This window comes from Tasmannia lanceolata, unplaced genomic scaffold, assembly GCF_043159265.1.
Source record: "Tasmannia lanceolata isolate RefF3 unplaced genomic scaffold, GAP_Taslan_0.1 ptg000024l, whole genome shotgun sequence".
Lineage (NCBI taxonomy): Eukaryota > Viridiplantae > Streptophyta > Magnoliopsida > Canellales > Winteraceae > Tasmannia > Tasmannia lanceolata.
Window position 1 is genome coordinate 11,484,328 of NW_027518701.1, and position 72,089 is coordinate 11,556,416.

A 72,089-nucleotide genomic window follows, 5' to 3' on the forward strand; every position below is an offset into this window, starting at 1 on the left:
CAGACAATCACTATTCAGATGTTGGATACCATTCGGAAATCATTGAATCGGAACAAGATAAAACATCATATGATAACCGTTTAGCATGTGAGAGCAGTCATGTAACCCACATAACTCTTGCAAATCAATTGAAACCATAGAATTATTCAAACATCATGGGGCTGATATCATGTACTTAATCTGCAAAACAGGAGCTGACTTATGGGGTAAGAACAGGGCTGCTATGGGGTAATAACAGGGCTGCTATGGGATAAAACAGGACTGCTATGGGGTGAAACAAGGCTGCTACGGGATAATAACAGGGGCTATTATGGGGTGAAACATGGCTGCTATGGGATAATAACAGGGGCTGTTATGGGGTGAAACAGGGCTGTTATGGGATAATAACAGAGGCTGTTATGGGGTGAAACAAGGCTGCTATGAACATCACTACATCTTAACAAAATAAGGGTCTGTTGATGAATATCAGTAGGTCCTAAAGAAAAGTTGTTATTAGCATTTCCATATTCCAACAAAATAAGAGTTGCCAACGGGATTCCCAATCTTTCAAAGCTATTGCATAACGACAACATGCAGGCATTCTTGCAAATATGAAATGAAGCATAAAGCTAATGTTATCAGTTATATGGAATTAACATGCCCCAACCCTTGCAACCAAAGTAAATGACTAAATATACCAGATGAATATACCATTTGGTTCCCATCCATTTAGCAAGCCATTTCTTCATAAATTTAACACTCACATAGCACTCACAGAGGTTCTGCTCATACAACAGCAGCCATACACTATGGTTTCATTAGCTCAACGAATAAGGCCTTAAATCATGATCAATATGTCTAAAGAGTCATAAGATTGTGTGTAGGGAGTTTCGGGATAAAATGAAACTAGAAATGAAGTCTCAACCTTGGCAATCCTTATGATTATAGTGGTGTAGCATTGAATGACCCAAGTATTTGAATCACCATTTTACACACCAACACAGGGAGAAGCAGGCCTACATATAAATTTCAGTCTTAGGAGTAGCTAGCTGACATCGGAAATTAATAGAATCGACCCTCTGATCGAGCGAGAAGTACTGTAATATGGGTACCATGGATTTGTATTATGCAAAACAAGGTGGATCGTGAACCGAATTGCACTTAAAAACAAGGCTGAAACAAAAGCTACAGAACTGCATTGATTCATTCAAGAAACAAGTCAGTTATTCACAACTATTAGGCTATGACAATACTCTTGTTAGCAATAGAAGAAAAATGCACTGCTACAAACATTGTAATCATTTTGACAAGTTTACAAACGCCAATCATGACAGAACACACTCATGTTCAAGTGGCATGCATACAAAGCATTGGAATCCAAGACAAGGCAGATGTGCCATGAGTTAATCTCATTATCAACACACAATGGGGAGAATGTTAATAACTTGAAGCAAATGAAATGCACACAGAACCAATCTGCCTCTCCAATAAAGATAAATGTGGATGCTCATGGAAAAGAGAGGTAGCCATTGTAACACCATACTAAACATGTGACAAGTAAGGATTTCATGCCTGAGTAAGTGAGTCATGGCAAATCCACAACAAATTCCAAGTAAAATGACAATTGCCCACGAATCTGGGAAAATATGACAAATTTCAAGAAAAAAATTACTATAGAACTTGAGGTTATAGCTACAAACTCCATACAGTCAACACAGTCACATACTTTTGGATAGATTTTTCAAAATAATTTTCCATAAATCATGAAGAACTATTACAAAATGAAAGAAAATCCACACCAAATTCTGGGCAAATCTGCAACTACACTATCGAATGGACATCCAAGAAAATTTCCATAGAGTTAAGAAGAATTGCCGTAAATTCCAGATGAATAAAGAAGATATGCAATCAATTGAACAACACAATATTACTATTTCATACATTAACTACAAGAACAGAAATCATGGATTCATATTTTCTTTGAAGATTCTTATGCAAACAAGTCAAACAAAAATATCGACAACCAAATCCCAAGCATTGTCATGAACTTTTTCTTTAAAAAAAAAAGTAACTGATCTACATTATTGTCTATAGAGACAAACAGATTTGAGGGAAAATTATCCATAAAATTCAATCAAAAATGAGTAGATCAAAACCCTTCTTGTGAAGCTCTACAAAATTAACAAATTCAGAGCATTCTTCATAAATTTTAATGCCAAAATTTATAATGAAACAAACTGATGTACCTTAGATCTCAATGAAGAAATTTTAGCTAGAGTTCCTAGCAGACCAACCGAAGAAGGCTTAAGAACAGCGACAAGATTTTTCTCTTTTCCCTGGATTCTTACCCAGCTTGAATTTTGCTTTCCTTCAGGGATCACGAAATTACCTTGAATGAAATTTCGCTCAATATGCAGATTCACATGCAAATGATGCCTCCTTGCTCAAGATCAAATGGAATGCCCAAAACTTATCCCCTAACAATGAGATATGAATCAGTAAAAATCATATCTACAGAGTATGTGAATGGATCACGAGTTTGGAACCTTAGATCTAAGGTTTAGATACAAATCTATGGCTTGAGAGAAAGAAAAATCGGTGAGATGAGGGAGATGATCGGAAAATGGGTTAGGATGGTCGGATTCCAAGTTAGGGTTGAATCGGTGGTGATGAAAAATGGGGAAAACGAAATGGGTTTGGTTATTAAAAAAAGAAAATGGTGGAAGTGGGTGGATGTGGTGATCGGAATTTGGGTTGGCTTCTTGGAGAAGATGGGATATGGGTTTAGATGGTTGTTGTGAAGAGAAATGGAGGTAGATGAATAGGGTGGTGGAGCGATTGGCCGCAGATGGTGGCTTGGTTAGGAAGGATGGTGGTGGAGGTGAGTTGATGGTGATGGAGATGATGGTGGCTGCGATGGCTTTGCCGGATTCTGGCAAACCCACCGGAGAAGATGGGGTGGTGGTTGGAAGAAGAGAGTGGTGGTGGCTCCCTTTCCCTTTCTCTGCAATTTCTCCTCTCCCTCTCTCTGTTTTCTCAATGAAAATCCAGCCGAAAAAAAGTCCTGGTCGATGGTTTTTTTATAAGCAAATGGTAAATTCGACCCCCCTTTTCTTTCCATGCCACCCCCCTTTGGCAGTACATTTGCACCTACCTTGATTCTTTAAGGGTGTGCCTCGGGTAAGACAAACCCAAGCAAAAATAAAATGAATTTGACCCCTCCTCCTTCCATGGACAACCAACCCTAGTGTATTTATAACTACCCTTTATACCAGCAGGGGGGCCAAGTAGAAAACAGGGGGAAAAATTTTGTGAAAAATATCTTCTCCTCCTTTGATCTTAACCCTTCAAATCACTTTTTTATTCAAGGGTTAAGATCAAAGAAATATTAACCACCTAGGAAGCTTCCTAATATTCTCTTCAACTAATCCTAGCTCCTAAAATTTCATTAATCCAGATTATGTCTTAAACATAACTTGAAAAGGAAGAAAAGAATCTTCCCTAATTACCAAATTGCCCTGCTCCCGGATAATGCACCCCATAATTATACTACACATTAATCTGCACACCCATCTATCTTCCTGGATAGCCCCACCGCAGTGAATTTGAACTGGCTTTCCAAGTTCCAGCACACCCCTTTTTCTGGCTAAATCGCCACCTTTATTCCTACACTACACTACTCTAGAAACTTCGCTCATTTGCTAGACAAACCGCGACGGATTCCGATGAAATTTTATGGGGACCTAAATGAGACCCTAAACTATTCTAGGAACAAATTAGGGACACTAAAACACTAGTGCGATAGGATTTCTATCCTAACGACACTAAAAGGGTTCGGTCGAAATAGGGTGTCTACAGCGGGCAACCGTCGATGTTCGAAAATCTATCCGTTGGGAGAAAATAGACATGGATTTTCACTTCCGTTTTTCAACCTTCTTTCATGTCTTTTGTAACTACCCGAATTTTACTGCATGGATCTCTACGGGCAACAAAACATATTTATTCCTGTAATTACACAGTGGAAGGTTAAAGTACATCCTCAATTTAAAAAAATCCCAAGTATGATATATTTAAAACCATTTTACATCTGAGGAGATTGACTAGGTTCATCACTTCCGTATTTCCTCAAGTGACTTTCACACTTCTCATAACTAAGGTTCCTCACTGACAAATACTCCCGCATCCAAATTTCAAATCCTGGTGGGAAAAAGTGGGTTCAGAGAGCAGGTATATAGAAGCTTCGACAAGTGGCTGAAATCAATAATAAGAGATAGTTCTATAAAAGTATGCAGTATTTTGTCTAGAACATAATGAGTGAAAACTAATACTAATAGTATTTTGGTAGAAACAATCAAACCAGATAGTGAAAAAACAAACCAATTAAAAGATAATAGTTTCCAACAGTTTTCATTTCCGAAGTTTCCTGTAACGATCAGCCTCCTCCACGTATTGTCCGCTTTGGCCTTGGCCCGCTTCCGCTTTTGGGTAAGTCGATGGCTCAGAGGTACAAACACGTCACACGAGAAATATACTGTCGCACATTTACTTCTTCCATTTCTTTCTTTTTTCATTTTCGTTCAAACTTTTCGTGCATATGAAATCCAATATTTCGTTTTATTTTCAAGGACATTTCATCTTTTTGAATCAAACATGATTTTACCAAAACCAAACAGTAAAACAGATAAGAAATATCAAAACAAAATACAATCATATCCCCATCACATTCATTGAGAAAAGATACATGTCGAGTCTAGCTATCACCTGCCTTATTAAACCTGAGAAGTGGAAAATTGAAGATTCTTGACCTTGAAGAAGACAACGATCAGGGAGAAGTGGGAATTTGAAGATACTTAACCTTGAAGATAAAAACGATCAGGAAAAAAAATGAGGGAAATAGTAACATGTGAATAGTTTTTATGCATAATAACTGTTATTTTTTCCGGGTATTACATTCTACCCCCCTTAAAAGAATTTCGTCCCCGAAATTCCTCTCTCCATACTCTCAGGAGAAAATGGTTCTACCCTAATCGTAACAACAAGCAATGGTTACATTCTGCATATGTAAGATGAACACACGGAGGATTAGATATATTTCAAGCTTGATCTATTGTCTATGTTTCATCTATCTAACCCCTTTCCTAAGACATCCCAAGACTCGTGCAACCAGGTTCCTCACAGACTAAATCTGGTGGCTCTGATATTGTGTGGTTCTAGACTACAGCCATCCTGGTTTTGTTTTTCCGCAGAAGAATCCTCTACACAGGGAAGGTGGGGATCTACACAAATAGCCCGAGAACTTTTTCTCTCCGCTTCTGGTGTGGAACCAACACACCCTACTAGAGGAGATACAGCTTTGATACCAACTGTAACGATCCGAATTTTTACTGCATGGATCGCTACGGGCAACAAAACATATTTATTCCTGTAATTACGCAGCGGAAGGTTAAAGTACATCCTGAATTTACAAAAATCCCAAGTATGACATATTTAAAACCTTTTTACATCTGAGGAGATTGACTAGGTTCATCATTTCCATATTTCCTCAAGTGGCTTTCATACGTCTCATAACTAAGGTCCCTCATTGACAAATACTCTCGCATCCAAATTTTCAAATCCTGGTGGAAAAAAGTGAGTTCGGAGAGCAGATATATAAAAGCTTCGACAAGTGGCTGAAATCAATAATAAGAGACAGTTCTATAAAAATATGCAATATTTTGTCTAGAACATAATGAGTCAAAACTAATACTAACAGTATTTTTTGTTGAAACAATCAAACCAGATAGTGGAAAAATAAACCAATTAAAAGCCAATAGTTTCCAACAGTTTCCATTTCCGAAGTTTCCTGTAACGATCAGCCTCCTCCACGTATTGTCCGCTTTGGCCTTGGCCCGCTTCCGCTTTTGGGTAAGTCGACGGCTCAGAGGTACAAACACGTCACACGAGAGATATACTGTTGCATATTTACTTCTTCCATTTCTTTCTTTTCTGAGTTTTGTTCAAACTTTTCGTGCATATAAAACAACATTTCGTTTCATTTTCAAGAACATTTCATCTTTTTGAATCAAACGTGATTTTACCAAAATCAAACAGTAAAACAGATAAGAAATATCAAAACAACATATAATCATATCACCATCGCTTTCATTGAGAAAAGATACAAGTCGAGTCTAGCTATCACCTGCCTTATCAAACTTGAGAAGTGAAAAATTGAAGATGCTTGACCTGGAAGATGACAACGATCAGGGAGAAGTGGGAATTTGAAGATGCTTGACCTTGAAGATAAAAACGATCAGGGAAAAAAATGAGGGAAATAGTAGAGCATCTGAATAGTTTTTATGCATAATAACTGTTATTTTTACCGGATATTACATCTTTCGCTTCCCAGCAGTCATGGATGATTTTGAAACACAAGGGACACTTTGTGGATGATCCAGAACACTTAAATCACAAAGAGTTGCGATCGAATTATCATTATTCAAACCAATCTAAGAGTTCTTGAAGGGATGTTTCCCTTAATGAATAGACATCTAATGCTCTATAAAATGAGCATAAATCTGTCTTTTGAATATACAAAAAAACTGTTATTGCTGTAGCTTTTCTCTTGCAATCCGCTTCTCTCTTGTTTTTCATTTTTTTGAGTTTTCATAAGTCAGTGCACTAAACAATGTTTTCTGCAGAAACAATTTTAGTGATTTCTCAAGGGCTTGAAGTTCTTAAAGAGGCGTTTTGGGTTTGATTCCACTTGTGCAAAGGTAATCAAACATTTGTAGGATCTTCCTATAGGGTTTCATTGTATCTTGGAGGCAATTCGCCGATCCCCTTTGCGCACAACTGGTGGGGGCGAAATTTGTCTTAAGAAAAGCGATTACGCGCCTTGAAGCAACTCTACTGAATTCTATCTTCTCGACATTCCCACCAACAATTTTTACATAGTTGGGTGTCAATTTTGGCTCGGGCTCGGAAGCTCACTCGAGCTCAGCTCGGTAAAAGCTCGGCTCGAGCTCAACTCGAATCCTTAATAAGCCGAGCCCGAGCTAGGCCACGCTCGGCTCAGCTCTTTAAGGCTCGTTAAGGATTTAATATATTTAAATATATATATATTATTAATATATACACTAAAAGGGTTGTCGAGGGAGTGAAAGGGGGAGGCAAAATATGTCACTTTTTTTTGAGACGCCATTTGTTCCTTGGATCACACCCCGTGCTGTAAAAAGAGTAGTCAAATTACACTAGATAGGGTTGTCCAGGGAAGATGAGGGGTGTGAATATATCATTGCCCTTAATATTACCCGAGCTCGGTAAGGCTCGCGAGCCTAGCTGAGCCGAGCCGAGCTCGAGCCTGGTTCGAGCCCGAGCCGAGCTAGAGGGACTTCAATTTATGAGAGTATCTAATGGAGGCATTCGTAGGTTGGATCAAATGGACATGATCACGTCCATGTGGCACATGTGGAGCCCAAAAGGTGATCACTAGGGTTACCATTGTGGCGACACGGGTTTCCAATCCATACATGAGATACGCTTGTGTGGTCATCGGATCAATCAATCAAACAGTTACGATCAACTTAACAGCGAGAATTTTAATGTGGGGTCATGAGATCAACGGTTGGGATCACCTTATACAGTCACCACCACCTTTGATTTCGAACTAATAAGAACATTTATTCCTGAAATGCCGTCGCTAATGTAAAAAATATATTGTAATTTATCTTCGAGAATCATTATTTAGCCAAAAATATTTCCAACAAGTCCCTAAATACTACTAATGTTTATAGAGTTTTTATATGGTATACTCAGTACACCAAAATAAACTCTGTGGGGCCCACATTATTAGATGATCCAAATTGTGGGGCCCACACCAAAATAGGTTGTAACTCCAATATTATCTGGGCGCTGATATCTCCCCCCCCCCGCCCCCCGGTCTCTCGACGGCTGGCTACAGTTTTCCAACCATTTGACCTCTCTCTCTCTCTCCACACATAGACAACAGGAACAGTTGGTGGGCCCAACAAAAACCGTTGGTAGATGGTGGGCCCATCTTTGAACAACGTAGGCCCCGCCCATTCCACACCATTGGATAATCCAAACCGTCCATTTGATGGGCCATAAACGTAAATAGGTTGCGTCCCAAAATATTATTTCCATAGGCTGATCCTAGCCCTCCGATCTAAATAGAAACTACATCTTATGCAACCTCTATAGATTGTAGGGTTGTGATCATCCTACGGAAATGATTTTTGGGGCACAACCTATTTACATTGTGGCCCATCAAATGGACGGCTCAGATCATCCTATGGTTTGGAGGGTACACTTCATTTTCAAAAATATGGGTAGGGCCTAAATTGGGCCTTATTGTTACTGTACGAACCACACCATAGGATGATCCAAACCATGGACGGCTTGGATCATCCTATGTTGTGGACGGTACGCTTCAATTTGAAAAATATTGGTGGGGCCTACGATTGGGCCTTAATGTTAGTGTAAGACCAACTCCATAGGATTATTCAAACCATGGACGGCTTGGATCATCCTATGTTGTGGACGGGCCTTAATGTTACTGTACGACCACAGGATGATCCAAACCATTCATTTGATGGGCCAACCCTTTTGGGGGCACAACCCATTTACGTTATGGCCCATCAAATGGACGGCTTGGATCATCCTATGGTCTGGACGGTACACTTCATTTTCAAAAATAACTTGGGCCTTAATGTTACTGTACGAACCACACCATAGGATGATCCAAACCATGGACGGCTTGGATCATCCTATGTTGTGGACGGTACGCTTCAATTTGAAAAAATATCGGTGGGGCCTACGATTGGGCCTTAATGTTACTGTACGACCAACTCCATAGGATTATCCAAACCATGGACGGCTTGGACCGTCCTATGTTGTGGACGAGCCTTAATGTTACTTTACGACAAACTCCATAGAATGATCCAAACCATTCATTTGATGGGCCACAATGTAAATAGGTTGTGCCCCAAAAATCATTTCCATAGGATGATCACAACCCTACAATCTATAGAGGTTGCATAAGATGTAGTTTCTATTTAGATCGGAGGGCTAGGATCAGCCTATGGAAATGATATTTTGGGATGCAACCTATTTACGTTTGTGGCCCATCAAATGGACGGTTTGGATTATCCTATGGTGTGGTATGGGCGGGGCCTACGTTGTTCAAAGATGGGCCCACCATTCCACCAACGGTTTCTGTTGGGCCCACCAACTCATCCGGTTGTGTGTGTGGAGATATATATATATATATATATATATATATATATATATATATATATATATATATATATATATATATATATATACCGGTCAAATGGTGGGAAAGTGACATATACGTTAAATCCCAACGTTTAACGTTAGCCAGCCGTCCGTCAGGGGGAGGAATAGCCTACAAGGGGGGGAATATTAGCGCCCTATTATCTCCACAGATGATCATAATCCTCCGATTTGCAGTGGTTTTCTTTTAAAGATTATTTTTTCAAAGTTTTGAAATGTTGGGAAGAGTTATTTCAGGTAAAACTTTACAAGCAAAAGGCCTTGAAAATTTATGTCGGGTTAATTTTTACCAAAGAACAAGGGGGTTATCAAACCTTGGATTTAATCTTCTCGGAGGGAAAAACAATTTCATGGTTGCCAAACATTCCCTTTCAAGCAATATGTTTTAGCCCGAAAATTATTTTGGATTTTATGGTAGTAACAAAATAGTCATTTTAATGTGAAAATACTAACTAAGACAAAACAATAATAATAATTTGAGTTAAGTGAAGCTACACATACGTGTAGCTAACTTAGCTACACCGACGGCTTAAAATACAGTGGGCCCACATTGTTTGGGTGATCCAATCCATTCATTTGATAGGCCCTCACATTGATAGGGTGTGCCCAAAAAATCAACTCCATTGGATGATCCCAACCCTTCAAATTGTGGAGGCAAAAATAGACAGATTTGTGAAGGTTTTTACACGTCCATTTTTGCCTCCACATAACGTATGGTTGGGATAATCCTATGGAGTTGATTTTGTGGGCACACCCTATCTATGTGATGCCCCATCAAATGAGTGGTTTGCATCACCCAAAAAATGTGGGGCTCACTGTATTTTAAGCCGTCGGTGTAGCTAAGTTAGCTACACGTATGTGTAGGCGTGTAGCTACACTTTTCTCTAATAATTTTGTTATTACTATTATTTTTATTTGAATGAAAAAGACAAAATCTGCTAAGGTGAAATGTACTTTGCAGATTAGGCAATTTTGCATAAAGCCATTGCGCGGCTTACTTTTGCCCAGATACGGCCACCTCAAATGAATAAGACCAAATCTGTTAAAAGTGACCCTATGTGGCTATTCTCTCTTGCAAATGGCCAAAGGTGAGCTGTGAAATGGCTTTCCACGAAATTGACTGGCAAATCTCTTAATATAATAATAATAATAATAATAATTTCATTGACTTATAAATGAATGAACTGCATTTTTTGTCAACAAACGTTTGTTCTAGAATTGTACGACCTTTTAGATTATTTTTTATTAAACTTTTTGGCCACATTACAATTTCCACCCTTTCTCTGTAAAATGGGTGTAAAAACAAATTTAATGCCCATTTTACCCTCAAAAATGGGTGCATTCCAATTTAAAATGGGTTTAAAAAAATTTTGACGTCGAATTTACATAGAAAGAAACAAAGCCTAAGGCCCGGTTGGAAACTTGGAATGCATAAATTTTCTGGAAAAGTTTGGAATAGAAAAATATTTCTAAATGTTCCTACCATTTTACACAACAAAAAGATCATTTGAACCAAACCTAGACATTTTTTTTTCTTAGAAGGACCTTCAATTTTTTATAACATCCTCTAAATTAACCACAATCATATCATTTCCCACTAAATCATGGAAAGAAAATTTTTCCCAAGAAAATTTTTTTCATCATAAATGTTTTCTTGCAATCCAAGCAGGGCCTGTGTGAAATTTAATTTGCAAATTAGGTATTTACAGGTGAAAATCCCAACTTATTTTTTCTCATTTTTGGTCAAAGTCATAAGGTTCTTGTGGCTAAAAGAAACTAACCATATGCTTTATAATCTTTGATTTGAATATTCTCTCTTCATTTAGTACCTTTGGATTCTTCTTTTTGGTTTCTTCTCAAAACATAAAGTTTTACATGCCAAATTTCAAGTCAAAGAAAGAGATGAGCGAGTCCCCACCAAAACCAAATTAGCAGCAAAAAGTAATGAAGATTTTGCGTGCGAATCTGCTTTAAACCATATTAATGATGAGTTGAAGATGATCAAAAGGCAATGGAATCATGAGTCATTAGTACAATTTGATTTTGCATGTTAATCTGCTTTAAACCCCATTAATGATGAGTTGAAGAGGATCCGAAGGCATTGGAATTACGAGTCATTAGTTCAATTTGAGAAAAATGCTAATGGAGTGCTAAACTCTTCTCTTACGTGACCAAATGGGTCCTACTTGACTGCAACAAATTAGTTTAGATTTATCTAATTTTAGATTTGCTTTCTAGTTGTTTAGGATAAGCAGGAGTCTTATGGATAAGCGTTACCTAGATTAGAGATTTTCTATAAATAACATGTACGCAGACTTTAAATGAATAATTTATCGCGAAATTGTCTTTTTGCATATAAAGGAGGAACGGCCCTTCCCTCGAAGTGGGTTCAGGAGGTTGATCTTCCCTCTAAGAAGATCAAAACCGTTGGGTTCGTAACAGGTGGTATCAGAGCCATCGATCTTGCACCATGGCTGTGTCTTTGGAGTTTAGGAAATCCATACATGAAGATCTGTAGGAGATTAAAGCACTGGTTTTGAAAATAATAGAGGGACAACAACGATTCGAAGAAGGCTTGAAAAAATCAGCGAGACGATCGAGAAGCCCTGCTCGATGAAAAAGAGATGACGAAATAGAAAAAGATGAGAGAAGAAGAGAGAGAAAAATCAATTACAAGTAATGGCAAAACATACCGCAAAAGAAAGATTGTCGCCGAAGAGTCTACCGCCATCGAAAAAATTCCCACCCACGACCATTCGTTCGTCAACATCTAAATCAGTCTAGAAAGACACAACGAAGTAGCTTTAATAAATGCCACGATGAGATTGTTTTAAAAATGGGACTGTCTCAGCCATTGACGACAACATACCACAAGACAAAGAGAAGAGGAAAATGAGGGAGACGAAAAAGAATTTCGAAATATGCGCAAGATCTGATTTTTCATCAATTGATCCACAATCTCCAACCTTGGGGACAAGGTTGATTCCAAGGGGGTTGGAATGTTACGTGACCAAATGGGTCCTGGGCTGCAACAAATTAGTTTAGATTTATCTTATTTTAAGATTTGCTTTCTAGTTGTTTAGGATAAGCAAGAGTCTTATTGATAAGCGTTCGCTAGATTAGAGACTTTCTATAAATAACATGTACGCAACCTTTTCAGAAGAAATGAATAAACCTATCCCAAAATTGTGTTTTTGCACAGAAAGGAGGAACGGCCCTTCCCTCGAAGTGGGTTCAAGAGACTGATCTTCCCTCTAAGAAGATCAAAACCGTTGCGAACTGGATCAAGTTCGTAACATCTTCTTAACAAGAACATTTTTGGGCCCACTTTTGTCATGTATACATGATCGGATCCATTGATCCAATCGGCAACCACGACTTTGATTGGATGATCTTAGACCCTTAATATATTAATCCTCATTTAGGGTTTCATCAAGAAAAGCTAAACTGTTGATTTTTGTAGTCCTTAATCTTGCACAAGGGATGTCCATTTGGCAAGGAAACAATACAATGTGGGTCATCTCATGACGATCTATAAGATAAAGTGTTTCAACTGTATATACATATCAATATGTCGGACCAAATAGTTGAACATTTGCCTTTGTCTTCTGACTTTCTTCCGAGTCGTTCGCGTAAGGGGTTTTACTAACTCGTCACTAACAGTGCCAAAGGATCTAAGCCATCAAAAGCATCGATTCAAAATGATATCACGAAAATCATGATCCAAAGGTTGAGATCATCGGGCAAACATAAATTTATATAATAAAAAATGGGAAATGATATATCCACCCCTTTTGATCACCAGGAACAACCCATGTCAGTGTATCAATGACTAAAGAGGCGTTGTTGTACTTGTGTCAGAAGAATTCAATGCCCCTTATTGTCACAAACACTGACAGGGGGTGTTGCTAGTGATCATAAGGGGCGGATATATCACTTCCCTAAAAAAATGGCTTAATTTGTTAATTGATGCAATTCAAAAATTGGTGGAAGAATTTTAGGATGCATATTACGAGAAGTTTCATAGACGGCGGAAAGGTTCCTACTCAATAGCTGCAACTTCGAATCTTGTGGCTAGTTTTAAATTGTGGCAACTTCCTACAGATGGTAGTGTGGGAGAAATTGAAAATCAAAAACGTCAAATTTATTGGAAACTTGAAAAAACACAGTTTCCACAAGTTTTTATTTTGTTTCCTAAGGTAGTTTGGAAAGGATTATCATTTTAGATATTTCCTAACTTTGCTAAATTTATTTGTTAACCTTTCTACTTTGTTGGAATCTAGTTGTTAGCCTTTCATATTATGTATTTAGTTTTAGTTTTTAGAAGTTTTTGAAATGTTAAGTGGTACGATGGACGATTGAGTTTGCTGGTGGTGAAAATAACAATTGCCTTTTTACGTTTTTGCTAGACACAACATACGCGAGATTTCCTGCGTTTTTGGCTGCGCTAGATTTCTATCAGAGCAATATAGTTCATGTTGTTGGTAGGCAGATCAATCATGCCTCCGAAAAGGAGAGGCTCTCGCACCATTCCAATGATAGGGGTTGAAGCACAAGGCGAACTAACATGCTTTGAAGACAAGTTGAAGATCTGACGATCCAAATCCTTCACTTGGAAATGTCTACCCAAGAGGAGGAAACCAAGGAAGAAGATAAAACTCAGGTGAACCCTTTCCATGACACGGAGCGAATTAAGGCTCTAGTTAAGCCGTGTGAAAGAGACAACCGCAGTTGAGAATCCAGACCAAGAATAGAGATGCTCGAGTTTCATGGTGGGTTTCCATAGAAGAGTTCTTGGATTGATTATGCATGGTGGAAAGAATTTTTGAGTTCAAAGGAGTTCCAAACCACAAGAAAGTCCAACTTGTGGCTTTGAAGCTGAGGGTGTGATCGTCAACATGGTGCATGTAACTTGAATTGACAAGATCATGTCAAGGAAAGTCCAAAATCAACACCTAGAGGAAGATGAACAAGAAAATGAGGGAAGCCATCCTCCCTTTTAGCTACCTCCAGTCTCTTTATCAACGACTAAAGAATTTGAGAGAGGACAACAAGTTACTTGTCGATGCGGATGATGAAGACTAAGATGAACCAATCTATGATGAGTACGAGGATGAGGAGGATGACGTAGTAGAACACAAGGCAACATTGAGGAAGCCATGGTCATTCAAAAGACAATGATTTCACTTTGAGACAATTATGATGACTAACGAAGCAATATTTTCCATACTACATGTACGGTGGCCAAAAAGGTTTGTTCATTGGTTATTGACAGTGGGAATTGTGAGAACATCTCATAAGAGCATGTCGTGGCCAAGTTATAGATTGACATCACAAACCATCCAAATCCCTATAAGATTTTATGATTGAAGCGAGGAAAAAGAGGGGGATTTGTCAGAGGATGATGAATCGAATTCGAGGCCCAATTCTTCTCAATAGTGGGAGACTGACGCAATCTAAAAATTGGTGGAAGCTTTTGAGGATGCATGTTATGAAAAGTTTCACAGACAGGAGAAAGTTTATTAAGCAATAGCTGCAACTTCGGATTTTTGGCTAGTTTTAAATTGTAGCTGCTTCCTAAATAGTAGTATGGGAAAAATTAGAAATTTGAAATGTCTATTGGAAATTTGGAAATTGAAAGATATGGAAACACTATTTCCACAATTTTTATTTTGTTTCCTAAGGTAGTTTCGAAAGGATTAGGTGCATTTCCCTCTGGAATTTTATTGTTCGGGTACAACCGGACAACTACCGATATTAGATATCTATTTTTAAATGTTTCCTAACTTTGCTAAGCTTATTTGTTAAACTTCTATTTTATAGGAAGCTACTTAGCCTTTTCTATTATGCAGGTAGTTTTAGTTTTTAAAATCTCTTGAAATGTTAAATTGGATGAATGGATGATGGACAATTGAGTTTGGTGGTGGCGAAAATAACAAATGCATCTTTATGTTTTTGCTAGACACAACATACGTGAGATTTCTCACCTCTTAGTTTACTTGTTCTTCATGTTATTTTTTTCATTGTTTTTTGGCTACATCAGTTGGAATTAGAGTAGCATAGTTTTTGTTGTTGGCAGGCAGATCAATCACGCCATCAAAAAGGAGAGACATTGTGAGGACTACTCCCAATACACGTCCTAGTTCTATTGTATCTGTGCCTATGGATAGAATCCAGTCTGGTTGGAAGCCAGGCGATATAATCAAATATGCTAAGATTTGACTAGGCACCTCTACTCAATCCGGTGTTTCAAGTGTGCAAAATCTAGTCATAGGCCATCAAATTGTCTGAAAGGAAAATGAGAGGGAAGCAGTTGCTTCTCAATGCAGACAAGGAAGGTCAAGATGAACCCATCTATGATGAGTATGACGATGAGGAGGAAGTAGTGGAACTTCAGAGTGGGGAAGCTTTAATTGTTCAGAGGACAATGATTTCACCTCGAGACAAATCTGATGACTAGCTCAGAAATAAGAGTCTACCATGATGGTGAGGGGAAATGTTTGTTCGTTGGTTATCAACAGCGGGAGTTATGAGAATATCCTATTAGAGTCTGCCACGATGAAGTTACAAATCAATATCATAGACCATCTAAATCCCTACACGCTTTTATGGTTGAATTAAGGCTCTAGTTAACCCATGTGAAAGAGACAACGCAGTTATCACAAAGAGAAAATGCCCATACATCCAATTATCAGCTGCAGCGATCGCAAACACGTTCAACGACTATCTACACTTTTTTCTTGCCGCAAGCAGTGGAGGAGCGTCGCTCGACGAACCGAGATCCATCCAGTCCAGTCCCTGGCCGGCCCTCGTTCGGTCAAGTGCTCTTCGCTATATGTTAGGGCAATCTAATGTCCTTGTCTTCGTCGGCATCTATCAAAACATTTTTCCCCTTTCTTAGGGCTCTTTCTATCTCTAGATCAAGACGGGGATCTGTCTCACTTGCTTTAGTCGTTCAGTTCGGTCCCTCACCCGAGATAAAGCAGACACACCCGAGATAAAGCAGACACGGTCAAGTGAAGTTGACTTCACAAGTGATTCAACATACCATATGAAAATAATAAAGTCTACATCAAGTGCATTGAGTGCCCCACAATCAGAATCAAAGAGGATGGGTCAAGGGGAGGGACGACGAAGCCGCCTTTATCAGCTTACGTGTGATACGGCTTTCATTGAGTTCCCCCATTTGCTGCTCCGTTTGCTCCTTCCATAAAGAAAGGACCCCCCGTACCGTAAAGTACTTGTAAGCTAGCGCACTTCAAAAAGAAAGTAATCCATCATAAAGAAGTGGCGAGGAAAGGATAATTTCGGTGACTACGTGGGGAAATCAGGAGGATAAAAATGATCTGAACGGTATGGAACCGAGGATTGGCTATGTGCGCTACGCAGACGATTTAGCGATTGCTATTAAGGAAAGTGCCGACTCAGATAAGGTAAGGTAAGCCAAGAGATGCCCAAGTTCCACGGTGGGTTTCCATAGAAGAGTTCATGGATTGATTATGCACGGTGGAAAGAATTTTCGAGTTCAAAGGGGTACTAAACCACAAGAAAGTCCGACTTGTGGCTTTGAAGCTAAGGTGTGATCCTCAGCATGGTGGACGCAACTTGAATTGACACGATCCTGTCAAGGAAAGTCCAAAATCAACACCTAGGGGAAGATGGAAAAGAAAATGAGGGAAGTTATCCTCCCTTTTAGCTACCTCCAGTCTCTTTATCAACGACTAAAGAATTTGAAAGAGGACAACAAGTTACTTGTCGGTGCGGATGATGAAGACCAAGATGAACCTGTCTATGATGAGTACGATGATGAGGAGGATGAAGTAGCAGAACACAAGGCGACATTGGGGAAGCCTTGGTCATTCGAAAGACAATGATTTCACCTTGAGACAATTATGATGACTGACTAAGCAATATTTTCCATACCACATGTACGGTGGCCAACAAGGTTGGTTCATTGGTTATTGACAGTGGGAATTGTGAGAACATCTTATTAGAGTATGCCGTAGCCAAGTTATAGATTGACATCACAAACCATTCAAATCCCTACAAGATATTATGGTTGAAGCGAGGAAAAGAGGGGGATTTGTTAGAGAATGATCAATCGAATTCGAGGCCCAATTCTTCTCAACAGGGAGCGAGTGATGCAATCTAAAAATTGGTGGAAGAATTTGAGGATGCATATTATGAAAAGTTTCACATATAGGAGAAAGTTTATTACGCAATAACTGCAACTTCTGATTTTTGGCTAGTTCTAAATTAAAGCAACTTCCTAGAGATACTAGTATGGGAAAAGTTAGAAATTTGAAACGTCAAAGCGATGAAAATTTTGGAAATTGAAAGATTTGAACATTATTTCCACAAATTTTTATTTTGTTCCCTAAGGTAGTTTGGAAAAGATTATCATTTTAGATGTTTCCTAACTTTGCTAAACTTATTTGTTAACCTTTCTATTTTTTAGGAAGCTACTTTTTAGCCTTTCCTCTTATGCAAGTAGTTTTAGTTTTTAAAATATCTTAAAATGTTAAATTGATGATGAACGATTGAGTTTGGTGGTGGTGAAAATAACAATTGCATCTTTATGTGTTTGCTAGACACAACATACATGAGATTTCCCACCTCTTTTGTTTACTTGTTCTTCATGTTCTTTATTCATTGGTGTTTGGCTGTGGTATCAAAGCAGCATAGTTCATGTTGTTGGTAGGCAGATTAATAACGCCATTGGAAAGGAGAGACATTGTGAGGAAAACTCCCAATACACGTCGTACTTCTATTGCATCTGCACCTATGGATCGAATCCAGTCTTGTTGGAAGCCAGGTGATATAATCAAATATGCCAAGATTTGACTAGGGACCTCTACTTCAATCCGGTGTTTCAAGTATGGATAATCTAGTCATATGCCATCAAATTGTCTGAAAGGAAAATGAGAGGGAAAGCAGTTGCTTATCAATGCAGACAAGGAGGGTCAAGATGAATCCGTCTATGATGAGTATGAGGATGAGAAAGAAGTAGCGGAACTTTAGAGTGGGGAAGCTTTTAATTGTTCAGAGGACATTGATTTCGCCTCGAGACAAATCTGATGACTAGCTCAGAAATAAGAGTCTGCCACGGAGATGGGGGGAAATGTTTGTTTGTTGGTAATCAGCAACGGGAGTTATGAGAATATCCTATTAGAGTCTGCCACGACGAAGTTACAAAATATCACAGAGCATGTAAATCCCTGCAAGCTTTTATGGTTGAAATGAGGAAGCAAGGTAAAAGTTTCAAATCAATGCCTTGTGAATATTTTTAATTGGTAAATGTTATTTGATAGTGTTTGGTGTCACATGGTAAGTATGGACATATGCCATACGATTTTGCTTATTCTTTAATCATAGCCATTTGTACTTTGATCGTTGTTGTCTGGTGGCATCAGTTGATTTAAACAGGGCCCCGTCGATTGGACAGTTAGATCTTTGCTCATGCCATCTAAGGATAGGCTAAGGCTTATCCTATCAATCTGATGAATGATGGTCATGGTTTAGAAAATCCCACTTAGATTGAACTCTTGATTACTTGTGTTTAAACTTGTTTGTCCGAGACAACATACAAGGATGCTTTCATTGACCTTGTTCTTCACCTATTTTACCCAACATCGGTTGCATGAAATTGCCATGAAAACATCCACAAACACATTGAATTTCATCAATAGTCAATACCCATTAATTGATGAGAAAATTTATGAAAAACCAATGTGTGTTAAGTAGGGCAACCGACAAAAAAGGAAGAAATTTTCTCAACAAAAATTAGAACAATATCCCATGCTTTCTGTCAATGCCAATCTTAAATTTTAATGATCATAAACTTCCAGGAAATAGGAAACTCTAGTCTTAGTAATAACTACTTACACAAAAATCGCATGAAAAACTCAATATAAATCCAACAATCAAAACTCATGAGTGGGTAGCCAGTACAGAGAAGCAACAAATCCAGACAAATTTACTGAAAAAGAAAAGGAAAAAATACCCATTACAAAACTCACAAAATTAAAAAGAAAACCAGAACAAATCAAACCCCCTCTCCAATTAAGATCTTAAACCAAGATAAACGTCATCTTCCATGGAAAAGAAAACTAATCCCTCATTAGTATCAGTCAATTACATGCAACTCTCATTAACAAAACAATAAAACTCAAAATCCATCAATGCCCATCACAGAGAAACAACAACAAAAACATAAAAAAGCAAACTAATATATAGAAAAATCAGAAGCTTTCAATCCCTCACCTTACGTTCATAATATTTTGTGAGAGCTCTTGGCATGACAGAGAAGCAACAAATCCAGACAAATTTACTAAAATTAGGAAAGAAAAATAAAAGAAACCCATTACAAAAACAACAAAATTGAAAAAGAAATTCAGAACAAATCAAATCAAAGACCCACCCTCAAATTAAGAATCTTAAACCAAGATACACAACATCTTCCATGGGAAAGAAAACTCCTCCCTTATTAGTAATCAGTCAATTACGTGAAATTGTCATTAACAACCTAACATAACACTAATAATCAAAACCCCTCAGTACGCATTACATAGAAACAACATAAACCCAAACTAATTTATAGAAAAATAAGAAGCATTCAATCCTTCACCTTATATCCATAATATCTTTTAAGAGCTCTAGGTAAGTAGACAGGCAGCAAAAACCCAAATAGATTGAAAGACCAAAAGACCAAATTTGCAATGGCAAGTCCTCTTCCAATATGCAATCGCCTCCACGACCCGAATTCCTCATCAACCTTCCCAATCTCACTCCTCAACCAATCGACGATCGTAAAAATCCTCTTCGAATTATAGAAAACCGGCACGAAAACACGAATTGGAAGCGAAAACCTTCTAGAATTTGTCACTCCTTCCATGAAAACCTGACTAGAAAGAAGGAAAACATGGGGCGCGGCCGCCTTAATTCCCTCTTTATCGCCTTCGAAAATCCCTTCAAATATATACCCAATAGGTAAGAACAACCCAATTAAGGCGCCAATCCAAACATAAAGACTTAGAAGTTTATTATTTTCGCCGAAAACTAATGGATAGGGAGTTGAAGTTAAAGAAGGGAAGGCGATTTTGGAGAGGAAGAAAACGTAAAAAGGAGAAAAAATGGTGAAGGCGAAATCTTCGGGGCTGACCATTCCGCTGGCGGCGAAGACGATGATGACGGCGAGGGCGTTGAGTTGACGGAAGGTTAGAAATCGGCGGGGAGAATAAGGGTTTGGGGTTTTGAGATCAGCATTATGGTGGTGTTCTTTTTCTTCTTCTTCTTTTGGAAGACTAATGTCACTGCCAGTTGGGCCAACTCCTCCAGACATTCTTTCTGTTTTGTATTGGCCTTTTTATCTGTTGTGGAATGAAATAGATCAAAGATGGAGTAATTTTGTTTAGGGTAAATGGAAGTGGAAGAGAGTTTTGATATTGGGATTTTCTTGGAGAGAGTTATGATGTGAATATATAAACGATTTTGGATTTTGAAGGCGTGAAAATAAGGTGAAGGGTAATCTGATTTGGGATTTCGTCGGAGAGCAAGGATTTGGATGTTTGTTGGAATGGAATGGTGAAAAACATAGATTTTGTATGGTTCTTGTTACAGAAAAGGGTAAAGGAAGAAAGAGAACTGAACTTTAACTAAGTGGTATAAAAAGAGAAATGATTTGGGTTTTCTGCAAGAAATTGGAAAAGATGAGGAATGAAAATAAGAATGGTTTGCAGAGAGAGAGAGAGAGAGAGAGAGATGGTTGCAGGGGAAATGAAAGGGAAGACAGGAGGATGATTTAGTTGGGGAGTGGGGGACATTTAGAGCTGAGAGATTGACACGTGTCATAAAGAACCGCTGTTGGTTACAAGTCAAAGAGCGAAAGGATTGGAATTGCATTGAAACATTCAGTGCATGGCCAAAAATCAGGAGCCTAGCCTAAACTTGGGAACATTCAGTGCATGGTCAAAGACCGAAAGGATTGGTTACAAACCACTACCTATTTCAGATTGCAAATGAACTCTGTTAGATTAATACAGAGAGAGAGAGAGAGGGTGAGTGGGTTGGGGGGGGGGGGGGACCCACATTCCATGTCTCCTCCCCTCACTAACACCATAAAGAAACACACACCCCCCCCAAAAAATAATTCTTTGTTTTTTTTCTGTTCTTGTGTTACTACTAAATTATACTTTCTGTTCTTCTGTTCATTCCACCGGGAATCTGGCCTCTGGTTGTTCAAACTCAAAAGTCTCACACAAGAGCTGCAAAAGCCAACAACCCACGAAGAAGAGCTAGTGATAAAACTCTCAAAACCAAGAGCAGATTTTCAACCCCAAATTTGGACTAGCCCGAAACAGAATGATACATCTAAAAATCCCGGGATAGGAGAATTAAATACAGTTTGGCTCATCTGAAAGATCTGGAGAATGATGGGCCCACCCCACCCAACAGCGCTTATGTCATATGGGAACTCATTTGAATTTCGAATTAGATTTGGGGTTGGTAATCAAAGGGAAGCTGTATAGTAGATAATCTTAAGGTTCATTTTTAGAGCTCAAAATAACAATAAATAACAAATTATTACAGATAACATTTGGACAACAAAACAAGGCCTACTAATCTGTGACACCAGACTCCACAAAAAACCCACTACATGTGGAGGGGACTTCTCCAACCATTTTCTTACCAAATCTTCTTTTTTTCTCAAAATACAGAAGACCACTGCTAAAACTGGAACCTCTGCTAAGAATTATATGGGAATATAACTGCACATTGTATAACAAAGTCTCTCTCATGCATTCTTTCTACTCCTGGGAATGTATTTTAGCTGAGAAACTTTTTCCCCCTTGGCTCTGAATTTGGGCTTATTAAAACCTTTTTGGTCCACTGGCCCTGTCCCAGGGAGACGGTTCTCTGCGTTGCCCAGGACACTGCGCCTGCAACTATCTGATGGGGATCGTGGTGCTGCACGATCACCATTAAGGCAATCAGGTAGTTCGGTTTCGGGGGTTAGTAGAACCAACTCCACATGGTCCGCAGCAATTGCCTCCTTCCATCCTGCATGAAATATCAAGAAGTTTAATCAATTTGCCAAAGAAAAGACAAGGATGAGATCAGAGGATTAGAGAGAGTGAATTATAGCTTGGGGAAGAGAAAAGGTGGACCCTAGCTATAGTGTAGGAGACATATTAAGAAACTGGCATTTGGTTATGTCGGAAAAAAGGAGAAAGTTATTCCAAAGTGGTTTCCGCCACCGGTTGGATGGTTCAAATTGAGTTTTGATGGTAGCTCTAAAGGAAATCCAAGAAGAGCCGGCATCGGAGGTTGACTCGTGATTCCATTAAGCACGGTACTGATGTCCTTTTCAGGCCTGGTGGGTGTTTGTGATGCAAATGAGGCGGAAGCAAGGGCGTTGCTTTGGGGTCTAAGATGGATTGCGAAGGCTGGGCCCCTTTATCATCGAAGGCGACTCCACAAACGTGTTGGCTTGGGCCTCAAATAAAATTAGAGGTCTCTGGATGATTGAAGACATAACTGCAGAAATTAGGTCTCTTGTGCGTATAATTGGACATTTGGACAACGATTCCAACATAGGAGAAGATCAGCCAAATAAAAAGGAGCTTGGTTGGCGAAGGCGCGGAGAAGGAGAGCACAGAGTTGATCCAAGTGTCTTTTCAGGAGGGAGAAATGGCAAACTGATCTGACCATGCATTTTAATCAGTTACCAATGCAAATCTGATTAATGGGTGTGGGTTTTGTGACTTTTGTTAGCTTTCTGTTATGGCTGTTGTGGCCTTATGATGTAAGCTGGTGCTAGCTTCTATCGGCTGATTTGGTTAAAAGCTTTGGGGACATCTTGTCCCTTCTTTTTTTTTGAATGGTTACATGTTGTCCCCTTGATGTATATCTGTTCGGATTTAAATAAAATTTGTCACATTTCAAGAAAAAAAGGAGTGAATTTCTTACGCTGTGCGAGAAAAGCCTCTGCTGCATGGCTTGAGAATAACCACAGACCTGCCGGTTTGGGACAACGTTTAACCGCTGTTGCAGGATCCTTGCATCTCCATGAGCCATTAGCCCCTGTCACACCACGAGCAAGACAGCTCTCATCAGATGCCATCCGGTCAACATCTTTACCAGAAACATTGGCGACAGCTTCTCTTTTATTGCTTTGAACAGCCATAGACCCGCCAATTTCATGCCGCCCCACGGGCCTCCAGTACTTCACTGATGACTTGTTAGCACCACTCTGACCACTATTTGGGTGGGCGGGCTTCTCTTGGAAATTAGACTGCTTTGAGGGTTGATGATCACATCGATCAAGAGCGGCAGTTAGAGTATCGTGTTGGTGACGGCCATTACAGTCTCCAAGGGCAACACTAATAGAACCTATCAAGACCTTAGGGCTGTCATTTTGATTCGGTGGGTCTATGGGTTCTATTTGTTGGCGAGCATCTGAACTTTCTCTTTCATTTTCGAGCTTTGTTTTCCGCATCCAGACCTTATGACCACTGGCTAAAGAAGCAGGCCTCTGATCCCTATGGAGGCCATGTTTGGACATGGGAACCTGCCCCAAATGGAAGCCATTTCGTGTGTTCCTCAACGGTTTCTGAACCGGAGGTCGAGCAACAGTTAAATTTTGATGGCTATCTGCCTGTTGCCCTAGCTCTTGGGGGTCTGCATTCTCACAATTGGACACGTCACCATTTCCACATGCTATGTCCATATCCGGAGTGTGTGAATTGGAATCAGAGGGAGCCCATGGACTGGACATTTCCTCGGAAAAAGATGAACCCATGACAGCATCTGGCAAATGCTCCTTGCAATCAATCTCGCGTACATTGATTTGCTCCTTAGCTTTCTGCTCTTTCTGCCTCAGCTTCTTCAACCGTTTCTTCTCTAAGAGCTCAGCTTGCCTGTGAGAAAGAGAGCAAACTGAATTAGTTTTAAAGTGTCAAACATAGGCCAGCAGGCATGAAAGGCTTTTTGCACGACCATCAATCAGAGTCGATCATCAATCTCTGCTAACTCTAGTAGGGGTGCAACTCGGGTTGAGGCCAACCCTAACCCAACCAGAGATAGCATTCCCTCAATCCTAAACAGACCCAAACCAAGCCTCGGATCGAGGATGGTCAACCGTAGCCCAACCCCACTCTAAATCTCTCAACCCTAACCCAACCCATCTAACCTGCTTTTCCAAATCTGGTTGGGTTGAGTCGGGTTGGGTTCGGGTTAACCTAGGATCCAAAGTGCCTAGAAGGCTAGAAGACATAATTTCAAGGGAAAATTACATTTACACCCCCTCTAGTTTCTGACACATACACTTCTACCCCTGTGGTTCTAAACGTGACAACTACACCCCCTGTGGTTCCATTGGGTTTTTTCAACTGGACGGACCAGACAGCGAGGTGGAAATGACCAAAATGCCCTCTTCCCCAACTAAAATTTGGGTTTTCATACTTGAAAACTAAAAATTAGGGTTTGATTCAAACCCTTGTTTATTTATCAACATAAACCCTCGATTTAGAAGTTTTATTTGTCTTCATTCACACATTATCATGATTTGCACATAAACCCTAATATTTTAGGGCTTATCAATGTTTTTTTCATGAAATGTGGGTTTGATGTAGCCATGGGGTGGGGTTTCATTGTCTGTGGTGGGGGTGACGGCGGTGGCCGGAGATGGCGACGGCAGCGGTGGTCGAAGGTGGCACCGATGGCGGTGGCTGGAGGTGCGACGGCGGTGGCGGGAAATGGCGTAACCCTAATCCCTCTGCAAATGAGGGTATTTCTGTCCTCAAAATATTAACCATGGTTAGTTTCAGTCTTTCCGTCCGGTTAAACCGACGAACCATTGAGAGAGGGGGGGTACTTGTCACGTTTTGAAACCTCGGGGGGTGTAGTTGTCACGTTTAGAACCACAAGGGTAGAAGTGTGTGTCAAAAACTAGAGGGGGTGTAATTGTAATTTTCCCTAATTTCAAAGTGGGAAAAATACCCTAACAGATCAACGATTCATAGAACCTCTATACAGCAAAACAATAACCTACTTTAGCATACTTTCGGGAATTATGAATTTTATTTTTATTTTTATTTTTGGTTCAAATTCATAATTCCCGAATCTACACCAAGACATCAACTAACCAGAAACTTGTTTGGTCTGATAAAAACCCTTTAAAGTGTCCAAAACCAATATATACAGTTTCATTTGCAGACAATCATCATAATAAGAACATATCAAGAGCTAACTAAATAAAGAAGCAGGATCCTGCAGGTCAGAACGCCTACGAAACCACAAACATACAAGATGGAGCAGAATTCACACACAAAAAAGTGTTTGGACCCGAGCACAGCAATTCTGGCTGGAGGTTCAATAGAGGCTTTTGATAGTATCTTCCCCCTTGAATGTAGGCTTGTAGAATCACATAAATGCTTTAAAGTAAGGGAATTTTGCCAAAAAGTCCCTCATACAAAGAGCATATGCCAAATAGTCCCTAAGAATCTCATATTGTCCAAAAAGTTTTACTTCTAGAATATAATTCCAAAAGGTCCCTAAGAAACTACCGTTGCATTAAAATATATGCATCAAAGCATAGACTATTGTTGCTTTGATTTTTGGTATTTTGGTCCGTTCAGATATTGTATTTTATTGATGTTGGTGTGTGTATATGCCTATGGGCATATTGGTCTTTTGTACATCTCTTATTATATAAATACATAAGTGAGGGGGAGATGCCCTAACTCACTTCTTCTCCTCTCAATCTCTTCTAACATGGTATCAGAGGCTTAGGGTTTCTGATCCTCTCTTCTCCATCAACCTCAACCTCCATCTTCTCCATCCCTAACACCCCTCCCGCCTCTCACTCTCCCCCCTCCCCCACACACACACCTCTTCCCTTCCCTTCCCTTCCCTCCCCTTCCCTTCTCCTCCTCCTCCCACTACCCCTCTTCCCTTTCCCCTAACCCCTCCATTCCCTACTACAGTACCACTACAGTAAATCGCTACAGTAACCCGCTACAATACCAAAAAAAAAAAAAAAAACTATTTCTATACCCTAGAAATCTCCCCCCCCCCCTCCCCGGGCGTGAAATTCCCCTCTACCCAACCCCACTCTCACACCATTCCCCTCTACCCCACCCCACCAACTGTGAATTCCCTAACCCCCCTTTTTTCTTGACCTAGATTTGTCATCTTTCTTTCCCCTCTCTTCTCCCATGGCTTAAACTCCTAAGCTATTCTCTTTCTTCTTATTCTCTACAGCTCCTATCTCATTTCTCTCTATCACGTTTCTTCTTCATGACATCAAGGGTTTCTCTCATGCCCTATTTCTCATTAGTCTCCCTCAGGAGCCGCCATCTCCTTTATTGACTTCTCTTTTTTTATTTCCTCCCGGCATATAACTTTTTTGTCTGTCGATTTCCTACCTTAGCCTATTTACTTATGGATAGCCCAGTCATTGAGGATCCACTCGCATACAGCCCTCTAGGACTACTATTTCTTCGACTCGCCCATCAATCATCTGCATCCTACATTACCTTGTCTTCTTCGATGGACGGCTCTTTTCCTCCTATGACCACAGTGCGGCTTGATGGATCCAATTACATGAATTGGAAAGTGGCTCTGGAAACCTATCTGATTGCCAGGGGAAAGATCTCTATTCTTCGTCGTGACCCCCCTCCTTCTACTGATCCCACTTATGAGAAGTGGGAACGGATGATGCCCTTATTCGTACCAAAGTTACCGGGATCGCCCTCCCACCCTCCGACCTGCAATCCTGGGTCGCCGACCCAAAACGTGGGTCATTTGCGACCCGGATCACCAAAAATGGCGACCCGGGCGACCCGCGCAAAAGGGAGAGATGCATAGAGAGATTGGAACTGGAATTTTCATTTTGAATATATATGAATGGCATACACGAGGTTTTTGTTTTTGTTTATTAATTGTATGTAGTATGGACTATATAAAGATATTTTTGTAAAAATATATGAAATTATATATATAGTACCAGAGCGACCCAGATTTGCACTCCAAATCGACCTGCGAGCTAAAATAGCCAACCGACTTAGCCTACCCTCAACGTATCGCGTACCGGGCTACCATCGTACCCCGTACCTGTTCCCGTACCGCGTATCGAAACGAACTGTGTTCCAGGTAACCTTGATTCGTACCCTTCTGTGGCAGACTATGTCTCTTGAGATTGTCGGGACCATGATTCACCTTCCCACTTCTCGCCAGGTTTGGGATCATACTGCCTATCTCGGATCTGCTCGGAGATGCCCTAACTCACTTCCTCTCTTCTCAATCTCTTCTAACAATTCAAAATATAGGACCGCAAAAATATAAAGCGGGCCCCAAAAGATCTTCTAGATAGTGTGTGTTAGAAGAAGAAGAGGAGATGAGAATGAGAGAAAGAAATAGTGAGTTTTGGATAGCTCCCCCTCACTTATGTATTATATAATGAGAGAAGAGTACAATGACCACCATGCCCTTAGGCATCAACACACACATACACATCTAACAATATGAACCCTTGACTTGTAGATGTGCATGTGCTCAGTCATTATTCAACTTTGTGAGCCCTTTATTTTACACGAAATGTATCTGAGGGCTAGGATCATCCCATAGGGAAGATTTTTGGGGCACAATGTATCTACGGCAGGTAACAACATTGTGAATGGGTAGATCACCTAAGTATATGTATGGGTAGATCACCTAAATGCATGGACCATCTGCGACTAGCAAGACGATCTTGACTTGTTGATTTGATGGGTCATCATAGAGAGACCCGGTGTGCTTCGGTTGGATACCGCACAGGGTCCAGTCACAAGATCGAGGTGTGCAAAAATCAATGGCTTGAAGGCATCTTAAATCAATAGCTTTAAGGCATCTTAAGGGCATCTTTTCACCATGCATGATGAAAGGTCTAAAATCATCTGATGAGAGTAAGGCCAAGGGCTATACGTATGATTTTGGATTGTTTCCTACGTCCACATTGATACCTCTCTAAAGGCATTTCTGTGATTACATTGTGCTCCAAAAAATCTTCTTCATGTGATGATCCTAGCCCTCAGATACATTTCGTGTAAAATGGAGGGCTCGCAAATTTTAAAAATGACTGAGTACATGTACCTCCACAATCAAGGGGTTAGGATCATACTACTAAAAAGATCTTTTGGGGCCCACTCTATAATCTTGTGGTCCTATATTTTGAATAAAATATTCGTATACAATTTCCCAAAAACCTAACAATATCTGAATAGACCAAAATACCAACAATCAAAGCAACAATAGTCTCTGCTTTGATGCATACATTTAATGCATCTTTGCCCCTAAAAAAGGCAAAAAAAAAAAAGAAGCATGCATCGATAATGACTTAAAGGATAGAATTGTCATTTTGGAAAATTTAACAACAAAATGTAACGGTAGTTTATCTTAGGGACCTTTTTGGCAATTTTATTTTAAAGTAATACTTTTTGGACAATATGAGATTCTTAGGGACTATTTGGCATATACTCTTCGTACAAGGGACTTTTTGGCAAAAATCTCTTAAAGTAAAAATGGAGCAATCGCTTCATAAGACAGTGCAGCACAGAAATTTTGGTTGAGAACAAAAGAAGAAAGTTATCATCAGAAGCATTATAATGATATGAGCAATCACCTATTAAGCTGATTACCTGAATGACATAAAATTTAGAAAATCCTCTAATAATCTCTATTAGAGATAATAAGATAAGAAGTGCTCTTTTCAGTAGGGGCACTTTAGATGTTTTACACTAATCTGTAAATCTCAGTTACTGAAAATAGTAAACAATGAGTAAAACTTTCAATGAGATCACATAATTGATAAACCAAACAGATTCTGAGATCATAAATTTTTAAGAGGACAAATACACGTTAACTTTCCTTCAAATTTGTGAATTTTGTGCTTCTCCATAGAAAGGAATTGAAAACGAATAAAATTTCCTTTTCAGGGAATGCATATGGTTGGAACATGTGGTGGCATTCACTACATCATCAGTGAAGCATGGTGGTATTTTTCTAAAAACTCATGTGTCAGTGTCCTTTTTTTTTTCTTACACAAAAAAAAAAAAAAAAAAAAACCCACACAAAAGCAAATTTTGGACAAATCTGCCTGCAAAGTAGGCTTTATATACAGTATAGTTCATAGATGTATTTATCAAGACAAGAAAACCATAAAAAAAAACACAAAAAGAAAAAGAGGCCATATACACAATAATTCAAACCAGCGTGTCAGGGTGCAGACTACAATGTGTTCATCTACATTTATCTAGATAAATGGGGGCGATGTATGTTAGGGTAACCCAAACAACATACGCACCTACCCTATTTATACTCACTAGCTCAGATAAGCTATCCGAGGTCTCCCTCAGATATATATATATATATGAGAAAAGGGTTCCTGCGCTCGAGTGCTGGAAACAGGGGTGGGGCCACATTGGGGGGGTGATCCTAAGCATTCATTTGACAGGCTCCATCATGGATTTTTAGGGGGGGGGGGGGGGGGGGGGGGGTTGTACCAAAAATCAATTCCATTGGACCATCTTAGGGTGTCCATTTGTGGGGGAGAATATGGACAGATACTGTTTGTCCACAAATCTGCCCATTTTTCACCCCACAAATGGACACTATGGTGATCCAATGGAGCTGATTTTTGGTGGACACCCTATCCATGAAAGGGCCCATCAAATGAATGCTTTGGATCCCTTCCCCGCCCTGTTTCTGCACTCAAGCGCAGAAACCCTTCTCTCTCTCTCTCTCTCTCTCTCTCTCTCTCTCTCTCTCTCTCTCTCTCTCTCTCTCTCTCTCTCTCTCTCTCTCTCAAAAGGCTCTTAAAACCCTTTAAATACTACACGACAAACAAGTGAGCTTATGTTTATCAAAACATTGGAGCTCTGAAATCATTTCCCTACACACACACACACACACACACACACATATATATATATACACACAAATATATATATATATATATATATGAGGAAAGTGTTGGTGAGCTTAAGCGCCCCAATCACATGGGTCCCACATTTTCTGTGGTGATCCAAACCATTCATTTGCAAGGCCCTATCATAGATAGGGTGTGTACCAAAAATCAGCTCCATAGGATCATCCTAACCCCTCCATTTGTGGAGGACAAAAATGGGCAGATTTGTAGACAAATAATGTCTGTCCATTTTGACCTCCACAAATGGATGGGTTAGGATGATCCTATGGAGCTGATTTTTGGTACACATCCCATCTATGTAAGGGCCTTTCAAAGGAATGCTTTGGATCATCCTAACAAAGTAGGCCCCAATGTGATTGGGCACTTAAGCTCACCAACACTTTCCTCATATATATATATATATAGACACACACACACACACACACACACACACACACACACACACATATATATATATATATATATATATATATATATATATATATATATATATATATATATACGCACACACACACATACACACAGGTACATAAATGGTTACTATGGAAGGTCAATGAACCTCAGAAGGTCATAATAATTCATAAAGATGCATATATTGCAGCGCTCAGAATGAGCAAATAATAGGATCATAAGCCATCTGATTCCAAAGCAGTCTCACTCAAGCATGAAGAAACAGAAAATGACAGCTACCTTTCTTGAAGTGTTAGATGAAAACAAAATTACAGCACGATTTTTTCCCTTAATAACGCGTCAGTTGTGAAGTTTACATTGAAACCTAGCCCAACGCACCCAAAGAGGTCAATTTTAAAACTCGCTCAGAAGGTGACAGATCTCACAATCTCATCCCCACTTAAAGAGCATGGAGTCATCAAGGAGTTAGTCCAGAATTAGTTTTACTTATACAGAGATGTGAGCTCTTATGATGGAAGTTCAAAGAAAAAAATTTCCCGGTGTGCATATGCCTGTTCTGACCAATAACAACAAAAAACCAGAAACTTTTAACAAATTTCCAGCTACTGGAATCCACTAGGGGTGCAACTCGGGTCGATTTTTAGGAATTCGGGTTGAGCTTTAACCTTAAAATCGGGTCGGGTTCAGGTTGATTCCTATTCATTTTTTTAGGAAGAGCTCAACCCAACCCGACCCAACCTGCACCCCTAGAATCCACCATTGTGATTCTCATCAATTAACCCAGGAATATGTCAGGTCTGAAGTTATTAGTTAGATCATCCAATTTAAAATCGGGCAGTCACTATCTGTTTTAGTCCGAGCATAAAATGATACCTTTTCTGAGCAGCTTCCTCTTCCTCCACAAGTAACTTCTGGCACCTCAGAGCTTCAGCATCCTTATCGGCAACCCATGCTTTAACCTACAACCAGACCATTATCAGGGCAGCAAAATCAAATTTGCAAATATGCAAGAGTCAAACCATATTTGTGAAATGAAGAAAGCAGTAAAAACAAATTTGTAAATCATGCAGTATTTCAACATGATTCAAAATTTCTAAATCTCAAATAAAATAATAAGGCCGAACTAACCATGGATTGAAATTTCGGTTTCGGTGTCGGCCACAACTGAAACTTTGGCCGAAATTTGATAAAAAAGCAAATTTCAGCATTTTCTGAAATTTCTAAAATTTCGGCTGAACAGTGGAAATTTTGTAAAAAATAAATAAATAAAAGTTTTAATTTGGCCGAAATTTCAGCAGAAACCTTGTCCGACACTAAATCTTTGTACTTTCGGTGTAGGCCCGGCCAAAATCCGAAAGTTCGGTATTACGGCTGAAATTAAAAACCATGGAACTAACTATACCAGTTTCTGTTCCACCAGAAAACTAGTGCAAGCAACTAGATTCTTCATCTCCAAACCAATCTTCCCGGCTTCTCCATCAAAAACAAATTTCTGTATGGATATAGCTGTGCCAGCATGCAAGAAGGTTTTCTCACTGGCATCATCAAGTATACAGAATAAATCCTGGGACGATATAGGAAGCCTGGAAGGCTTACTTTGGACAACATCCTACACAAAGCATGTAAGGAAATAAGACAATGAGGCAGATATCTATGGCTTGCAATTGCGAAACCATAAGTTAAAAGAGCAGAAATATAAAAGTATGGCCTCACCAAAAGAGCAGCGCCAGCCTTTATATAAGCTTGTGGCAGAGAAGAAAACCCTGGTTTTTGGATAAATGATGTCAATGCCCTTAGAATTGAAGACCCAGCCACTTCCTGAAACGAATTATTTACAAGAAATAGTTTCAACAAAAATACAATGGAATATGGTAGCTCATCAATTTCACTTTGAAAATTGTGGACGAAACCAAAATGGGAAATGATTTGCAAGTAGTTTCAAATAACATTTCCAAGACAACATAAAATTCAACAGATCGGAGATATAGAATAAAAACAAAAGAAGTGTTTTTAAAGGAAATAAAGAGCAAGTAAGAAAAATCTATAGAGATTCTGAAAGCCTAGAACTTGTCCATAGGTCCTCACATCTTACAAAGTTATTAGAGCAAAAACATAGATAGAGATTTGGAATTGCTGTCATATTTGCATGTGTTTCAAAGATGGAATGAATAAACCTATTTGCCTTTTTCAAATTGTGCACTTCGACATTTCCAGCTAATAAAAAAATAAAAATAGTATGTAGATCAGAATTTGGTTGTTGTGTTGTATTTAGTAATGAGCTCTCCAGTCTCTAGGCATACATGGTTGCCCAAACAATTCCATTTCATGGTATCAGGTTTCAACCCGATTTTGTTCCAAAGTACTAGTTTTATACTTGTACAAACAATAGTGTTGAAATTTTTATCCAACCATTTCATCCAAAGATGTTGCACTCTTGTATTCAACAGGAAGTGGCATTTCATAGTAAAAAATCTGTCACAGGAATTTCTCGGGAAGGGAAAATCTGGAGAAATTTTATTTTATTTTTTAATTTTCCTCTTCCAATCATTTATTCGTCATATGCATAGTAAAAAATATCGGTCACGGGAATTTCTCAGAAAGTGAAAATCTCGAGAAATTTTAATTTTTTAAATTTTTTACAGTGCCTGTTCATATCTGTATTTGATATCTAGGTAACAGTTAAACTCGATATTTTACAAAAAAGGGGGATAAAAGTAAAACCCCTTAGTAAAATAAGAAGAGACAGAAAAAGGGGTGATGGTTACATGTCGTGAAATTGAGAGATAGGGGGTGAGGTGGCATTTGCCAACCACTCCAAGGAACCCCTGTAAATAGAGGAAAGATTCTTTGGAAAGAGATCTGATCATCAGATCTGTTGGAGAAAAAGCTACGCAAAGGAGAAGAAGGAAAAAGAAGACAAAAGGATAAAAAGGTGAGGAGATTTCTGGCACTAACCGTTCCTCTTTTTTTTTTTTTTTTGGCAGACTTCTTCCAAAAGGTTCCAGAAAGGAGATAAGGAAGAAAACCTTTCTCCTTCGGGAGAGAAGAAAAATCTCTTTAGAATCTCTTCCTAGAGACTCTTAAAAGGTCCCTTCAGAATTCCTTCCCGGAGACTCTCTAAAGAGAGAAGGCCTTTCTCCTCCATGACAAAGATGATAAAGATGACAGTTCCCCAAAAGGAAGAAGACTTTACTCCTTTGGGAGAAAGAAGAAAATCCCTTTAGAATCTCTTCCTAGAGACTTTCTAAAGGTCCATTTAGAATCTCTTTCAAGAGACGCTCGGATGATAAAGATGACGGTTCCCCAAAAGGAAGAAGACCTTTATCCTTCGGGAGAAAGAAGAAAATCCCTTTAGAATCTTCCTAGAGACTCTCTAAAGGGAGAAGACCTTTCTCCTCCGGGAGAAAGATGATAAAGATGTCGGTTTCCCAAAAGGATGAAGACCTTTCTCCTTCGGGAGAAAGAAGAAAATCCATTTAGAATCTTTCCCCAGAGTCTCTCTAAAGGTCCCTTTAGAATCTCTTCCCAGAGACTCTCTCAAGGGAGAAGACCTTTCTCCAGAAGATGATAAAGATGGTGGTTTCCCAAAGGAAGATAAAGAAAATCCCTTTAGAATATCTTCACAGAGACTCTAAAGGGAGATGACCTTTCTCCTCCAGGAGAAAGATGGGACGACTCAAAAGAGTTCCTCTTTCGAGGACTCTCTTACAAAAGACTCGAAAAAAAATCATCAGTCGAATTCACTCTCTCTCCTAGGATGATAATCAAAACTTGAATTTAGATAAGGAAACCTCTTGATGGATAATCAAAAGTATTTTCTACTTCAAAAAATGTAATTAACGGCCATTAGAGCACGAAGTGTAATTCCCCACCAAAATTAATAAAACGTCTTCTCGCAAAAGGGAAATGTGATCACAATGAATTTTATGTGTGAAGACAGTATCATTGACATACCACGTCAATGGTATCATTGACAGAGACTCTAAAGGGAGAAGACCTTTTCATGCATGTGAAATTTGTTGAAGACAGTATCATTGACATACCACGTTTGTGGTCGTGCGACCCATTCCTTCGTTTCGCAATCTAGGTTGCATGACCCCAAACGCGATACGTCCGTGATCCAGATCGCAAAAAATGGCGACCCTATCTTCCCACACTAAAACATACTCGTATATCGAGCTTTGAAATTGGGGACACTTCGGTTGACATGAGAAGGGAGTTGCACACTAGCTTATTAGTTTGATCATTTATCAAGTTTTTATGTTTTTATTTCAAAACCGGGCAATTGCTTTCTATTAGTTTTCGTTTGGGGTATGTTTGGATGCATGTATAGTAGTGGGATAAGTAGAATGCAAGGAAGAGATAGGATTCAGAAAACCCAAAAACTTAACTGGGTTTCCACTAGTTGGTTAAAAAACAGGATTAACTGGGATTTTACCTCTTTGTTTGACTGAGACCAAGAGAGTGAAACAAAGAGAAAGAATCAAATCCGCTTTTAGTGAGCCCAAGCTCTTACTGATCCGCTTGCGAGCTTTAGTGCTTTCTCGCTTCCTGAACAACTATACTAAAAGCTTTCTACCAGCTATTCGGATTCAATCTCCTCTGAGCCTCAAGTCTTCGCTCGCTTTTCGTACGCTCTTAAAGCTTTGCTGGCTCCTGTCTTTCTCACTTTCTTCTTTCTTGCTTTGCACCAAATCCCCTGTTTGACCGCATCTACGCTCCTTGCTTGTGGGATTTTACAAAAATGACTTTCATATCCAGGTCCTTTTTAGACCAAGCACAAAGATTTCAAAAAAAAATATCATGTTCCTCTTTGTAAAAGTCCTTTTTAGACCAAGCACAAAGATTTCAAAAAAAATATATCATGTTCCTCTTTGTAAAATCCCAGTTATACCCTATTTTTGTCTTTTTCCTAGTTTCTTCTTCAACACTGGTTTTTCCGAAAGGAGGGCTTCAATGAGCATCTCGGCGAGAGGGCTTCACTTGGCATCACGGCCATCACAATAAGATATCTTCTTTCTCCGGTAAGATCTTTGCATTTTCATGACGGTCCAGAGAAAAATGGCTTCCAGCCGGCTGACAAAGAGAGATTCCAGGTCCGTGACCGCATCCATGGCGGCATCAAAAACTTCACCTATGGCTTCTAGTCGGCTTACGGCCATCGTGCTTCCAGGTCTGTGACGGTCGCGACCATTTCACCATGGCTTCTAGTCGTCTTTGCTAGAGAGAGAGAGAGCATCCCTCAACTTTCCCCACGTTTTACCTCTGATTTTTAAGAAGTTTTTGGGAATGCGGCAGGGATGACACATTGCCCGACAACCACCCAACATCCTTTAACTTCCGGGATTTCTCTGTTAAAATGGCAACCAAGCGATGGATATCACTTACGTGGCGCCCCAAAATCCCCAAAAAATCCCGACAAAGACCGGGCTTTTGGCATCCGAACCGAGCCCTAGGATTGAGTATGCAATATATTCTTGCATTTTATTTAGTGGTGTTTTCAGGTCTTCGAATTTTATATATTTTGGTTTGGGACTGGAACTTTCGTTTTGAATGAACATGTACCCTACCGGGCTTACAATCGTACCCCATACCTGTTCCCCCACCACTTACAGGAACAAACCGTGTTCTAGGTAACATTGACATGAATATGGACATCCCATGCCATGAGATAAGAAACAACAGATTTATAAATAAAATACCATAAAACTTAAATTTAAAATAGCATATGTAATACACAGATTCAAAATTATAATTGCAAACATGAAAGTAACAAGTAAAAAACATGATAGTTAATTTGTATAGAGAGGCATATCTTTGAAACAAGCCAATTATCTGACTAACAGAAGTAGTCATGAAGCATCTGTAAATACCCGATTACCATGCAACAACAAAAATGGTAGGTTGGACCTGTAGAAGTATCTAAGCATCATAGAGTATCACATCATTTTACCTCAAAGAAATTAACTAAATGACATCACAAATATGTGTCTATTCAAGTGTAGATACACATTAAATATGGTTGTGCATAAACAATGGAAAAATCCATAGCCTTTAACTTCAACTAACACACAGTCCTGGAAAGCAACTTCCTCCTACTTGTATAATCAAAATAAGATATCATGACCAACGAAAGAATGATGCATTTTTTTTCTATCTCGTTTGGTTATCTCCATGCACGTATTCAACCTCTTACAATTCCCACCACATACTGCATGGCATTCTTTTCAATTTATTGCCTCACCAAATGAAGAAATTGGAGGCATTGCACAATAGTTAAGAGTTGGGATAATATTCATCTATCTTCCGAAACAAAGGAAGATGAACGATTGTGTACATATGAGTGATGTTGAAGCAGATGTTATAACCAAACTGCCCCGCTAGTTGTCGAAGCATCAACACAGATACGAGGTGTCCAACACGGCAACCCTCAGAATCAAGGATCGGTGACATGCCCATAAACATACATAATGGGAAATGATATTTACGCCCCTTTTATCACCAGGGACACCCATTTGCCAGTGTACTTTGCAATAAAAGCCACTGGATTTTTCTGACATAAAGTACATCAGCCCCTTTTTTGCCATTGATACACTGACACTGGGTGTCCCTGGTGATCAAAAGGGGCGTAAATATCACTTCCCAAAAAATTATTGATTGCTAATCATAATTTCCAACGAGATAAATGTTTTACTCATTTAATAAACTAATAAATCAATGATTCATCAATCTAAAATTCAAAAATAATATAGGAAGAAGAGTTTATTTAAGATCTTAGGTGTGTGTGTGTGTGTGTGTGTGTGTGCGCGCGTGCGCGCGCGTGCGGGTGTGTGTGGGTGGGTGTGTGTTTGGGCGAGGTGCGGGGGTAGATAAGAACAAATACCAATTAAAGAATAGTTAAAAGGAGTTTTTATATGGTGTAAGGCCTTACAACAATACGGTAGAGGCACCACCCTTGATATTTGATCCAACAGCAGCTCACTTTTTTAGAAGCTGCTGTTGGATCAAATATACAAGGGCCTTATTGTTGTAAGGCCTTACACCATATAATTTCTCTAGTTAAAAGATGAGTTGATAATAAAAGATAAGGCAAACATAAAATTCAAAAATAAATCACTATTTCACAGTTTACACTATACAAAAAATGTACCGACACGCCTACATTAAGTCTGACACTTCTAGCCTTAGTTATGAATACAGTTTTGTTTGGTGTTTCGTTGTGGGCGGTGGGACATGAAGTGCTGGAGTTTTGTCCATTTTGGTGTTCCGTTTAGAAAAAGACGCTATGATCATAGATATTTTTAAAATAGTTTAAAAAAATTAAAAATTAAAATATATTAAAAAATATAAGGAACCATTACTTCAACCAAACTTAATAAAATTTATTGCAATACATCAATGGAACTAAGAAAATTTAATCATACAAAATGCTATGTGCTAACCGGCAAACAAAATTGAAGACTGAATTGTTCAAATTTTCAACAAATCTCTCAAACACAAAAGAACACAAATAAAACCTAAAATGTTTTAGGATGTTGCACAACTGACTTACAAGCTATTGGTGAATGACCATTATGTTTGGATTTCACACTAGTACGAATCGTTTCGTCCATTCCAAATGAAAAGAAACACTTTGACACACATGTTAGCCGTAAATTCAAATTATTGGATAAATCATAGTCTCATTGTTAAAGGGCAGTCTCGGAAAGTAGAGCAAATTATAAGGATGATTCATGTAATGGATGGGGAACTACTGTCTAAATTCTATGTCGTTGTACATATCAATCTTAACTGGAACACGGTTCGTTCCGGTATGCGGTACGGGAACGGATACGGGGTACGATGGTAGCCCGATACACGGTACAATGAGGGTAGGCTAAGTCGTTTCACTATATGGGGTCACGGGTTAGTTTGGACTTTGGAGCGCTAATCTGGGTCGCTCTAGTGCGCTCTCTCTTGTTTAATGTTATGCTAAGAGATGCTAAAGCATTGTTAGGCCTTATCTTAAATATGATGGTCAAGCATATCAACCGGTGGCTGTTAACAGCTTTTGGGAAAGGCAATCATATTTGACAGCTATTTAAAAAAAAATTAAAACTTGTAGAGCCAATATCAGTTTTTGGAAAAGGCAATAGCATCTGACAATTGTTTAAAAAAGAGGTTAAAACTTGTAGTGCCAATATCAGTAGGTTTGTGGTCAGATTTTTTATTTAGGATTTTAAAGTGGCTGCATGCCTTCCACGATTTCCCATTTCTCTCATCTTTTATTTCATTTACAAACCCCCTCTTTGCAAAAGCAAGGAAGTAGGGAAGGATGTTTTACAATACTGTACATGGATTGTATTTCGATTGGCGATCTTCAGTGGAAGTTTTTGTTTGAACAAGTTTCAGGTTAGTCTCTATACCTCTTCTCATCTTCTTCTTTTTTTCAACCTCCAATGAAGTATATGATTAAATTAAAGCTGGGAGGGAGAGTTGTTTTATTGTTCTCTCTCTCTCTCTCTCTCTCTCTCTCTCTCTCTCTCTCTCTCTCTCTCTCTCTCTCTCTCTCTCTCTCCTGCGAGTCGCCCGGGTCGCCATTTTTGGCAATCCGGGTCGAAAATAACCCACATTTAGAGTCGGTGATCCTGGATCGCAGGTCGGAGGGTGGGAGGGCGATCCCGGTAACTTTCGTACATATGTAGAAGTGACCATTTTATCAAATGGATGAGACAAATCGGTAACAAGAGTCTATACGAAATGTATACAAGACCTCAACTTGGTCTCCCACTTAAACTACAATATGCAAAACGAGTAAGTCTTTATGGTCCCAAACAGACTCATTGTGCCAAATAAGCATGTGCTAACTTCTTAAGAAACTCACCAAGGTTGAGCTCTTTCCTATTTCCACGTGACACTAATCCTTTGAGCCAACCAAATTGAAGAGAAGCACCAGAGATAGCAGTTCATCATGTCTAGAGCATGCATTGGTTTGGCAACCAGTCATTCCGACGGATGACAACTGGTACCTTTATTAGATGTGATATTTTCTGTCACAAATATCGTTCTCAGGAATATCTCGGCAAGGGAAAATCTCGTGACAAATTATTTTTTCTTTATTTTTTCGGGTTTCTATCGGCTTATTGGGTAAAAATGATAAAAATAAAATTATTTAAAAAATATATAAATATATAAATTTTAAGAAAAATATAAAATAAAATATCGTAAAACTCTCAGGATAATATTGTGATATTATCTTGAAATTTCATGATAAAAATGAAAATATCGCTATATTTTTAAAATCTCGGGATTTTGTCATTTTATCAAAATGTCGCGATAAAAACGCGATATTTTGAAAATATCAGAAATATTTGTGACAAGATATTTTCACCATATCCATGGCTAACCGGTTAGAAATGTCATCCAAGAGAGCTATCGACAATTGATGTTTTCGATTAGCAGTAGTTTAGTGCCAATAAACAATGAGATAATTGACAGCATCAGTTTTGTGCATGCTAAAGGATGTATGTCAAATCATGTGGTCACTAAAATCTGGGGGTATATATTGACATGAAAATATCAGACTGTCATCACCTCTAGTGTAATGTTCTTGAATGATAAAATTTCCTTCGCCTCATCCAAAGACAGCTGAAATAGACAGAATAATAAGCTTAGTACAGTAACCAACGAAATGAAGCATTTATTGATACCCAGAGGAAAAAAATTTAGATAAAGGTACAATGACCATAAAAAAATTACCTTATCCCAGAATGCACCCAAGAACTCCCTGTTCTTAGAAGAATCCTACAAAATGAAAATCTAACATCAGAAAATCCAATGTCAACCTACCAAAAAAAATAAAGAAAATCAAATGTCAATGGTGATAGCAAGATTAAAAAAATCACGAACTTAGCATGAAAACACGGAATCATGAAATACCAGATTCCAATAACCATGGGAAATGCTTGATTTTGACTATCATAGGTGCTAAAATGACTAAATTTTCAGAAATGCCCCAAATAGAAATAGGGAAGTGACAACCACACTGCCTTGATTTCATATGGCATTTATTTTATTTTACTTTTTAAACAATTCATATGGCATTTATTTTACTAAACACATTATTGATAAGTTGTTTGATAGCTTTTAGGTAAATTGTAACAACTATTAAATACTAATAAGGAAAAAAATAAAAGAAGAGAAGAGTGCATTATCACAAGAAAGGGTGCTGGTGTCATTTCCAATAGAAATAATCAACAAAATACGCGTGTTTAAAACAATTCCACATACATATATACACAAACAGGCACTGATAGTTCAAATATACAAATCAACACATTCTTAGTTAAAAATTATACATGTAATGTAAAGTTCCCATCCACTTCTATGAGACTACAAAATGATAGTAACTTTAGACTGGACATAGTTAAAAAATATGAGAAAGCCTACAATTTTCCTGAACTGATAGTGGCACGAAGATTTTGACCATAGTCACCACACGCAATCTCAAAAGGAAAATGATTTGGGGACGCCTGGGCCGGGACCTCCAGTCCCTGCATGCCCTGCATATGGGCCAGGCTTGCAGGTGGTTTGGCCCACATGTAGGGCACACAGAGAGTGGCAGTCCCAGCCCTGCTGTCCACCTCGGACAAACTGCTAGCACTACCCTGAAGGTAGGACGATGTCTTGGTCCCGTCATATAGGCAACCTGCTTCCTTCCGTGCTCCCTTGCGCGCAAGCACGCACGCTAGCAGGGAGAGGTTTGACTGAGCGAAGCATGCCCCCTTAGCAGCGGTTGAGTCGTTGCGTTCGGTCCATTCAAAATAACAATAATAATACCAAGAATAATAACAATAATAATCTCATCACTTTTTTAAAATATCATGTATTTGTTTTTTGAAATGAGTTAATAAAATCAAGTATTAGATTTGCTTTTGTCAAAAAATATAAGCGTACAAAAAAATTAGGCATTCCTTGAACAAAACTTCAAACTGGAAAAAAACATGCTGTTAACAAAAAACAAGGACAAGGCACAAAAACCTTTTCAATATACAAAGATCGCCGATGCACACGTATATGCCGTCGGTAATTAATGGGAGAACAAAATTCCGTGGAACACTTATCACACTTGTGCATCTGCACCTTAGGAGACAACAAGGGCCATCCTGAAAGATCTGTAAAATGGAAATGGTAGTCAGTCTATAATCAACACCCTTTGCTTCAGCCTGAAGCAAAACCTGTGTAACCATAGATTTAAATTTCGGTTTGGGTCACAATTTCAGCCTTGGCCGAAACCGAAATTTCGGCCAAAATCCTGAAATATTGGCCGAAATACGGTAAAAAAATATTTATTAATCATTTCAGAAATTTCGGCCAAAATTTGGTAAAAACATTAAATTAAAAAAAAAATTGAATTTCTCGAAAGAAATCCCGAAATTTGGGAAATCTGAAATTTCGGAAATTTGGGATTTTGCGAAATTTCGTTTCAGTCTCAACCGAAATCCAAAATTTCCGTCCAAAATTTCGGATTTCGGACGAAATTTTAAAACTATGTGTGTAACTACAACCCAAAATACCTGCTTATCACACTTGACATACATTTTTCAGGCTCACCATTGGCCTTCGCAGCGGCCTGAGCAAATGCAACAACTGCCTCAGGAATTTTGACACTTTGCATGTGCTCCAAGGAGCTGCTGGTACCCTTTACAGGCACTCCACTACCCTTCACAGAGTGAAGGGATTCCCTAACACAATTCATTTCGGATGCAAGTGAAATCATACCATTGGAAAGCTCTTGAGGGCGTTCCTTTCTTGCATTATCAACCTTTAGACCATTAGAAAGCTTGTTAGTTCCCTGTTGGTCTAAAGCATGAAGTATCTGGATCCACTGTGATGGGCTTTCTCCAGGTCTGGAGAAAGGAAGAAAAGGTTCTTTTCCTATCGCTTGTCTGATGAAATTGTCAAGGGAGTCATGTCCTTCCTTCTCTAGCTTGCCAGCCTTCTGATCGGGCTTCATTGCATCAGGAATGCTACAGGCTCTTAGTTTTGGCCCTGGCATCTACAAAATCACCAAAAAGTATACCCAGATATTATGGTAAAAGCCCTGCTCCAAAAAAAGAAAAAAACATAAAGACAAGAGATTAGGACCTCCATCTAAGCAATCACAATAAAATCATGCTTGATGAATAAAAATTATAAGAGACACTGGTCAAGTCCTGAAGACATATTTTGGAAAGAAGCCATTAGCCATTTCATATCAATCTCATGTAAATCTTAAGAATAGGCAGAAATACAATGTCTTTTCACAAGAGCAATTGGATTAACAGAATACCATAAGGGCCCGTTTGGATACCTCCCATTTTGTATTTGGATTTGGAATTGAGTTTTGAATACAAAATGAATAGATCCGGCAGCTCATGTAGAGGGAGACAGAGAGGGCAGGGGGTACTTCCTTGTGGAGGGGGGAGGTTGAGGAGCAAAGACGGTGAAGGAAACTGCCAGATCTGTGGATTTCCAATTTCTTATTTCCACAGCAAATTTAGAAATCTAATTTTTTTCACTGTCAGCTGCTGAATTACAAATCCAAGAATTTGATCCGATCCAAATTACAGTGAAAAAAGGGCTGCAAATGTGAGAAATCCAAATCAAAATCTTCTCAGCATCCAAATGGGCCTTAAAGTTTGTTCAATTTGAATTCTGTTACAGTAAGGACTTGATTAAGTGGGGAAACACAAGGCCGAAAGAGCACTATCACATGGCCTCTTCTTATTGAGATGTAGGGGTATTTATGCCCATAAGTATGGGATACCTATGTGTTAAGCATTAGTTATGTGTTAAGAGCAGTTAGTCCTTTAAACAGAAGTTATTGTGTTAATAAAATAATGGCGGGGCATGAGAAACCATTCACATTTTTACCCTTCTTTTCTTCATTTCTCTCTTCTTTATTCTTCTCTTCCAGACCCTAGATTCATCCTATCAGGTTTTTCAAGTTGGTACCAGAGCAATTGATCTACATCGCCATTCACCAGAGGCTGATTTAAGTCCTTTAGGGGCCATTTGGATAGGCGGAGGTTAGAATCTTGGATTTCCTCAAAATCCTGGACGGGAGACAAGAGAAGAAGGAGACCGTCCGTTTCTCTTCTCTTTATAATCTTGGATTTTAAGTAAGAAATCCAGGTTTTAGAAATCTCTCCCCCATCCTGAGATTTCTAAAACCTGGAAACATGGGATGATCTCCTACTCTCTTGCTGATGGAAAGAAGAGCGAGAAATCAGAAAACGACGGGTGGTCTCCTTCTTCTCTGGTCTCCAATCTATGATTTTGAGGAAATCCAAGATTCTAAAATCCGCGTATCCAAACGGTCCCCCTTAGAATATCTACATGGTGTTGCTAATGTCACTTGGCCATACTGCTGTTATTAGCAATCATACGATCAAGGTGACCAGGTTGGGTCAAGGCCAATACCAATCATCTCACCTTGATTTAATGTATATTTTCAGAATTCTTGAAGCCATCTGATGGGCGTTTAAGTGGGTCGATTGAAGCTTGGAAAAAACAAAATCAAGTGGGTTGTCATGATTTGAGGACCTTTTTTCTAGCGTGAGATCGAACCTAATTGGATCATTTTTTTTAATGAGCTTTCTTTGAAGTGATGAGTAGTTTATTAATCAAAGAGAAGAGAGAGGACAGAGACCAAGGTGGTCGGAGATACAAAAAGAACATACAAAAAGAAAAGAATCTACAAACAGGAAACTAGAAAGTTCAAGGAGGAAGCATATAAAAAATCTCCAAGCTTGGCCTTGAAACTCCGGATCAAGCGAGACGATCCGCCTCTCCATTAGCCGACCTCCAAACATGACCAGGAACCCCTCCATGCGATCCAGGATCTCATCAATAAAAGTCGCAAATCTCCAAGGATGGCTTCGGTTGCCGCTTAACCACCTAAGGATGGGTTCGGTGGCCGCTCAACCACCTAATAACATTCAGGGAGTCTCCATCCACGAGAAGACCTCCCTCCCTCCACAATAAGACAGCCCATGACACTGCTATCAGTGAGTCTATTTTCTTGCAGATCCGCCCTCATATTTGCCTCGTTAGTCTTTTAACCTCGATAGGACCTGAAAAACGCCCATCTAATCGACTCCCCCTCATCTTGCAAAATCCTCCAACTCCAGCCAGCCCTGGGTTTCCAACAATTGAACTATCAAAGTTTAATTTCAGCCAAGCAAGCTCTGGAGGGGTCCCCACCTAAGGAAAACAGTCTCAACGCTATCCTTGATAGAATAAATATCCTTCCAATACTGATTAAGGTCAGTATTAGAGAAGAACTCAAAGCAAGGAAGATCTTCACTTACGACATGATAAGCGAGGTGATTTTCAAGAAAACAAACTGCGGAGCTTTTACAGAAATTTTGAACAGCCGGGCGTTCCTCTCCTTCCAAAGGACTCATAATCGCCACAAGCGCCACCCTCCAAAGGATCCTATCTTTCTTGGGTCTAGGCATATAATACCAGCAATCCAGTAGGTCAGATAAATGAAGAGTAAAAACCCACAACACTCCAAATCTACCAAGAAGGCAGCACCACATATCTCTAGCATAAAAGCAGGCGGAACAAATGGTGGAGCCAATGGGATCGGTGTCGAAAAATAAAATCAATCGTGTCACGTCGAATGGAACACAATGCTTTTAACGGATCTCATATCGACTCCCGGATGGCTCGGATCAGTGGTTGAACCAAAACGGACAGACGATGAAAGTCGCTTGAAGTAGTGCTTGCGCTTGCTGTGGGCTACTGAGAATGGGCTGGATAGACTCTTTAAGTTGTCACGAACAACTTTGATGTTGATAGCGAGGCCAAATTCCGAGCGAAAATAGCCCGAATGAAGAGAGAGAAAATAAAACGGAGAGGAGAGAGAAAGTAGAGAGAAACTAAAGATGGAATGAGAAGAGAGACAGAATCTCTGATTTTTTTCGTTCTTTTTTTCTTTTTTTTCTTTACTTTTTCTTCTTCTTCCTTTTTTTTCTTTTTTTTTTTTGCCTTTTGTTATTTACAGCAACAACTTTGCGCAGAATCTGCTGTGTAAATTCAACTAATAAAGGGGGGGTGCCCTACGAAGAAAAAGGAGGTATTTACTAAGCCTAAATAATACAAAAGGGGTGTCCAAGAGAAAAGGAGGTCAAAAGAGACGCTTCTTTTTTTGGTCTCTGCTTCTGGCACGTTATTGGAAAGTCACGTGAATCACTTAAAAAGGCAAGAAGATAGGTGCCCAACGGAAAACGGAGGAGCGTGAATATTACCTCTAATATTGAAGTCTTCTTCTCTTTCTCAATAGACTTTCCAGAAAGAGGACTCCCTAAAAAACGAAACTCGTCAGTTCCTCCTCACGATGGCTTGGCGAAGAAGATGGACGATGAGGGTGGTGGCCGCATGGTGATCCGGAAGCGGCATGGGAGGATTTTGGTTGGTTTTGGGACTGTTTAGATAGGCTAACAATGGACTTCTTGTTAAGGGGGTTTGGGTGAAGAGGCTATTTTGGGTGAAATTTCTTCAAAATAAGGGTTGTTGGGTTGGCCACAGAACAGTGGGTGTACGGATGGGGCAGCAAGGTGTGTGGAGATGCTCAGGGGTGTTTGCAAGTGGGTTTCGAACTGGATTTGCTTAGGTTTGAAGGTGATGATCAAACCTTAATTTCTGCGCGATTCGCGGCGCAATCTTCAAGACTTGGGTCCTTCACTCTTGGATATTTTGCTCCAATGCCAAATTGATGTAGAACCGGGAAGAGAGAATTAGAAGAAAGAGGAGAAAAGAGAAGAAGAGGAGAAGAATAGAAGAAGAATTAATCAAACAAAATACTAAGAATGTTATAAATTACATCTTATAGCTCAAAATGGGAGCTTAGATGGGTTTATATAGGATTTTTTTTATTCGAGGATGCAAAACCAAGAAAAAACCTTTCAAGTGGCTATAAAATAATAGAAACGGATATAAAATAAGGGTAAATGTCATTCAAAAAAATAAGGTTAAAACAATAATAAAAAAAAGCAAAGACACGCCGTTTGAGGGCATAAACATAATTTTATAAAAAAAAATAATGAATTTCAACCAAAACAGGGTCGTACGGGTGAAATGGACTGAAACGGGCAAGATAATAATGAAATTCCGACTGATACCTTCTGTCCTTGATTTTGCTTTGTGGAATGTATCCCTTCTAGCTACTATTTGGGTTGTGGAAGGAAAGAAATGCTAGACTCTTCAAAGGACAATCAAGGGGATCTACTTTTCTTTTCATCAAAGTGATTGCCCTCACGATCTCTTGGGTGAAATCCCTTCCATCTTTTAGATTTGTATCTGCTTATAACCTTATGACTTTTGAGAAGGGTGGAGGGAGGTATGCTCGAACGTTGAAAAGAAACAAAAAGTGGTCCAAAATGGGATCCTTCGCCAACCGGCCTATTAAAGCTAAATTTTGATGGTTCAAGTTTGGCTAATCCGGGACCGGCCGGAATCGAAGGACTACTAAGGAATGACCAGGGGGAGATAGTATGGGCCTATGCCGGTCCTATTGGGGAGGCAGATGCTACGGAGGCTGAGGTACGTGCAATCCAACAGGGAAGTAAATTCTTGGCTTCCAATAGAGTGGATAATGTGGTGATTAAAGGGGACTCCCTCAATGTTATAAAGTGGCTAAAAGGGGCACAAAAAAATCCTTGGAGACTCGATAGGTTTTTTGATGAGATGTTTGATTGCATGAGATCATCCTCCTTTGTGTTTAATCATGTTTGGCGGTCGGCAAACGAGATGGCCAATAGTTTGGCTCGAGAAGGGGTGTCGAAGGAATCTTTGGCTCTGTTTGATTCTCTTCCCCCATAATTTTAAGTTGTAGTTATTGTTTTTTTCTTAATCTTTTGTAGCTCTATACTTTGTACTTCGACCATCTCGGTCTCCAGTACAATAAAATTGGCGATCGTTCAAAAAAAAGGAAACGAATCATTCCGTCCGATTTGAACGAATTTGACTTCTAAGCCCTAATTTATTGTCTATTAGTTGCATACAAAATGGCAATCAATGTGCAAGCCATCCTCAATTCCGCAATCAAATGAAGATATCAAAAGTAGCAAATACCACATGATTCTCTCTAAGCTTGTCAAATCCAACACCTTTTAATTGGATGCTTTGGGTACAATCACCTCTCCTTTTGATACTCATAATTTTGTGTGCATACAAGATATTTACGCCACCCTACTCCAACCACCAAACAATCAACGCCTTGTAATGAATTTTGCTTTCCAGATTCCCTTCTTAAGTACCAACTTATCCTTATCCTCTGATGTTAGAAACTTCAATTCCCCTTGCACTTCAATTTTCGATCCCTAAAAGATACAAGGATTTTGATCCGTAATGATCCCAAAATTTTCATAATTACACTACTTCAACATTTTTCTAGCATCTTAAGAATTGACATAAATGTGTAGCTAACCTTCCACCTTAAGAAAGCAATCACTCTCTAATTAACTCCTAGGCCCAAGAACCTCAAGCCACACATCCATAAATTTCAAAAGAGAGAATATTGTCAATGTGCTTAGTTTCCAAAATGAGAGCATGATTCAACATCAAGCTATGAAAGGCCTCCAAAAAATGGTGAAGTCAAGGGGCCCAGTGATAAGCAACGAATATGATTAGTTTGCCAATGTGAACATTGAACCACAAGAGGAAAAGAAAAAAGATCCTTCAAACCCAAAATGAAACAAACTCCTAATACTGAAGATAACCCAAGTACCTAACTGTCCCTTCATTTTTCATAGAAAAATCAAATTACAGTAGGCCTCCTCCCATGCATCGTGGAAGGCCCAAACAATTTCAGAAAAAATCCCACACAATATTGCACACCAATAATCATTAATGGGGTCATACATTGCTGGCAACACCCATTAGAACCCACTAAATAAAATTCTAAAAACCAGTGATAAAATGAAGTATCCAATCACAACCTAAATGGCCCCATTCACCAATCTCATCTACAAAGATAACCGGACTATCTTCCCTTATCTTAAAATGTCAATCTGGATACATAAATACACCCCCCCCCCCCCAAACACCCACACACACACACACATACACACACAAGCACAATGGAGTGATGGACACTTCCATTCACAACCGACCGCTAATCCTCCATGCCCACTGAACAACATACCGAAATTAAAACTCCTAGCGAACAAATTTTATATCTTAAAATTATATCATTTGCATATGTTTCCAAATGTGCATAAGATGACTGTAGCGGAGATGTGAATGCTTAGATGGATGTGCGGCCACACAAGGTTAGATAGAAATAGAATTAGAAATGAAGACATTCGTAAAAAGGTGGGGGTGGCACCAATTGAGGAGAAGATGAGAAAGCACCGCTTAAGATGGTTTGGGCATATCCAACGTAGGCCTTTGGATGCTCCAGTGAGAAGAGGCGACTCGTGCCAAGTTGATGGAGAAAAAGAGGTAGGGGCAGACCAAAAACAATTTGGGTAGAAACAGTGAGGAAAGACTTGATAGCTAGGAACATAACAGAGAACATGACCTTGGATAGGATAGAATGGAAGAAAATGATCCACGTAGAAGAACCCAACTAGAGCCAGGATTAGAGCGGGGTAGATTCCTTTTACCTTCTTCATGAAATTTTTTCTAAAGGATTCATTTAGCTGACCCCAACTAGTTTGAGACAAAGGCTTTGTTGGGTTGGGTTGGGTTGAGTTGAGTTGAGCATATGTTTCCATACATTTCTATGATTAATAGGATTTCCACTGAAATTTCCAACCAAAATCGAAACTGAAATCAAAATTTAAAACCTTGATCCAGAGTCATTAGAACATTAGACTATTGATAATACCCCCTCACTAAAGATTTGATGAACCTTATCAATACCAAAATCATCCTATCATGCCCTCTTCTGTATGAAGTATGCCCGAGCCTCAAAACACTAGGATACTCCCAACCAACTATATGGCCTTGTTCAATTGCATCCAATTTCTCCTAACCAATCCAAAGTCTTGTTGTACTTCAATGGATGAACTAAGCAAACTGTGTTCAGAGCAGATCATTACGACTGTGACAGGTTCCAAGGGAGTGTTCATCAAATTGTATTCAGAGCATTACAATGCATGCATATTTGGAAATGAAAAGATGCCTATTTGGACCATGTTTCCTCAAATGTTAGGTGATCAAAGTATAGGAGGATTTCATTCTGCATTCGATGGTCCAGCAAACATGAACTGGTTGAGGATTTTAAGGAGTTCAGAATCCATAGAATGAGAATTACGAGGGTTACTAAGAAAAAAAAAAGAATAAAAACAGTAATTGCATAAGGACAGGGTGTCTGAGAGTAAGAGCCCGCTTGGCTACCATGAACTTTTTTTCATGATAAATCGGCGTCTCCAAGTGGAGATGAGGGTGAAGTGGCTAAAATTATGAAACAAAAAACAGGAAACTAGTGTCTCCAACATGGTTTTACTAAGAAAAAAAAAAGTAATTGCAGAAGGACAGGGTGTCTAAGGGTCTAAGGGCACACTTGGCTACCATGAACTTTTTTCATGATAAATCGGCGTCTCCGAGTGGAGATGAGGGTGAAGTGGCTAAAATTAGGAAACAAGAAACTAGTATCTCCGACATGGTTTTAAATTTCCACCGAAACCGACACGAAATGACCAAAATGCTTCCCTTTCCATCCCCACTGAAACCCAAACCGAAATGACCGAAATGCATAAACCAAAATCGTAATTGTAATAGCCTTATACTAGATTAGTATGCATTATATAAGTATATTTATACAAAGCGAATGCAAAATGTGGTGTATGCATTATTTATAAATATTTATATGAATTACACGTGAAATTTGGCAGGTACTAAATTGTTTGACATGCACGACAATGCATGTCAATAGGAGTTTGATGTTTTTAAACCATTGTGGATAGTTGTCTTGCTTGCATAATGATTTCTAAGTGCTTATTTGTGATTATTCTAGCCTTTCCTGAAGTTTTTTAAATTCTATCATTTGCCAATGTTTCATACATTTCCTTCATTTTACGGGATTTCCACCGAAATTTCCACCGAAACGGAAACGTTTCTGTTTCCATGGTTGACCGAAATCGAAACCAAAACCAAAATTTAAAACCTTGGTCTCCGAGGGATGAGAAGTGGCAAAAATCAGGAAAAAATCGGATTGACTTTTTCTGATTTTTAGCCACTTCACACAATCATCTCAATCGTGCCCCCTCGAATCTCTCTCCTTCTCCCACTGCCCTACCCTTCTCTCACCACTCGGAGAGACCGATTTATCGTGAAAAAAAAAATCCTGGCAGCCAGACATGGCCTAAGTGTAACCACCAATTAAAAGCCTCCAACGAGCAGAGATCAATTCATAAATGCCAATCCATACCAACCCGCTTCCCTCAAATATTTCTCTCATCCTCCAAGAAAACTTAAAGTACAACCATTCGTAAAATACAAGCTCAAATCCTTATGCCATCATATGAATCTAACCCAACAAAAATTAAATCCATTCCTCAATAAACATTTCCCAATCCACGAGCATCACAGACCCTTTACCCACAAAAATAGATCTTTTCAAAAAACATGCATAAAGCAAAAGGATGATCAAAATGGCAACAAAGGTCAATTAAGTCGCGAATTAGAAAACTTATCTTACCTCCAAATCCAACAAAATCAACAACAGAAAGATAAAGCAACATAGACCAAAAGCAACAACAAAAGTCCCTATCCTCAAAACTATGATTTACAACAGCAGATTCAACTATAGTAAAAACTCACTCAACTTACCTATAACAAAAAAAACAAGAAAAAAAAATGGAAAAGATCCGAAACCGATCATAGGATATCCAAATGTAAACCGATTAGCAAAATATCAACTAACCAGAATCCGAAACGAGTGATTAGTTAAAGGGTTTTTTCAAAGTGTGATATAAGATCTCTATAGAAAATCCTATAAATGCAGAAAAAGAGAAAAAGAAGAAATACAGTGGCGTTGGCACATACCAGGGGAGATTCGGAGAATGCAAGGAGGAAAAGAGAGACAAAACCTAGAAATATAGGGCAAGTCAAAAAAAATGTGACAATTTAAGAGGGAAAAAGGAGGGTTCTAGAGAAAGAGAGAGATTTTATTAGCTTGTTTAGGGAAATGTCTTTTTAGTACAGAGAGATGCATCCACGTTCTTTTCAGGGTCCAGATATATCTACAGTTTTCGTATTTGTTAAGGTAACATTTTATGTTTTGGGCCCACCTAAACGTGGCTTTTTGTTTAGGGGAAAATACGGATACACCCCCTCAACTTTATGACATTTTCAATGATAACCCTGACTTTTCAGATTCACAACAGTACCCTTTGACTTTTCACCGTGCATGAAGTAGATTCCCTGACTTTTCACCTATGGTCTATTTGGTTGCTTGTAAAAGGCTGGGAGAATAGGAGAAAAATAAGTCAAAGAGAATTAGACAAGAATGGAAGAGAATGGAAGATGTGAAGAATATTAGGAGGGAGATTTGCGAGTAGTGTTTGGTTGTGCAAGGAAATTAACGGAAGATGTAGGATGTCATTATCAAAATATACGTGGAAGAGAGAGAAAAGTAAGAGAGAGAAAAGAGAGAGAAAGAGAGAAAAAGAATAGGACAAGAATTTCTCTTAATTCTCCCAACAAATTTCTCGATTTTGGTGAAAAAATGGAAGAAGATTATGGGGGGGAACATTCCGCCACGTAGGCGCCACCTAGGATAAAAACCAATAATAATGTCTAGAAGTTGTCTAGTGGGTCAAAGGTGTCAATGACAACCAAACATGCTTTGGGGAGATCTCATGCATTTGAAACTCCTACAATCCCCCCAAAAAAAGCAACCAAACAGAGCACTATAGTTCAAAATTCATCAAAGACACCCTTGACAATTTCTCCGTTTACGTCCACCCTGTCACATAACAAGCATTATTGAAAACTAAGGGAATGTCGTTGATGACTTTGAAAAGTCAGAGTTATCGTTGAAAATGTCAGAAAATTGAGGTGTATCTATATTTTTTCCTTTTTGTTTTGATCATATGGGTCCCGTGAAAATAAATAGTTATTGGGAAATGATAAAATTCACCCTTTCATCTACCAGGGTCAACCCTCCTAGTGGTTTCACAGTTTTGAAAGATGTCACAAAAACAACAGAGAAGGGTGGCCATGGAAAAAACAAGGGCGGTCGTGATCAATATGTGGGTCCCAAATGGGGGCATGAATATTTAATCGTGACCATTGATCTTGTGGGCCATAGTGAAGCGAGACATGGGTCCGGTCCCACACCAAATGGACTTTCCATTTGTAATATAAAGACCTACAAAAATCAATGGTTTAGCTTTTTTTTTACAGAATCCTAAATTATAGTTGTTGAATCAAGAGCCTAAGATCATGTGATCAACAATAACTGGCCAATCTTGCGGTCACTGGTCAGATTTGTAAGCCCAAGGGTTCCCATGGGTTCAATCATTCACCTTACCTTCTTGTTTTAATGCTAGCAAACCCAAATTAATTAGCATTAATGGACAAATGTGTTGCCTTGAGATACTGTGCTCTATACAGGAATTTGATATGTCACGCCATTACACAACTCAACACAACACATGCTTGCGGATCTACACACACAATGATCAAGAGCTTGCACTCACAGTGAAGACATCATCATTTGAAGATGTTCAAGTCAAGGAAGCTCAAGATAAAGATCCCACAAGCATGCCTAGCAAGTGTCAAGAAGAAGCTTGGAGTTGAACATGCCTTTGGTGACACCTCATATACCTTTCAACATGTTTTGAAGATTGGAGGAAGTCACAAGAGCCAAACTGTAGACATCCCATTTTGACCGTGCCCTAAACCTCTCATGTTTGAGCAAAACTCAACCAAATCAATCAACTAGGCTCCCAAATTTCACCCCAAGGTAGGTTAGGATCCCAGCTAGGCCCATGCAAAATTTCATCAAAATCCGAGCTCGTTTGCCTAGCAAACAAGCTAAAAAAGTGTCGTGGTGCAAGTTCAGAAGGGAGGTGAATATATCCTGAGAGGAGGGCGAATTTATCCTAAATAGGGCCGAGCTTGGGGCATATAGGACACGATCCGAAGGTGCGCCCATCAATTTTTCACGCAATCGTGCGCTTATCAAAACCAGTTGTGCCGATATCCCTGCCCAGCTAAACCTATAAAATACTAGCTAACCCCTTTATTTTAAAAAAAATATAAGGTTTGCTAGCCAAATTTAGAGAGAGAGAGAGAAGGAAAACTGAGAGAGAGAAAGTAGATCTTGTGTTGAAACCCTAAAATCATCTTTGTCTTCTCCGATCGATCACCGATTAGCCTCAGGCAAAGCCCCGATTCTGCCAGATTCTGGTCAAGATCCAGCTGATAATCATCTTTGAGCTATTGTGTTCTTTTAATTCCATCAGATCCTTATAACTTTGGTTTTCCTTCATCTTCTCCCTCATGCCTAAACTTTAATTTTTTCTTCTTCCTCTTCCTTTCCAATCACCTTCTCCGGCGAGCGTGTCGGAACTCCGGCGAGTGGATCTTTCGATAGATCTCGTTATCGGCTAGCTCTCTTTATTAATGGCATAATTAATGGCATAATTAAAAATCCTAAATAAGCTCTCAAGCTTCAGATTTAAGTCTGAAACCTTAACTAATAGAGGAGAAAGAGAAATTTGTTTTAGTATCTTCTCTTAACAGTGTGGAGCAAGTTCTGGTTTACAATATAAGTTCAGATCTTCATAAAATAAGCTTGGATATATACAATACAAGTGCTGATTTGTGTGCATCAAGCTCCAATTTGTACAAAACAGGTTCAGGCATTGGATCCTCTGTTCTAAAAAGTCATTCTTCAGGTATGTGACATTTCATTTTAATTACTAGTAAGGGTTAATTAAATTTTTTTACTTATATATGCTATGATTCCTTTGTGAGTTGAAGAGATTATAGTCTGATTATCTCGAGTGCTATAGCTGAGTCATCACTAATTTATGACTATGATATTTGTTATGATGAGGTTTGTTATTTTAATCTGAAGCATTTACAGGTTATTTAGATTTAGAAAGTAATAATATTGCCCTAAATAAATTTATGAGTATAAGTTGATTTTAGAAGGGTGTTCTATAAGAGTTACATTTTATCTGCATTATGTTTGAAAAACTTTTAGATCTATGCTTGTGTTTTTTTTTTTTCTTAGAAAATTTCTTAAAAGGAGATCATGATGCTGCCAAGATAAAGGTTCTGATTTGGAAGGTGAAATGTTAAAGTTACATTTGTGTATGTGTTGAATCTAAGTTGAATTTTTATACAAGTTCGCACACTTATGATATATTATGTATTGTAATGTAACTGTCATTTAAAGCATATGAGAAAAAGATATTTAGTTCAATGCGTTTTGGTCCCTCTTTGAATGTGCACATATGTGTTATATAGAATGTTTTCTTACAGTAAGATTTTAGTGGGGGGGGGGGGGATAAGTGGAAGATGTTAGCTCTATATCCTAGAGATAAGATAGAGTGTAGTGTTGTGACAATAGCTTATACCTAATGGAGTTTATGTCCAATGTGGTGGGCTAAAAAAACTAGAACAGTTTGTTTCTATTGTGCTGAATTTATACTAAAGAAATCCATTCCCATTGTGTTGGGCTAAACACTGGAGTAGTTGATTTCTACTGTGCTGAATTAGTAAGCTTATCTAGCTTATCCATGCTGAGTTGAATGGAAGGGTTTTGTAGTCTGTTATCCTTATGATGATTAAGAAATTTTGCGAACTGAAATTCATTTACTGATTTAATTGATTCGGATGCCATAACAGATTATATTAAGGGAAGGTTAAAACATGACCGAATTACTTCTTCATTCAGTTTATATGTATCCTTCATGCCAATTGTAATGTCATTCTAGTTTATGTGTGTCCTTCATGGCAATTGTAGTGACATTCTGATAATTCACTTGGAGGGTAAAGAATGAGATATATTAGTACATGGATGAGATATATCATTATATATGTCAAAATAAAATTGTGTTAATGTTACTTCTCAAGGATATGAAAGCATGACATTCCAAAATATGGTGGGTTTGCCTTGCTTTGGTTTTATGGTTCAAGTTGCTTGAGATGTTTTCTTTGAAGCAACCATATCCCCATTTCCTTGTAGCCTTTCATTTCTGTCGGCCAATTCAGCTTGTGCCTGTCACTTTGCTCTTCTTGTTTATGGTAATTATAAGAGTTGTATGATTTATGTTGGTATAAGGTATTTAATTTACCTGTCTTGCACATGGTTGCCTGCCTTCATTGAATTCATTTACTCTTTCTAGACTGAGGTCATGTAATAATGCTACTTGTGAATATTATGCTATTAAAACTCCCTTGATGTATTACCTGTAATGTGTAAGTCTATAATTGTGTTGTCCATGGTCTTGGAATAGTAATTGTATTGCTTTCTCTTCATTTTAGAAAATCCAGGGGCATGAGTTCCTATTGTACTATGGTAGTGAGCTGAATTCCTAATTATATCTTTTGTCTCTTATGTGTCATGATAAATCATAGGTGCTTGATAATGTCCATATTTAGATAGGTGCAACTACTATGTTAGAGCCTCAAGACCACCCTTCATCGCTTATTGGGTTTAGCTTTATGTTTGTCATCACCATCTGTGGATCCTAGCAGCCCCCATTTTGTTTGTTGAACCTGATAAAGCCCATAGCAGCTGTCATTATAACAGCTTTTATTATGATGGCTGAATATAATGATGTCTATAGCAACCCTTCTTTGTTTGGTGATGTCAAATATTGATCCCTCATTTAGATATTGAGACATGATACCATCAATAAATTGTCTTTTGAAAGAGACAGCTCACACTCGGCTGATTGATTCCACGCATGTTATGTATTGAGCACTTGATTAAAATTGAATAATTTCTTCAATTTGATTACACTGATAATTATCTTTCCTTGCTCATGTCATGAGTATTTTATATCAAACGTACAGTTGAGACTGAAAGATTTCATTTGTTCTGTAGTTTGATAAAGTTTTCTTAAGCATGCCATGGATAATGTAAGTTGGGTTTACAGCTGAGATTAAGGTTGAATACTCCTGTAATGCAATTGTTCTGTGAATTAATTATTGTAAGCTTGCAATTGTGATAGAATGATTTTTAGGGCTGAGAAAAATGCATCTTGTTGCCTATGCTATGTTTGTGATTAAAATGGAAAACTCAAATAATTCTATGGTCTAACAGTTGTGATCTTTACTCTATAGTTTATCTTGATGATGACAAAACAATTTTATTGATTGGATGTGGCATGTTCATTTTGTGAGATTGAATAGTTTTAGGGCAGTGAGGGATTAGGCTAGAATTCAAGAGAAGATAATAGCACCTGTTGAAATGCTTATATGGTCTATCTTTGGTTAATATGTGTAGTATAGTCTTATTGTTTGAATAAGTTCCTCTATCTTTTCAGCTCATGACTTTGGTATGACCATTAGTATGGAATGTCTATTAACTTTTTATTATTATAGTTATCTATCGGTTTCTCCATAACATTCTTTGGTTTTAGCAGGGCAATGTAGGTGTCAACCCAAGCCCATCCATAGGGGACTCGCTTAGTCCAAGTAGCACTCCCCTCATTTTTTTTAAAGACTGGCCCAGTCTTTTAGATACTCTTAAATTAGGAGCCTTATCATTGCAAGGGCGATGACAGAGTCATCTCGAGCCCTCTTTTAGGAGACAAGCTATGTCTCATGCAGAAAAATCAAACCCTTTTAGGAGACAAGCTATGTCTTGTGTAGAAAATGTTACACCCTTTGGAGAGACATGCTTTGTCTCATAGAAAGTCACACCTTTTAAAGAGACATGCTTTGTCTCATAGAAAGTCACACCTTTTAGAGAGACATGCTTTGTCTCATAGAAAGTCCACCCCTAGGAGACATGGCATGTCTCATTAGCACCTCTCTTAGAGTCACCAGTTCAGGAGTCAGTTCATTAGCTTTAGGAGTCAGTCCTCTTTTTCAGGAGTCTATCCTACCATCATAGGGGTTAGGATTCAGTCCAACCTCTCATCAAGTCATGTGATTTTATCCAACCCCTATAAGGCATAGGATGCTGTCTAACCCTTACAGAGTTGTGATTCTATTCACCCGCAAAGCATAGGATGCTGTCCAACCTTTTGCGGGATATTAGGAGTATGTCTTACCCTTATGATGATAGGATTTTGTCCTCTTGTGTCAAAAAACAATAAAAGCACATAAAAAATATCTAAAAAATAAAAAATCTCAAAAATCTCGAGTCATTAGGAGTAGTTAGGAATATCTGTTCTGAACTACGTTGGCTTGATCCTCTTCCATGAGGTACGTAGTGCAGCTTGGGATCCACATCCCAAGTTCAGCCAAACCTTTCAAAATAAGCATTTCAAACCTTCCAAAAATACAAAAAAAAATCTTTAAAACCTTTTCAAAAAGATCTTCCCCTAGAGTTAGGAGTCTGTCCTAGATGTTTGGGGTGTCTTAGAATTAGGAGTCTGTCCTGATTGTGTTGGTATGGGTGTCTTGTCGTGTGAGTGTCCCTAGAGTTAGGAGGCCTCGAGTCGTGGTCGGCTAGACACTTAGTTGAACCGATGGCTAGACTAAGAAATATTTAATTAGCCCATGGTTTTTCTTAGGACGCACGGCCTAGTTACACATAGGATATAGGAACCACCTTCATTAGCTTAAGGCTAACTAACTTCCTTTGTTTAGGGCATATAGAGAGTCCTAAAAATTACAATTCACTTGAACTTAAACAATTGTACAAGGAACTTTAAAAACTAGTTAGGTCTAGTTGATCGAGTCTAGGATAGCGGTCTTAAATGGTTAGGCATCGTAGTTTAGAATAGGTCATCGAACTACGTTGATTCTGATTCTTCCCGAGGCCGGGATACGTAGAGCAGCGGGATGGATGGCCATCCTAGTCCGAGTCAAGTATTGCATTAGAGTTTTAGGGTTCGTCGTGTCGAGTTGTATGTCGAGTCATATTGTGATGTGTGTTTTGTTGTGTTTTCTTACTTTCTTGTGCAGACCATATACCTTTAGCTGTAGCATGCATGTGTTTGCACACCAAAACTTAGACATCATTTAGGTATGACACTCATAACCTAGCTATTCTTAGGTGACACTTATTTTATTTCTTTTATGTGTGCTTATTAATCATCTCCAAGACATGCATGATTAGGTAGACGTATTCTTGGAGATATATGTTCCCATTTCATTTGACTTTCGCCCAAAACTCTTCAAAATCAATAAATAAATGGCATAAGAGACCAGGTGTTTGCACCTGGGCGGATGAGGTGCTCTTCGGACCTTCCAAATTCGTAACCAGGCACGAACTTTCTTTTATATCTCTGGTTATCCATTGCAACAGAGCATAGTATGGGATCCAGGGCCCACTTCCTTGGATGACGACTCTTCTTTGTTTAAGGTACGCCTCGAATCCGGGCTAGTCCTCGAATCGAGAGGTATCTCCCTTTATATCGCCACTCATGCTGTGAGGGGCACTTCTTTCGAGAGTTCCTTAGTAGAGCTCTCCTTCACGTGGATAATCTAGAGAGACTCTCTTGGGGGCTAGTCTCCCGCCTCTCTCGAATCGGGGTCCACACAAACCAAGTTCAAAAAGTTCACTCACAAGTGAAGGAGTCCTGCCTGGAAAAGCCGTAAGACTCCTCAATGAAAATGGAGAAAAATTAACAGAACCTACAAACCTGGACAAACTAAAGAAGTACTACGCTTAGATACACCAGGAGACTGTCCTTGGTCGATCAGAGCTTAAAAGCCAACAACCCCAAATGTCAAAAGCCATTTGCAAACCCTTTGGGCCTAAATTTTTTTTTTTATTGTTTTGATAAACTCAAACCAGGGGCATCTTTTACGACTTGTGTCATAAAAGATATTGAAACCGAACTACGCGGACCTGATCCCCACCTCTTCAGGGGTACGTAGGCAACCTGATCAACTCAGGTTCGGTCAACCTTTGGGATAAAATCAAAATTATTCCCTGTCAATCTGTTGAAGTTAAAGGCTAAACCATTCTTTGCTAAACCCAAAAAAAGCGAACTACGTGGATCTGATCCTTCATTTTTTGGGTACGTAGGTAGTCTGGCAAGACCAGATTTGGTTCAAATTGTTTGAACTTTTGATATCTAACCCTTTTGAACCCGAGCCCACCTAGAAAGGTTTTTTGGTAAAACAAGCAAAGGTTCAAGGCAAAAAAAAAATAGAAAGAAAAGAAAACAACGAGAGTTTGAAGACCCATTAGGTTGAAAACCCGAAAGGGCGGCCTAGACAAAAGCAAGGATTGTTTACCTACTAAGTCAATAACCACAGGAGTTGGCTTATGCGAAAGTGAGGGTAGTTGTCTGTTGGGTTGAAAATTGAAGAGGCAATCCAGTTAAAGGCAAAGACTTCCCACAAAAGGTGAACTAATAAGACATGGAAGGATTTTCTCGGTTATGAAGAACTTTGACGTTTGAATAGTGTGAGAATTTCAGGTAAAAGCTGAGGCAAATGGTTTGCTAGACCAGAAACCTGGAATACAATAGTCATGAGTTCCCACCAGAGGAGACTCGAAGAGATGAAGAAACAGTCACCACACGGGGTAGGATCTTGGAATCCGAGTAGTGTCAGTGAGAGACTTACTTTGACACCTTTCTAAACTATGGGCATTGAAACTGAGCAATCCAAAGGGGGTAATAACCATGATAGAAATCCTGATGGAGGAAATTAAAACTTCTTGACATGCTTTTTGAAATTATTTTGAGAGTGGCTAACCTTACTATAAAAAAAACACATCAGTTCTAAGGGTGAATCAAAAGTGAGTCGAGTCCCTCGAATAATGTACGTCTTCTTTGATAGAGTCTTTTAAAGTCTGTTCCGCATTCATATTCATTTTCCTTCAAGGTCCAAGTCGTCTGGCACTGGAAGAATGGGTGTATACCTTTTGAAGTGAGAAGAAAAGAAAAAAAAGTGAAGACCCTGGTTTAGGTATTAGAGAAAGGCAAGAAATATCATGTTCTGACATGATGAAGATGACAAATTTCAAACAGTAGGTGGTGGAACCTCAAATAATGGTAAATGGAATAAGAAAATTTTCTGCCTCAGCCATTATCCTATCTTTATTCCAAAGAAAGAACCCATGCAAATACAAATTTTTCCTACTTACCCTGGTTCTGCTTTCCTCAGGACTCTTGTCGTGGAAGTACAATACAAGTCATAAAAGATATCAAACACACAAAGGTAATCAGTGCCAATATTTTCAACAAGTTGAGATAAGAGAAGTATGAGCATGTCTCAAGCCAAATCTCTAAACCCCTCAAATGAGCTCTCTTTCTAAAAGAATCAATCGTCAAAGAAAATCAATTCCCCATCAAAGTCGCTAGCCTGTGGACTTCGATCCGAGAGAGGCGGGGGATGAGCCCCCGAGAGAGTCTCTCTAGATTATCCACGTGAAGGAGAGCTCTACTAAGGAACTCTCGAAAGAAGTGCCCCTCACAGCATGAGTGGCGATATAAAGGGAGATACCTCTCGATTCGGGGACTAGCCCGGATTCGAGGCGTACCTTAAACAAAGAAGAGTCGTCATCCAAGGAAGTGGGCCCTGGATCCCATACTATGCTATGTTGCAATGGATAACCAGAGATATAAAAGAAAGTTCGTGCCTGGTTACGAATTTGGAAGGTCCGAAGAGCACCTCATCTGCCCAAGTGCAAACACCTGGTCTCTTATGCCATTTATTTATTGATTTTGAAGAGTTTTGGGCGAAAGTCAAATGAAATAGGAACATACACCTCATCCGCCTAAGTGTAAACACCTGGTCTCTTATGCCATTTATTTATTGATTTTGAAGAGTTTTGGGCGAAAGTCAAATGAAATGGGAACATATATCTCCAAGACGATGAGGTGCTCTTCTGACCTTCCAAATTCGTAACCAAGCACGAACTTTCTTTTATATCTCTGGTTATCCATTGCAACAGAGCATAGTATGGGATCCAGGGCCCACTTCCTTGGATGACGACTCTTCTTTGTTTAAGGTACGCCTCGAATCCGGGCTAGTCCCTGAATCGAGAGGTATCTCCCTTTATATCGCCACTCATGCTGTGAGGGGCACTTCTTTCGAGAGTTCCTTGGTAGAGCTCTCCTTCACGTGGATAATCTAGAGAGACTCTCTCGGGGGCTCCTCCCCTGTTTCTCTCGGATCGGAGTCCACACAAACCAAGTTCAAAAAGTTCACTCACAAGTGAAGGAGTCCAAGAAAGTCCCAAGAAGCCAAGACATTCCAAGAAGACTCGATGGTATACACTTTTAGAATGTATTTTGGAGTCATCTTGATTTTATGTTAGATGCACTTTCAATAGGTTTTCAAATGGTTTTCTTACTTAACTTTTATATCTTTGGAAACCATTAACATACCCAAAAATGTGTTTGAAAATCTAGGACTAAAGCCCAAAGATCATGGCCCAACATCCTGAAATTTTAATGTTAAAAAGGATTTTCAAACAGGGCCGGTCGACCGGGGGTGTCCCGGGCGACCGCTGAAGCAGTTCTAGAAATCCAGCACTTATGTTCCAATTGCGGGCAGGTCGACCAGGGTGAGCCGGGCGACCGCGGAAATGGTTCTGTTAAAATAGAATCATTCCGACATGGTTTGAGGCGGACGACCGCCATGGGCTGTCAACCTCGGATATTGTTTTGCGCTTAATGTTTAAACAAACAGGTAGCCCTCGCCGGGCGACCGCCATGGGCCGATCAACCGCGCCGGTAGAAATTTGAAAAATAAAAAAGAGAGCCCGATAAGGGCGGGCGACCGTCGTACCTCGGTCGACCGCCGCGGCCTGGAAAACTAGCCGTTGGGGCTTGCGGGGCTTGACTTTTTCAACCCAGTTTTTTACAGTTTTACCCCCAAACGATCATATTTCCTTATGGGCTATATATACAATATCCAAACCTTTGTAATAAGACTTTTGAACATTTTGAAAGATCAAATCACATCCTTTTGAACTAAAACTTTCATATCAAAAGTTTAACCTCTTTGAACTTGTATTTTTATATTCTATCAAGAGGATCTCCATTAGGCTTTTACATTTTCTATCTTTGGAGAGTTTGTGAGCTACATTGTTTATAATCCGCCCTATTAAGAGGCAAAGAGAGAGTTCTATTTTTTGTTTTCTTCATTTTTATTTGAGGGTCTCCGATTCGGCCCATTAAGAAAGGAGAATCCATTGTAAGAGGGAGTGTCCCCTCGCAAGGCTTCGTGCAGAAAGGGTGTGTCCCCTTTGGAGTTGGAGAAGGTGGTGTACGGCTTGGAGATTCGCCATTAAAGAATCTCATCTTTTAGTGGAGTCCCCTTTGGAGTTGGAGAAGGTCGCGAACGGCTTGGAGATTCGCCATTGAAGAATCTCATCTTTTAGTGGAGTTCCCAAGGAGGTAAACTTGGAAGAGCGGAGTAGGTCTTGTGATAGACCGAACCACTATAAATCTTGTGCCTTGTGGTTGCTTCTTCTTCTCCTTCCCTTTGCACATTGGTGATTGGTAAACTCTAGCCCTAACTTTTGTTTATGTGTCATTGAATTAGGGTTAGTAATGGTAAATGATTGTTATATCAAAACTCTAGCTTTACTATCTCATCATTTAAAGAAGGGTTTGATTTAATCAACTTAAAATTGGCAAATTGATTTTAATCTTCCAACTAATTAAGCCAAAATTTTTAATTAACCAATTCACCCCCCTCTTGGGTTGTCACACTTGCATTTCAAGATTGATGGATGGGATCAGATCCATGTGTCCATATGACACATGTGGGCCCCGAAAGGTCGTTGCTAGGATAGAGCCTAAACCCTCAACATTTTTAGCATTTTCAAAGAAAATTAATAGAATGGTTAAAATCATGATTTGCCCAATGTTGGGGCTATTTAGGGGTGACTAACCATGGATAATTGTTGAACAGCAGAGGTTATTATTGGTGTCAAAATCAGATTGGGTAAATCCTGTAGAAATGTTCTACAATGTCAATGAATGGTTTAATTTGGAACATAGATGCATCATGAATAAAGTTACAGTTTGCAAGTTAAGAAATCTCCTAACGGTTTATAGTTATCCTATCAAGATTAGCGTAGAGAATGTGATGGGCAGTGATAAATAAGTCTGGAATTTCTAAGAGAAAAGCACAAGATAAAAGAAAAACACAAAGATCACATTTTGTTTTGACAAGTGCTCTCCCCCCTAACTTTTCTCCCTAGGGTGAGAATCGTGTATTCACTATTGCTATTTACAAAGAATTATACAGGTATTAAATGTACATGGAGTTATCCTTTTTAGGAAAAGCTCATTTAAAATTCAAAATTCAAAAGGAGTGAATCAAGGAAATAATAAAGGTTGAAGGTGGTAATAATAGCAACCTAGGAAAGAATACTAAATAGGGATTTCTAGAGAAGCCATTGTGGAGGTAATTATGCAAATCAATAGTTACACTTATCTCTTTGATTTCATATTGCATGGATCCTTAGCATCCATTAACTCCTTGATTGTAGCACTAGAAGTATGGGAAGAATTATACTTTGGTTGTTCTCTAGTCCATCCAATTTTCTGATTGGATTAAGATCTACTATACTCCCCCTCAAACTTGATTGACGTTCCGACCACAAGCTAAGTTTGATACGCAAGCCGTGAAACACATCCCGAGACAACAGTTTATTAAAGAAGTCGGCCAATTGTCGGTGAGGAGGAACCAAGAGCCAGACAACAGTTTATTAAAGAAGTCGGCCAATTGTCGGTGAGGAGGAACCAAGAGCCAGACAACAGTTTATTAAAGAAGTAGGCCAATTGTCGGTGAGGAGGAACCAAGAGCTACCTTCTCCCGAACAAAGTGGTAATCGACCTCAATATGCTTGGTGAGGGCATGGAAGACAGGGTTGATCGCCACATAAATTGCGTTTATGTTGTCATAAAACAAAAATGGACGATTGTGATTGGGCGATGCGAAGATCACAAAGGAAAAAAGACAGCCAAGTCAGTTTGGTTGTAGTAGCCACCATTGCACTACTCTACTTCAACACTTGAGTGGGCCACAATTGGTTGCTTTTTAGCACTCCATGGTGTGCAGTGCGGAACCAAGAAACGTGCAATATCCAGTGATAGAATATTGAGTAGAGGGGCACCCGGTCCAATCGGCGTCGAAGAAGGCATATAGATCAAGGGTACTCCTGGAAAGAATACGAAGACCTAGATCAAGAGTGCCTCTTACATGGCGCTTAATGTGTTTGACTAATTTAAAATTATCAATTGTCGGTTTGTGCAAGTATTGACAGGCTATATTCATAGAGTATGAGAGATCAGGTCTGGTCATAGTGAGGTATTGTAAGGCGCCTACAATGTTGTGATAGTAGGTTGCATCGGGATAAAGTTCTAAATCATCTTGGAGAGGCATTGATTTAGCAGCCATAGGCGTAGTGATGCTTATATAAGAGTCATAAGTCACCAGTACAATAGATCTCTTTAGCTCTCTGGGAGTCCCACAGATTTGGTATTTTAGTTTTTTTTTTTTTTTTTGGCTTTTAAAATGATTTGAAATCCCAAAGTTTTGTGAAAACATTTTAGAAATGGGCCTAGGACTATTAATTGACTCTGTTGTAAAAGGCTTAGATCTAACAAAAGCACTAAGTAGTGCTAGGTTACATGAATGGAAGGTGTTAGGCATCATTTAAGCCCAGGAAATCCCGGTCTTATGAATTAGACTTACTACTTTTGAAATGATCTATTGAAAATTTAGAAAACTTGATGTTATTTTGGATATGTTATGAAATTTTGTACAAAACTTCTCTGTTTTGTATTTCCGTACAAATTAAAAAGCATTTTCATACAAATTTTTGTATGAATTTTGAATTTGAAAAATTCCCTGGAAACATAATTCCTTATGGTTTTGAAATTTTTATATGAAATCAAACGTACAAAAATTCATGTAAAATTCATATGAAATCTCAAATTCCGAGAGTTTTTCACACAATTCTTTGAAAATTTCGAGATCCGAGATCCACTATGATCATTAGAGATTATTGAAACTTAGATTCTACCAGATTACCTATCGGATCTCTCCAAATTTCAAATTACATCAAGTATCTTTGGAGAAACTTGGGAATCATGAAAGTTTTTCCATATTCCTCAAGATCTATCACTAGATCTCATTGTAACTTGTAATTGAATTTGGATCTAATTAATTGCTAAAATTGTAAGCTAGATCTACCATATTTGAGAGAAAACCTTGAAAATTAGGGTCGAAAACCCTAATTTTCTAGGCTTTCCCTCTCTCCTTACTAATTCAAAATGAAAGAAACTTAGCTGGAGAAATTTTAGATGAGATCAAGGTTTTGAAATCCTTCTTCAATCTTCTTACTTAAATTCTTCATCAAATTGGCCAGAAAGATTGATTGAGGAGTCGAAGCGCTACCAAAAGCTTGCTGGAGTTCTTGCCTAAATTATAGCCGGAGCCTACCAAAAACTCAACAGATCTTCTTTTAACAGGTTTTCAATTGAATTTCAATTTCCTCTTCTAGATGAACTGAACTAGGGCCTAATTATAAGCACAAATGAGAGGGAAAACTCCCGCTCATTTGAAAAGATGGTTGTAGATATTAATTTCGTACAATCTGGATTTCGTACGAATTTTTGTACAAAATTGAATTTTGTGTGTCTAAAAGTGTACGAAAATTGTGCAAACTGACAGAGCTAAAAAACAAGCTAGTTTTTTGCTGTTTTGCTGGTTTTTTGGTTCAATCTTGGGGATCACGGTATGCAAGCTCAGGGCTGTAATTGCAATCTGGTTCGGGTCAAGTCTGTATTGTGTTTGAATGATCTCCTTAGAAATCAAAGGTAATGATCTGGGAATTTGTTGAGATTGATGCATAATATTGTCTCTATAGATAGAAGAATTTGTTGACTTTTTCTTTTATGAAAAGAAGAAGGTCTAATTATAATTCAAAATTATAATATTTACCCAATTTGTCTGTGGATCTTTTGTCTTTAATTTTGTGTACTTTAAGCTTTTGTGGTATTTTCAAAGGAAAAAATGAATTTCCCTCCACGCCCTTTGTGCTTTGTGGAGACATTTAATCCCACATTGGAAAGTGGAGGAAACGTTCATGGGTATATATTAGTTTTCACTTCTCTTGCTTTGTGGATGAGAAGAGGGAAATGGGGGGGGGGGGTCTAAACGTGTGATAGTCCGAGTAGACCTGGTGGGCTTTGGCTATACCACGCGCGCCGCCGGGCCCGACTTGGCTCGGCCGGTCGCGCGTATAGCTCAAAGCTTTTTCTCCACTCTATTTTTATTTTTGTTCTTGTTACTGCCCATGTAAATTCTCCCTTATCTTCGAAGTTATTAGTGAATAAATTTGTCGTTATTGGTGAATAACTCCGTCGTTACTTCGCTATTATCAGTGTATAACGTCGACGTTAGGGCGGGCGTATGGGCACGTCGTTTTCCCCATTGATGTCAAATTAACGACGACGTTATTTTATGATGTTTTGGTTTTGTAACCACCCAACAAGTGTGGCTTTATTCTTTCTTCAAATTGAGCAACGTTATGTAATGTTTCTTTAATGTGCTCGTTAATTAAGGAATTAAGGACGTGTCTTTTGGGAGTGTTTTTAAGAGTCATTTTGGGTCAAGAGAAAAAAGAAGAAAAGCATATTGTTTCTTTGTTCCTCTTCTTCTTTCTGGTTCTTACTGTTTATGAGGCTTTGGCCATTTTTCATCTCTGATCAAGGCTGCATAAGCGTGTTCGCTAGGCATCCGGGTAGCGTGAGTGCACACCCCTTGGGGCGGAGTTGTTGAATCCTGAAGACATATACCGGAATACCCAATCTGCATTGCGACTCGTCATATATGGGGGGCAATACTTGTCTCAAGGATAGCGAATTAAGATTTATGCCTCAACTCGCCGATAAGTTTCTTTCATTAGCTGTTTACCGTTTTATTTCTACAGATTCGATTACTACAATATTATCAGATTCGTATACATCAAAGGTATAATCTAAACGGAAGATTGTCCGAGTAGACCCGGTGGGCTTTGGCTATACCACGCGCGCCGCCGGGCCCGACTTGGCTCGGCCGGCCGCGCGTATAGCTCAAAGCTTTTTCTCCACTCTATTTTTATTTTTGTTCTTGTTACTGCCCATGTAAATTCTCCCTTATCTTCAAAGTTATTAGCGAATAACTTTGTCGTTATTGGTGAATAACTTTGTCGTTACTTAGCTATTATCGGTATATAACGTCGACGTTAGGGCGGGCGTATGGGCACGTCGTTTTCCCCATTGATGTCAAATTAACGACGACGTTATTTTATGATGTTTTGGTTTTGTAACCACCCAACAAGTGCGGCTTTATTCTTTCTTCAAATTGAGCAACATTATAAAATGTTTCTTTAATGTGCCCATTAATTAAGGAATTAAGGATGTGTCTTTTGGGAGTCTTTTTAAGAGTCATTTTAGGTCAAGAGAAAAAAAGAAGAAAAGCATATTGTTTCTTTGTTCCTCTTCTTCTTTCTGGTTCTTACTGTTTATGAGGCTTTGGTCATTTTTCATCTCTGATCAAGGCTGCATAAGCGTGTTCGCTAGGCATCCGGGTAGCGTGAGTGCACACCCCTTGGAGCGGAGTTGTTGAATCTTGAAGACATATACCAGAATACGCAATCTGAATTGCGACTCATCATATATGGGGGGCAATACTTGTCTCAAGGATAGTGAATTAAGATTTGTGCCTCAACTCGCCGATAAGTTTCTTTCATTAGCTGTTTACCATTTTATTTCTACAGATTCGATTACTACAATATTATCAGATTCGTATTCATCAAAGGTATAATCTGAAATTCCCCAATATTCAGAACAACAAAATTCAAGACAAGTAAATAGCTGTTGCTTCCAAATGTAATTATTGCGAGAAAAGTGGAGTGGAGGACATAAACCATCTTTTCATTGAGAGTAAGTACTTTTCTCATGCCCTTGATTTCCTTAGCAGTCATTGTCAATCTTTAGAAGGTAGGATTTCTCAAGGGAGACGATTTTTTCACTTCCCTCTTTTGATATGTGGTGAAAGCTTTTTGTCTTTTAGTGTTTAAAGGGCTAGGAAAAGGTTATTTACAGTTCCCAAAAAGCTCTGACAAGGCCAATTAAAAACAAAAAACGATGTTACTTTCTCGACATATCAAAAGAGTGGAGTGCTAAAATCATTTCCCGTAATCAATTAGAAGATCTAAAAATGCTAATTCTACTTTCAAGTTTATTATTAGAGTTAACCCATTTGTTCTTTTATGGGAAATCCAAAACGATATATATATATATATATATATATATATATATATATATATCGGCATAATTGAAAATATTTACAACCCAACAATCAAGTTAAGCACACTGTGATGTAATGATTTCACTTCTTGCTTAAGGATTTCAAACCGATTAAGGCATGCAACTATATTGAGAATATGACCTTATCTAACCTGGGGATGAAGGATAGTTCTAATCATGTTCATCAGATCACGAAAGTGTAACGTAGTTTGGCGTAAATCACAAGGCCAATTGCTATAAGAATAATGTTGATGGAGCATCTAAAGGAAATCTTGGAAGGTTTGGAGAATCAGGTATAGCAAACAATTATCTTGGCGAAGTAATTTTTTTCTTTCTTCACTTCTATGGGACTAGTAAAAGTGCACGTGCGTTGCAATGTGCGTGCTAGTAATGACTAATGAGAGGAGAACAAATGGAGAAGTTCTATCCAGGAAATTAATAATTAAAGAATAATTGATTCTTCCTAATCATTGAAGAATCATAATCAAGAATCAATATCTTACAAAATGGAGGTAAGGAAATTATAAGGAAAAAATACCAACAAAAAGAAAAAAAAAATCCAACATGAATGTTCTATAGCAAAAAAACTGTTTTGTGAAAAATATCATTGTATCGACCAGTTAAAAGTTCAAATGACAACTCACTCCGTAAGGTAACTCAGGTGGCTTAGGTATGGGGAAACATAATGTATGACATTAATTTGAAATTTTGAAAAAAGGTCTATACTATTAAAATAAAAATTGAAAAATGTCACCATGTAATGAACAAAAGTGAATCTGACAAAGGGTGGTTCAGTTCTCCAGAAAGTTCTTAATCTCTCTGCAAGTCCATTACCTAAATCATTTCTTAGGGCTCAATCCAATCGTAGTTTTTTTTAGGTCCTCAACAAGGATATCGATACTGAGCTTTTCCCAGTGAATTTTCTTAAATTTTCTGGGAGGATTGCCCATGGAAAGATACTTTGGAGCAAAATGCCCCACGGTGTCTTGCAATGCAATTGTTACGAGTGCGTCTCTGTGATCCAAAAGCTTTGCCAATCCATAGTCTGCCACTATGGAATATTTTGGGAATTATTTTGGTATCACATTGTGCATGAAGATACAATAGGCCTCTTGGTGCTCCCAAAGCTATCTCTTCCTAGTTCCCCAATCTAACACTGGTTTTCCTGTATGAAAAAAATAAAGATAAATGTCATCAGCACAACCACATTTTAATATTTGCAAAAACCTAGCTATCTTTTCTCCTTCAATTGGCTAGTGAGAGCTTATTGGGAAATGTAATAACTTTTTGATAGTTCTTCAAATATTTTAGAGAATAATAAAAATAAAACAATTAATTAATAAAAATCAGGATGAAAAAACTTGAGCGAAGCAGAGATGATCAATGGAAAAACTCATAAAATAGAAAGAAAAAAAAAGGCCAATATTAGGAAAAAAATAAATAAAATGGAAATGCAAGAATAACTGTAAGAACATGGAATATATAGTGGCCAAGGGTTAATGATGAAAAAAGGTCATGACTAAGAACAAGCATCAAAAGCTGGATTTATTTGCAGAGCTTCATTCATGACCGGACCACGAAGAAGGAAATATTGACAATTGAATAGAAAACTTAAAACCAAAAAGAACAATAAAGAAACTTTCAAGTTGCAACCTTTAAAATTTGTGATCAGTACTCTCTGAATTATTGGTGTTGAAGGAAAGTGACATAGGCGTTGTCCCATAACACTCTTGCCCTGTGCCAGTTTCACAAATCAAAGGATTTTCAGCAATGCTGTTGCAAAAAAGAAATAAACAAGTTCAGCATTTCATATACTCAATAAAGAAAAAAATAGCACATGTTATTAGTCGTTACTTGAAGTTATAAGCTTGCGCATCTACACATTTGTACCCCATGAATCAAGAGACCATCATAATGAGCATTAAATTTTCAGCCTTTAATTTATCTATCGTTTACTACGGACAAGACCTTCACTTCACATGTCTTGGTTTACTACTGACAAGACCTTCACTTCACAGGACGTTCCCTAACAGTTTTTAACACGGAACCGATACTGAGGCTGTGAATCTTCTTCATCTTCATGCTTGAATCATCTTCAACCACATCCCACCGTGAGTAATCACGACTAGTGTGACCCTTTGGCTCTGGGATTACTTCCCATCCTTTGGAATGTAAATCAGTTGTGTCCTGAGTCACGTTTGTAGGTACTGGCACTCCTAAAGGGTGACCAATTTTTGTGCCCACAGCATCAAGGCTCCAATGTGCTTCTGATCCAGCTCAAGCACCGATGTACATCAGTTTAATATACCACTAAAAATGTGTAAAGCAAAACCAAACATAGGAAAAAGAAAACATGGATTATGACTTTATGTTGTCTAGTGCTATGCTGTAAGGTTCCAGTTTACACATTTTTGAGGTCTTCACTACTTTTGGATGCATCCATTCCCATAATCGGAAACAACTAAAACCGAACCCCATATCTATGCTACCAAAGTTTAATATAAAAAGTATAGCGGAGATGACAAAGATCTAATACAAGAAATGAGCAATAGGAAATTTATCTAAATCAAAGTAGACAGAAGATTACAACATACATTCTATGAACTAATGTCAGAAATAAATCAATAATTGTAAAACGCCCAAATTACAAGTTAAAACTTACACCTATAAAAATGGATATGATTGTTGAATAAAATTAAAAAAGTTTTAAAGGAAATGAAAAGAATTGAGTTTCAGGTAAGGGTGTCAATTTTGGCTCGGGCTCGGAAAAAGCTCGGCTCGAGCTTGGCTCGAATCCTTAACGAGCCGAGCCCGAGCTAGGCCAGGCTCGGGTCGGGTCGTTAAGGCTCGTTAAGAATTTAATATATTTAAATAAATATATATATATATTATATATTAATATATACACAAAAAGGATTGTCCAGGGAGTGAAAGGGGGAGGCAAAATATGTCACTTCTTTTTTGGAACCCCATTTGTTACTTAGATCACCCCCCTAGTGTAAAAAGAGTAGTCAAATTACACTAGATAGGGCTGTCGAGGGAAGATGAGG

The 72,089-nt window shown here is 38.8% G+C and overlaps 2 protein-coding genes across 6 annotated transcripts; both read right to left on the reverse strand.

Annotated features, from left to right (window-relative positions):
* Positions 1–19,676: 19,676 nt before the first annotated feature.
* Positions 19,677–21,054, reverse strand: LOC143857188 (uncharacterized). The gene has a single exon (XM_077367581.1). It carries the CDS (start codon positions 20,612–20,614, stop codon positions 19,889–19,891), a length of 726 nt encoding a protein of 241 aa, XP_077223696.1. The 5' UTR covers positions 20,615–21,054; the 3' UTR covers positions 19,677–19,888.
* Positions 21,055–21,797: 743 nt separating this feature from the next.
* Positions 21,798–51,841, reverse strand: LOC143857190 (uncharacterized). Of its 5 annotated transcripts, none has more exons than XM_077367583.1 (10): positions 51,674–51,841; positions 42,227–42,731; positions 41,669–41,802; positions 40,388–40,432; positions 40,223–40,276; positions 32,363–32,467; positions 32,052–32,258; positions 31,523–31,608; positions 23,242–24,191; positions 21,798–22,332 (listed from the first exon to the last, which is right to left on the reverse strand). In XM_077367583.1, exons 2-10 carry the CDS (start codon positions 42,684–42,686, stop codon positions 22,067–22,069), a joined length of 2,307 nt encoding a protein of 768 aa, XP_077223698.1. In that variant the 5' UTR covers positions 42,687–42,731; positions 51,674–51,841; the 3' UTR covers positions 21,798–22,066. The 5 variants fall into 5 exon arrangements, with proteins under 5 accessions (XP_077223698.1, XP_077223700.1, XP_077223697.1 ...); XM_077367585.1 differs by having other exon boundaries at positions 42,410–42,686; positions 51,674–51,840; XM_077367582.1 differs by having other exon boundaries at positions 42,227–42,686; positions 51,674–51,840.
* Between the last annotated feature and the right edge of the window lie 20,248 nt (positions 51,842–72,089).

Bases quoted from the DNA above. Each gene is read 5' to 3' on its own strand.
- LOC143857188 (XM_077367581.1), bottom strand. From the start codon at position 20,614: ATGTCTGGAGGAGTTGGCCCAACTGGCAGTGACATTAGTCTTCCAAAA.
- LOC143857190 (XM_077367583.1), bottom strand. From the start codon at position 42,686: ATGCCAGGGCCAAAACTAAGAGCCTGTAGCATTCCTGATGCAATGAAG. The intron at 31,609-32,051 runs GTATAGTTAGTT...GTCTGGTTGTAG, and splicing joins TTCTGGTGGAACAGAAACTG to GTTAAAGCATGGGTTGCCGA. The intron at 24,192-31,522 runs GTATCATTTTAT...TCTTTCTCACAG, and splicing joins GAGGAAGCTGCTCAGAAAAG to GCAAGCTGAGCTCTTAGAGA.